At 42.7% G+C, this 72,089-nt stretch overlaps 2 long non-coding RNA genes across 5 annotated transcripts; one reads left to right on the top strand and one right to left on the bottom strand.

The window, feature by feature from the left end:
• Nucleotides 1–14,373: 14,373 nt before the first annotated feature.
• On the bottom strand, nt 14,374–17,139 carry LOC123446457. Its single transcript, XR_006631359.1, has 2 exons — nt 16,023–17,139; nt 14,374–14,760 (listed from the first exon to the last, which is right to left on the bottom strand). It is a non-coding gene; the product is annotated as an uncharacterized LOC123446457 (long non-coding RNA).
• A 2,746-nt stretch (nt 17,140–19,885) lies between these two features.
• Nucleotides 19,886–41,802, top strand: LOC123448579. 4 transcript variants are annotated; one of them, XR_006631837.1, is made up of 6 exons: nt 19,886–20,791; nt 21,597–21,688; nt 38,924–38,987; nt 39,767–39,856; nt 39,942–40,006; nt 41,068–41,802. It is a non-coding gene; the product is annotated as an uncharacterized LOC123448579 (long non-coding RNA). The 4 variants fall into 4 exon arrangements; XR_006631836.1 differs by having other exon boundaries at nt 19,886–20,331; nt 38,924–39,856; XR_006631835.1 differs by having other exon boundaries at nt 19,886–20,787; nt 38,924–39,856.
• Nucleotides 41,803–72,089: the final 30,287 nt, after the last annotated feature.

Raw genomic sequence — 72,089 nt, 5'->3', positions numbered from 1 at the left:
CGGGTATTCTCGGATACCGGTTTATTTGATTCGACCTGATGCTCAGAACAACCTAATGTTAACCTGCATGAAATGTCATGTTATGGTACTGATTTATATCTAGGGCAGTGTGTGATCATTGCATTTATAATGAAATTTGGATATCTTTGCAAATTCCATTTATAAAGTGATTAAAGAATTGAATTATTCCTTATTTCACAATTTAGGGTCCTGTAACTTTTTCAAACATAGTTGAAAATAGCATAATCAGAATCCTTGAATTTTTCTGATACTTTTTCATATATAATTTATTTTCATTGGAGTTACAGATTAATTTCTATGATTTTGCAATTTTTAGCAATTTCCTGAATTAGTTTTAAACTGGAAATTCCATTTATTGCATCAGGCTGACGTCAGCAGGTCAGCCGACCTGTTCAGGTCAAACCTGACAGGGGGGGCCCACTGGTCAGCCTCTCTGGGACTAATCCCGCGCTGACCAGCCCTAACTGAGGTTTGACTTGGCCTTGGGCCCACTTGTCAGCGAGTGATTAAGTCACTAATCGGCTGGGTTAGCTTGCCACGTCGACCTCCACCGACGGCGAGGTCGTCCTCGCCGGCGGGGAGCCTCCGGCGACCACCAGCACGGCGGAGGGGCTCGGAAACGGCGCACAGGGGGCCAAATGCTGCGCGGAGAGCACCAGAGGAACGGCACGTCTCCCGCAGCTTCATTTCTGCGCCTAGCCGGGGCTGGTCTGGCCGGAGATGACGCCGGCGACGAGCTTGGTGGCGGCCAAGGCTCGGGCGTCATCGGGGTGTTTGAATCAGAGGGATCTACACTCGGTTCTTAGCTGCTACGGCATCTACGCGTCGTCCTGGAGCTGTTGGTGCCCTCGGAAGGACGAGCTGGACATCGGAGGGCTACCGGCGACGAGCGGCAGCGGCGGTCCTCGTCGGGCTCCGGTGAAACTAGGGCTAGAGGAGGGGATCGACGGGGAAAACTTAGGGGAAACGACCGCATGCTCACAGGGAGTGCAGAGCAGAGCTTAGACGGCTCGGGGAAGGCCTGGGGGCGACGAATCGACGGGAGAGGTCCGGCGGCCGGAGGAGGAAGACGACGGCGTTGCGGGCGTTGCAGGGCTCGAGGAGGCTTCGGCTTCTGCAGAGACGACCAGGGCGACGATGCAGAGCTAATGGCGTGCTCTGGGAGGGGATCCTATGGCCAGGGGCACGGGCAGCTCGAGCTCGAGCTCGGCTCTAATGGCGGCAGCAGGGAGAAGGAGGGGATCCGGGAGGACGGGAAGAACCGAGGCGGGGAATGGATAGGGGAAGCTCTGGGGAGCTTATCCCCGTCGTCTCCAGCGCGAACCGACGGCCAGGCAGGCACGCAGGTGCGTGGCCGCGCCGGAGGAGGCGGCGGCCACCTCCTACTGCCTACTGGCGCAAGGGAGGGGACGAGCGGGGAGATGGGCCGAGCCAGGCTTGGGCGACAGGTAAGCTTTTTCCTATTTTCTCTACTTTTTGTTTTTTTGTTTTGCTATTTATTGCTTTGCTAATTAATTCAGCTCCAAAATAAAAGTAAAAACTATTTTAGACCTCCTGAAATATTTATTATAATATCCCCACTCATTTCCAAGACTTTCAACATTTTTGGAAAATTATAGTTTCTGATTTCAATTTTTAAATTTGAAACGAGTAGCTTTTGCATTTATTTAAAATGCTTAAAGTGTCAAGAAAATAGTTTTCTCCAATGCTCATTTACTTTCATGATTTATCAGAAAGTTTGAACATTTCTTGAGGCCATTTTGGGTTCATTGATTTTGAACTAGTTGAAATTTCCTTTAATTGAAATGGTGGCTAGGGTTTCGAGTTTTTCCTTTGCCACTTTGTTGTTTTTGTTGAAACTTCTTAGATGCAAATGCAAAGAAGACATGAGCACAATGCTATCTTGCTTAAGGGTTAGGGATGTGACAACACCGTCATGTCCTTCGGTTTAACCAATGCCCCAGCCACCTTCTCTCGCTTGATGTATTCAATCTTCATGGAGTATTTGGATAAATTCGTCGTGGTATACCTCGATGATATTCTCATCTACTCGAAGAACGAACAAGAACATGTCGAGCATCTAAGGCTGGTATTGATGAAACGTCCAGAGCATCGCCTTTATGCCAAGTTTTCAAAATGTGAATTTAGGTTACCATAAGTGACCTATCTAGGCCACGTAATCTCTGGCATGGGTATTGTTGTCATTCTCGAGAGAGTTCAAGGCGTCCTTGATTGGACTCAACCCGAATCGGCTAAGCAAGTTAGGAGTTTTCTTGGACTGGCGAGATATTGTCACCGCTTTGTCGAGCATTTCTCCAAGGTTGCGAAGCCTCTAACTGAACTCCTCAGGAAAGATAAAAAGTTCGAGTGGACACCACAGTGTGAGCATAGCTTTCAGGAACTGAAAAAAGCCTGACTTCCGCACCTGTGTTACTACCACCGGATTTTTCTAAGGACTTTGTTATCTATTGCGACGCCTCGCGACAAGGATTAGGTTGCATTCTCATGCAGGATCGTCATGTGATTGCATACGCATCTCGACAGTTGCGTCCACATGAGGATAATTATCCCACACATGATCTTGAGCTTGCAGCTGTAGTTCATGAACTTAAAACCTGGCGACATTACCTTCTTGGTAATCGTTGGGAAATATTCACTGATCACCAAAGTCTGAAATTATCTTCACCCAGCCGGAATTGAATCTCAGGCAAAGACGGTGGGTTGAGTTGATCACAGATTATGACTTAGGGATAACTTACACCCTAGGGAAGGCCAATGTTATGGCTGATGCACTAAGTCGTAAGTCTTATTGTAATAATTTGATGTTACAACGAGGTCAACCACATCTCTATGAGGAATTTCGGAAGTTAAACCTCCACATAGTTCCTCAAGGATTCCTTTCTAACCTGGTGGAGAAACCTACTCTTAGGGATCAAATCATATCTAGCCAAAAGAGTGATAAGGGTATATCACGGATCAAGGAGAATATTATTAGTGGAAACGCTAAAGAATTCTCCATGAATGATCAAGATGTTGTGTTCTTCCAGAATCGTCTAGTGGTTCCTAAGAATCCACATCTAGGGCAGTTGATCCTTAAGGAGGCTCATGATTCTCCTCTCACCATTCATCCTGGTAGTACTAAGATGTATGAGGACCTACGCCATAGGTTTTGGTGGACTAGGATGAAGAGAAAAATTGTTGAGTTTGTTGCTAACTACGACGTTTGTCGTCGAGTTAAGACAGAATATCAAAGGCCTGTTGGCACCTTTCGACCTTTAGCTATTCCTGAATGGAAATGGGATAAAGTCGGTATGGATTTCATCACTGGATTTCCGAAGACCAAGAAAGGAAATAATGCCATCTTTGTGGTCATTGACCGTCTCTCCAAAGTAGCTCATTTTATTCCAGTTTGTGAGAGTATAATAGCCAGCCAGCTAGCAGAGTTATATATCTCTCGAATAGTGTCTCTTCATGGTGTTCCTCTGGAGATTAACTCAGACCGTGGAAGTATTTTTACTTCTCGCTTCTGGGAATGTTTTTAGAATGCCATGGGGACTCACCTATCTTGTAGCACTGCGTTCCATCCTCAATCAAGTGGTCAAGTAGAAAGAGTGAATCAAATCCTAGAAGATATGCTCCGAGCTTTTGTTCTATTGTTCGGCATGAATTGGGAGAAGTGCCTTCCATTCGCTGAATTTGCTTATAACAATAGTTATCAATCAATCTTGGGCAAAGCTCCTTTTGATGTTCTCTATGGACGAAGATGTTGAACCCCTCTTAATTGGTCAGAAACCGGAGAGAGGCAACTCTTTGGTCCGGATATGATCCAGGAAGTAGAAGAGCAAGTTCGCATTATGCGTGAAAAGTTGAAAATAGCCCAGTCCCGTCAAAAGAGCCAATATGATCGTCATCATAAGTTTGTGACCTTTGAAGTTGACGAGAAGGCTTACCTTCGGGTTACACCTCTGAAGGGTACCCATCGTTTCGGTATCAAGGGCAAGTTGGCTCCTCGTTACATCGGTCCTTTTCGCATTCTTGCCAAACGAGGAGAAGTTGCCTAACAGTTGGAACTTCCTCCGCATCTTTCCAAGGTTCATGAAGTATTCCACGTCTCGCAACTCAGACCTTGCTTTTCGGATCCTATCCGTGAAGTGGACCACGAAACGCATGATCTCCAAGATAACCTTTCATAGCGAGAATACCCTATTCATATTCTTGATCAAGCTGAGCGTACCACTCGACATCGAAACCTCAAGTTTCTTAAATTTCAATGGTCAAATCATTCTGAAAAAAGGCAACATGGGAAAGAGAGGATCGTCTACGACTTGAGTATCCCGCGCTATTCCCGACGACTTCCAAATCTCGGGACATGATTCTTTTCAGTGGGGGTGAGTTGTCACATCCCTGAATCCCTAATAGACTTTAGCAAGATTGTGCTCATGTCTTCTTCATTGCGTCCAAGAAAATGAAATGAAATCAAAAGCAAACCCTAGCAACTCTATATTCAAAAGCAATTCAAATTTGGTGGCAAATTAATGAACCCAAAATGGCCATCATAAAAGTTCATCACTTCCGATAAATGTTGAAAACAAAATATCAGGGGTGAAATTTATTTTGAAAATGCTTTTGGCATTTTATTTTAAATTCAAATGTTAGTGAAATCAACTAAATAATTGATTTCAAATAATCCAAAGTTTCCAAAAATGTTGAAAACTTTATATGTGTTTGGAAATATTCCAAATAACACCCTAGCGTGTTTCAATCTATTTTAGGAATAGTTTGGAGCCAAAAATAAAATGAAACAAAGTGAGAAATGCTTTAACCGAAAACAGAAATTAAAAAATATAGAAAAAAACTTACCTGTCACTCACCCTTGGACCAGCCCAGCTCGCCCTGTCGTCTTCCTTGTGCATGTCTGGCCGCCGTTTCGTGCTAGCAAGGAAGGGATAACCTCCCGCGACCTCCTCCCGAGCTCATCCTCTCCTCATTCCTCCCCCTGTTCTCTCCCCTCTTGGTCACCATTAGAGCTCGAGCTGAGCTCGAGCTTGCCGTTGCTCCAGCCCCTCTCCCTCCTGCCTGAGCTGCGCAAAAGCATCGCCATAGTCCCCTGAAGTTCTCCAGCTAGCTGCTCGACGCCGAGAACACCTGAGACGTCATGACGCCATCATCTTCAACCTCAGATCCCCGGAGCTCGCCGCCGTCGTTCTCCCACCTCAGTCCTCTTCCGAGCCTGATCTCGACGCCTCTGCAATCCCAGTTAGCCCAGGAAGATTTCCCCCACGTTTTCCCCTTCGATCCCGTGGTCTAGGCCCCGATTCCACCGGAGCCCGATGAGATCCGCCGCGGGAGCTCGTCGCCAGTAGCTCTCCGGTGATCGGTTGGTCATTCTGAGGCCACCGGTAGCTACAGTGCATCGCGTAGATGCTCTAGGATCCCAACCCCGCGTGATTTGCCCTCGGATTCGATGACCTCGTCGCAACCCAAACTCCGGCAGCCGCTGAGCTCGTCGCCGGCATCATCTCTGGCCATATTAGCCCTGTTCCTTGCAAAAATGGAACCGCGCTCGAACAACCGTTCCTCTGGTGCCTTCCGCCTTGCGTTTAGTCGTCGGAATAGAAAACTCGAGGCCCTCCGCCGTTCTGGTGGTCGTCGGAGCCTCGCCGCCGATGGGTTTGACCCCATCGCCGGTGGGGTTGACTCCCCTGAGTCACTGGCAAGTGGGGCCAGCCACCTGGTTAATTAAGTTTAATAAAAATAAAAATAAAGAATTTGTTAAACCCTAAACAGTCACTGACATGTGGGTCCAGCTCTATTAATTACCTAATTAAGTTTAAACTTAATTTAAAGCTGCCAGAGTCACTGACCAGTGGGTCCCACTCGTCAGATTTGACTTTCAAACGGCCAGCTGACGTGTTGATGTCATGCTGATGCAATAAGTCTAATTCTCGTCTTAAAATAGTTCCAGAATAATTTCAAAACATTGGAAACTCATAGAAATTTGATTATAACTCCAAATCAGACAAATAATATATGCAAATTCATCCGAAAAATTCAATGAAGAGAATGGTGCTACTTTCATGCATGAAAAACAAAGTTATGAAACAGCATCAGGTCAAATCAATAAATTATTAAGATAAATATGCCATTTCAAATGATATTTGAATTAGGATTTCAAACCAGATGCAAATTAAGGTTTCACCAACCACACTGAATCATATCACCCTTCATTTCATGCCATGTTCATGCATCATGATTTTTGCATATGATTGCTATTAATTGTATGTTTTTATTCGGTAGGCCCCACCCCTCCGGATACGACTGATTATCCGACTGACGGATATTACCCCTCTGCTGAGCAACAAGGTAAGCAACAATTTTGATCATCCCGATAAATCCGATGTTCTCGCTCCTGCTCTTATTTATTGCATTAGGTCAAAATGCTTCAAATGCTTTTACCACGTTAGTTGAACTCATTCCTTTGCATGACCTGTCTTGGTCACAGTAAGTAGCTAAAACCATGCAACCTAGCATACCTGGTAGATGCTTGAGCCATGATGTGCCTTATCCTGATATGCATGCTATGCTTAGAGTTGTGTTTGGTCTGTCATCTGGGTGATGAACATGATCGTGAGAATGTGTTCTATTAATAAAGGTTGTGTGTTGAACCTGGTTTGGTAGAGGTACCGGTGAAAGGCTATGTAGGAGTACATAGCGGGTTGTTTCATTGGAACCGTCCTTAGGAACTGAGTTCCGTGTATGTAATCCAAGACGAGATACTACCACATGCTTGGCCCTGAAATATGAGTTCCGTGTATGTAATCCAAGACGAGATACTTTGTTTCTGGTGTTTATAGTCATGCTGGAGGCCGTGCATAGTGCTGACCATAGAGGTGGGCTATGATGCGGTAGGCAGTGGCACGGTGTACCAAGTGGCACCCGGATGGTGGGCTTGGGAACCATGTGTACATCGTTTGGGGCCGTGGCAGAAACCTCGGCTGGACTTCCGTGCGGGTTACTCTCAAATAGGCGGTAAACCTGGACTAGGTATTAGCGTGGTTAATGGTCGTGGCTGATTCCCTCGCTGGGCTTCTGCTTGAAGGTTGCCGAGGTGCATGAGGTGCACATAGCGATAAGTGGCGAGAGCGTGTGTGATGAAGTACACCCCTGCAGGGTTATGATCTATTCGAATAGCCACGTCCGCGGATATGGACTACTTGGAAACATATGTTGTTCATAGACAACATTAATGGCTACTCATAAAAGTATCAAGATAATTGTGAGTGTCGTGGATGGCATTTCCATAGGAAGACAGGAATGATTCCATGAAGGTGTATTGTTGTGGAGTTAGTGGACTCGTGTGCGAGAAAACAAAGTGGTCAAAACTATTTAAAAACGTAGTGCTGTCTAGCCAAGAGTCAAAGCTGGCTTGCTGCATGAAACACCACAACCCCTTTGTTGATACGTGAGCATGAGTAGATAGATTTGTTCTAAAGTCTTGCTGAGTACTCTTGTACTCGTGTTTGCTTAATAATTGTTGCAGAGGATACCCATGAGCCAACATGTGGGTTCTTTCTAGACATCGATGATGACGGGTAGTTGGTGTCCCAGCTACGACCTGGCCCCTTTCAGAAGGGATATGTAGATAGTCAGGCTTTATGCCTTATCCTTTCAACTGTGTGTACTCATACAGCTTTTATGCTTCCGTTGGTTTGTATGACTTGTTTGTATGACTATGAGTGTCGGGTCGTGTGACCCCTGCTTGTATGAACATATTGTGCAAGACTCTTCCGAGTCTTCTAAATAAATGTCGTGATGTTCTATGGTTATGTTGTGATGCCATTGTTGTATGTATGCATATCTAGTATGTCATGCGTACGTGTGATGCACTGTGATATGTATGGCATTCGACACCTAGTCGTATGCCTTAGTATATTTCTATACAGAGAAATGCCCCTTTGTGATTCCACCGAGCCTTGGTAGTTCACTACTGCTCCGGACACATTGGTTGACCGGCATGTATCCTTCTTAGTTGTTGTGTCTGTCCCTACGGGGAAATGTCACGCGGTGTAATGGAGTCCTGGTAGCTTGGTACGACTTGTCTACACTCATTGTTGACCGACACCTGCTTTGCTGGGTTATGTATGCCTATCTGTGTACAGACGAGCCACTTGAGTTTATGACAAGATATGTCGACCCGGGTTCTTTGACATTGGAATGCTAGCGACACTAATGCATACATGATCAAAAGGCCCAAACGGTCCCGGCTAAGGTAAGGTGGCAGCCGTGGGGATAACCGTGCGTGAGACCGCAAAGGGATGCAATGTGTTACAGGCTGGATTCCTATGGCTTAGGATCGGGGTCCCGACATTTGAAAAATATTTAGTTAAACCATTTGAGCTCCAAAATTAATGATTCAAATTTCTACAGGTCCCTAAAATCAAGGTTTATCCAGCGGTGTGCTTTGCACATTTTTCCAAACAACTTTTATGATGTATTTATATTTAAATACATATTTGGGTGCTTCTAAACCCCCTTTCAAAAATCCTAGAGGATTCAAATCAACTCCAAATGGAGTGATTCCAATTTCAGATCCTTCTTATATCAGATCCTATTTTTGAAGCCTTGGTCAACATTTTTGTATGACTTATTTCTGTTGCCATAAATAAATAGCCCTCTTTTGCGATTTGTCCAATATTAGAAAATCCATAGAATATTCACCTCAACTCCAAATCCAGTGAAACAACTTTCTAAATGTTTCTAAAATTGCTCTTTGTTAAATAAGTGTCTCCACTCATTTTTATCATAATGTTTTCAGTAGGTTTCTTTTACCATCAGCTATTCCTCCTTTCTTCCATTCAAAATTCCCTGATGATCCAAATCTCCTATAGCAAGTTTCAAGTATTTTTCTTATGACCAGATAGGTCCAAGGAAAATATAACATTCCATTTTTGTAGCATTTTGTTTCTGATTGTTGTTGGCTTACTGTGTTGTTTCCGACTTTAGTTGACGGAGTAGACAAAGTACTCGGAGTTTGACCAGAAGACCTTGAAGCCCCAGAGGACTTATGTGATCAATGAAAAAAGCCCTTTGACCATGTTTGAGCATATATTATATTGGATGCTAAGTAGAACAAATCTTTCTGTTGCATGTGATCATAAGTATCGGTAAATCATTGAAGTGATATTCCCGATGGCTCCTCTGGAGCACTTGCATTTTGAGCATGATCCTATCACCTGTGAGGGTCACGCTAATGTCATGTTGACAAGTAGAGCTAAGCATAGTGGAAGAATGAGCATGATGATGTTATATATCAAAGGTTAATGAAAACCCCGTTGGGTGCCACTAATGTCCCAGGGTGATGATGAGTTAGGTGGCCACTTTTGGTGAAGTGGTGCACGGGGTATTTTGTGTGTGTATGGTTTCGGAAATGGGAATAGATTTATGATGTGTCGACCGTCCCAACCTTACATGTACGACCACGTTACCCCTTTATGGGACGAGGCTTTGTTGATTACTCTGATCGACACTAGCAAAGAACCACATTACTAGTGGTGGGAGTGATGTGTGGCACTCTCATGATGGGGACGTACCAGGTAGGGCGACTATGTCGTTTTACGTGTTTCGGGCACACCGTTGGTCCCCGCATGGATGATACTATTCAGAGTCGTTGCTCATAAGACGTACATCATGTGGGTTGGGTACCAATCGAGTGGATCTCTTTGTCTAGTAAAGTCAGGGGAAACACATTGAGCGGGTACTTACCTCGGGTATGTTATATACCGTGAGTCGTGGATGACACGGAAGTTTCCCGGATCTTGTGGGCACAGCGTACAACCTCTACAGAGTGTAAAACTATTCAAATAGCCGTGTCCACGGTGAAGGACAGTTGGATAATCTGGCTTAAACTACGTCCAGCTGTTTCCGCATAAACCAAGTGTGAGTGTGTGTGTGTGTGTGTGTGTGTTTAATGGTGATACCTAAGAAAGAGTTGATATGACCAAGTTTGGTGACTTGGCATATCGGGTGAACCCGGAGTGTTCAACCCTTGACAGGTATATTGATATCTGTAACCTGCTCTTCTAAATACCACCTAGCTTATGTTGCACACACATGATCATGTTTATTTATAGTTAAGATGCTATCCACCAATACTTCATATTACTTGTTACAATACCAACTACATTTTCCATATCATGGGTTGTTTGCGAGTACATTCAAAGTACTCATTGGCTTGCCACTGGTTATTTCATTGACTAGGTATGAGAGAACATGCTATGGTGAATAGTAACTTGGTGATGTTCTTGCGAGCTAGGACGCTTCCCAGTCAAAATGCATGTAGGTTAAGCCTGATGGCATTGGTTCACGCTTTCGACCAATATTTCCGCTATTAGTCCAGTTTGGTGTGTTGGCCCTCAAGGCCCTATATGTGTAAGACTTGACCGATAAGTTCATTTATTGTATCAAACGGTACGTATGGATGTAAGCCTCTTAATATTCAGTATATGTGTGTTCGGTGAGCATTGATCCCTGGGATCACTGAGCACGTTCGTTCGGCAATCTCAACTTGTAAGTCGGGGTCCCCACACATGTTCACTCATCATGCCAAGTCATCTGACTTAGATCAAGTATCACACCATCATCTATCTCACACACAGACACACCAAGTTGTGAAAACTTATGGACGTAGCGCAAGAACGGTCATCCAACTATCCTTGACCGTGGACACGAATATTCAAATAGTTTTAAATTCTGCAGAAGTTGCACGATTTACCCACAAGACTCGAGAAACTTCCTTGTCAATCCACGACTCATTGTGTTTTCCATACCCGAAATAAGTACCCGAATAATACTTTTCACATGACGATACCAACCAAGAGTCCACTCGTTGGTGCCATCCATCATGATGTACATCACAGGTATCCTCCACGAGGGAACACAACGGTGTGCTCGGTGTGTGTGAAAATAGCCCATGGTCGTCCATTCGAGCACAACCTCGTATCAGGAGTGACCACATCACTCCTGCCACTAATAATGCAGGCTCTCAGCTAGTGCCGACCACAGTAATCAATAAAGCCACACCCCATAAGGGGTATCGTAGTCGTACATGTAAGGTTGGAGTAACGGTCGCAACTTAAACCAATTCGTTTTCTAAAATAACACACTGACTTTCCTCATACCCAATTCTTACTCAAGTGGTTACCAAGCTCAGCACCATCTTCCTCGGTCATTAGTGGTACCCGACGGGGTTTTCGAAAGGTCTTTGAAATCATTTCCTTTCCGACACCATGCATGTTTCCCATCCCATTTGCTTGGCAAGTACTTTAGCATCCTATCTACTTCCCACCCACACAACCCCCATAGGATGGTAGGGTCATGCGCAATGCAAGTACCAACGAGGAAATATAAGAGACAACCCACCAAAGGGATCAATGATTGAACATGATTCAGATGCAACAAAGTAAAGTGCCATATGACATGCATAAAATGGGTTCATGGTCATGGTCAAAGGGGTGCTTTCCTAGCTCAACAAAGTCCACGGGGTCTTGAAATCCTTCTTTTCAAAGCTCTTTGTCAACCACACAATATACTCGTTGCAATATAATGGGCAAACATAAGGCTACAACGAAAACATGGAAAATATAACACTCGGAAAAATGTTAACCTATTTTTGTAAAATACTAGAGTCAGTATTAGTACTTCAAAAATTATTAGGTTTTAGTTTTTAAGTGTAAAAATTTAAGAAAAGGAATTTAACAGAAAGTTAAAATGCTTTAACAATGTATTTAAATAAAACAATGTCTACATCTCTTTTCAAAAATTGCACAAGGGGCACTCTTAGAAATTAGAGTTACTTGATTTGGATTTTTATTTTAGCCAAAGGGAATTTTGGAATATTGACAAAAGGGTCAAAGATAAAAGCTAAAGTGCCTTTGCGCCAGAGCCAGCATAGCCGAGCCGACCCAACCAGCGAACCTAGACCGAGCGAGCTAGGCGCACCGAACCATCGGGTTTAAACCTAATGCGTGGGGCTGAGCGGTCAGTGGCATGAGGAGAGAGGGGGAGAAACAAGAGGCTAATGGACAGACCCACTGGCAAGCCATCGTCAACCTCCAGCCAAGGAGGTGGCGGCACTTACCGGTGGTGCTCCGGGGCACGAAGAGGAGAAGTGGGTGCAGGAATGGGCTCAGGAGGTCGCTTTGTTCTTGATGAGGTCGAGGGAGGTGCTGGGGTGGCCGGATTCACCGGTGACGAAGGGGCCGCAGTGAAAGAGAATCGGGCGAGCTGCAATCCCAAGTTCCCTGCTGCAATCCATGTGGGAGAGAGGGGGAAACGCCAGGGAGGCAAGGGAGGTTTGCAGGAGAAGAAAGGAGGGCCGGAGAGCGGTCGTACGTGGAGATCATCGGTGGCCCGCCACGGCAGAGCTCCAATAGATCTCGACCACAGAGATCTCGAGGGGAGGCTTGGGTGGTTCTGGCACTCGATTGAGAGATGGATAGGGAGTCTAGATGGGAGAGAGGATCTCGGCAAGAACTTATATAGCCACGCGTCGGTGCATCGTGGGCGTGGTCACCGGAGTTGGTTAGGGAGGTGATGGAGGCCACGGGAGGGCTCAGTTTTGAGCTGAGGTTGCAACTGGGAGTCTTCTATGACCGAGGGAAGCAAGAGGGAAGGTGGTGGTGTGCGCGCGTGCGAGCTCACGCATTGGTCGAGCAGGGCGGCATCGGGCACATGCTACAAGTGGTGAGAGATAGAGAAGCGGCTCCCGACACACTGGCATATCGCGGACACCGAGGGGACTCGACTGGCGCGAGGGGAGGGGATCGAGGTGGCCAGGGGATGTGCATGGAGCAAGTTCAGCGCTCGGATGTCCTGTAGCGCGCTCTAGTGTGTGCTTTTGGCCGGCATGTTGATGGCCTTGACGCGCTCTGGCGCAGCCACTAGTGCCCTTTATCTACAGGGGGATTATACAAAGGGGGAGAGAGAATGGGATGCTCTGGAAGCTAGCCAGGAGAGAGAGAGAAGAGAGAGAGAGAGAGAGGAGAAAAGAGGTTGTCCAGATGTAATGCCCAATATGCGATCCAAACCTTATTTTGGCTCCACAGACTCGACAAGCAGAGAAGCGCATCTCGCCGTTTTGCAAGAAGGGATATTGTTACAAGTACATGTACAGAAGAGATGAGTATATGAAATTGGCTTACACTCGCCACAAGCTACATCATTAACATTTCAATACAAAAATACATTCAAACATCATGTAGAAGAGGAGGGTCCGACTACGGATGAAATCAAATGATGAAAGATGACGTCCATCCTTGCTATCCAAGGCTGTCGGCTTGGAACCTATCCTAGATAGATGAAGAAGAAGAAGAAGAAGAAACCAAAAAGAATAATCATCACGCTCACATCAAAATATCACTTTACCTGTACCTTCAATTGTTGTTGTAGTAATCTCTGAGCCACACGGACTCAACGATCTCATTTCCAATGGTATAAAGACTAGCAAAGCTTAACGAGTAAGGTATGGTTAAGTGGTGAGGCTTCAACAAGCACTAAGCATTTATTTGAGTGGCTAACTTACGATTGCATGAATAAGAGGGGGTGATCTATGCATAATCAGACATGAACTAACAATAATGTCGAAGTGATCTTGAACAACTATTTACGAGTCAGACATACACCCACCGTGTTCTCTCTTGGATAAGAACTCACGAGAAGAGACAATCACGGTTACACACACAGTTCGCATATTTTAATTAAATTTACTTCGAGTTTGCTATGAGTAGGTGTTAAACAAAGTTTCCAAGTTGCCCAATAACCACGGGCACGGCTCTTAGAAAGATTTTACCCTGCATAGATGCTCCAACTAGTCCATCACAAACTACCACAAGCCACATTGGAAACCTCGACCACGGAAAACGCATGATCTCCTCGGATTCCTGGTGGAAACCCTCAACCTGGGTGATTTATATCAGTCCTCCGTACATGTACCTTATCCGTCATGTCCTGGCAACAAGATACGTTGCCTTGGGTTGGCCCTGCACAATACTCTATTTAGGACCAGCACCATCGGCACTGGACCTCCCTGTATTATGTTGAATTACTCCTCGGGTTCATGACGCCCTATGTTTTAATAACGATGATCAATATTATTATGTTGGGGAAATATAGTACCAATGTTGGGCCTTGCCAGACGAGTTTTATCCCAAAACAAAAATCTAGGGACTAGGGGGTCCCTATAACAACCCCAAGCATGTTAGGAGCGCTCAATTATGAAACATAACACTGGTACAGAAGTAACTAGGGCGGAAAAGATGGAACAAAACACCGAGCTAGAAGGCCAAGACTTCCACCTTTTACCAAGTATATAGGTGCATTAAATTAAATATCAATTGTATGGTGATATGACAGGAAATCCCTGTTTTCACATGGAAGCAACAGAACCTTCAACTAGCAACGCTATAAGAAGGGCTGAGCAAGCGGTAACATAGCCAAAGAGAGGTTTTGCTAGAATGTGGAGGGATTAGAGACTTTTAGTGGTAATGTTGGGAGGCTGACATTCACGTGGTAGGTAGCGAGACATAGCTATAGAAACGAGACAACTAGCATAGCAATGATAGTAGTGATATCTAGGGAAATGATCATCTAGCCTCTGATCCCGCTTGGAAGAAGAACGAATCCGTGAAGCAGACGAACCAACGTAGTCGAATGAATCCTCACACTTCGAAGTGGTTCCGAACTCTATTGAGAAGAAATAATTTGGATACAAACAATCAACACATGATAAACACCACAACATATTCATGACATGATGTGCAAGCAATTATGATGCATGTCCACCTAATTATGCACGACATGACAAAACACAACAATTTATCAGTACATATTAAATGAAGTTCAATATGCAACTCGTTGCATATTGACCAAACTCCACATTTGAATTATTTAGTTCACCACCGTTTAGGTACTCGACAATGTTAAATGTTGTTAAACATGGCAAGACGTGAAGCATAAATGAACTACACTATCTAGGCATTTTAAATGAGGTCAGAAACAACATATAGCATTTCCGAAATGACCTCATATGTTAATTTAAAAAAAACTCCAGATCTGAACTAAACACATTTTATATTTATTAAAAAACAAAATAAAGTGGACCATGTGATTCTACACGTATTTCTAGTTGATTTACATATATAAATTATTTAAACAGGTCTATGGTCCAAAAGATATGAGAAACACAAGATAATATGCCATGAATGCAAAATGTATGCAAATGACGGTCACAAGCATGTTAAAACATGATGAACGAGATATTGTGAAACTACATGAAATTCTAGGCAATTTTAATTGAGGCCAGAACAAGGAATATCAGTTCCGGAAATCCCCATATGCCAATTAAGATTTTCGTAATTTTCTACCTATAACACAATTTTTTAGTTTTTAAACAGCAAAATAAATGTCACCAAGTTATCCTACACATTGTTCTAATCAAGTTACATATATGAAACATTTTAATCGAAGCTACGTTAATTAGTTATGAATTAAATCATTTCAACATGGCATTTGTGCAAATTAAGTGAAAAGAGCAAGGTAAATATCTTAAACACATGTGAGAGTTGGATATTATAAATCTACACGAAATTCTGAACATTTTCCATGTATAATTCATTTTAATCAGATGAACGTTAAATAGATATTAACAATTTTAAAACAGTGTTTTTTTAAACTATGCATGGCCATTAATAAGTGTTATATCTCAGTGCAGAAAAATACAAATCTGGCTCAAAAAAGAACTAACTTGGCTCATGCGGGTGTGTATATGTCTGTGCAAATAAATAAAAAACCTAGGCAAAATATTAGTGCACGCGGGAATTGAACCGAGAACGAGCTAACCAGCTGGGCTTCGAAGCTCTTGTGGATAAATAGAGCGGCAATCCTAATTAACCTCTATATACGAGAATAGATCTAGGAAATGCTGAAGTTTCAGTTATGGGGCTCACGACAGGGAGACAGAGGCCAGCGGCCATGGCAATGCTGATATTGGATAGCTGCACGAGAAGGAGTTGGGCACTGCTGGGCCTTGGCACTGGTTGGAACGGGTGGGTCCACGCGGCAGGGCATGGTCAACAGCCGAGCTGCTGCTGCCCGTTGCCTCAAGAATAGACGCAACATCAGGTCATCGCGATGCAGAAGAGGATGTCACGGGCGTCATGGCAATGGGGCCAGGAGGAATCAGGCGCATCCGAGGCAAGGGTTGCGGTGGAGCTCCATTGGGGCGGAGACAAAGCGGGGCAGTGCATTGAAGCTTTGGCCATGGTTGTGTTCCTAAACAAGAGACACATGGAGAGGGGAAAATTGAGAGAGAGAGACAGTGAAAGAATTAGAGGGAGGGAGACAGGACGGAGAAATAAAGGGGTGGTACGGGCCTGCTGGAGGTGATCACCGGTGTCAATGGATCTAACAAGGTCCATTCTCCAATGAGGCGAATGACAATGGCGAGGTGGGAGGCGCACGGCAGCAGCGGCGCTCGGGCACGCGGCCCTGGTCTTCTGGAGGAGAGGTGGCCGTGGCTTGGACCTCCAGCAATGGCGCTTTTGGCTTCGTCTCGGAGGCCTCGGGATTCTCTCGAGCGTGTGTATAAGATCATACAAGGAGGTGACGCTGAGCACTGGTTGGCTGCGAGGGGATCCCGAGGGAGGCTCTGCTTGGGTGGATCTGGAAACCGAGGCAGGACGAGGGAGCGGCGGAGGCGAACAGAGAGACGGATGGGACTGGGTAGGCTAGGATTAGTTCTAGATTTCATATATAAATAGTAGGGTTTGGCTATGTTTAGACCCTCCAATCTTGATTTGGTGGTCGAAAAAATTGGTTAGAAAGTCCAAATGAAAAACCGACGACGGTTTGAGTATTATAGGGTTGATCCGGACCCAACAATCATGACCGCTCGGTTCGGGTCCACGGGGAGTTTATGACTAAGTTGCGGGGAGGTGGGGTTATTGTACAGATAGGCGAGACATGAAAAGAGAGGAAAAACAGGCAGCCCGGCGATAGAGTTTAGAATACCGAAACATGTGCAATTTGACACGCTATAGTGTTGTTTAACGGTTCGAGTATGAAACGGACCCCGATTGCGACGAAATTTGGCAAGGGATCTACCTATATGATAATAAGATCGCACGCCAACTTTCAACCCAATTAATGAAAGTTTTATGCGCACTTTTTAAAACAATATTTTAATGACGTCGCAGCCGCGTGTTGTCACACCTTGTTTTCACTTTGCCTATCCTCTTGTCCTTTCGAATTTGGATTTAGTTAAAACTTTTTAAGCAAATGCTATGAGTGCCATGATTGACATTGATTGTATGTATGCTTGAATGTGTGGATCTAAAAATAATTTTTATAATATAATATTTTCATAAAAATCCTTTTCCCATTTTTGTTAATTCAAAACCTTGCTATGGGGTTTGCATTACAAGTCCCTGATTTCAAGGGGGTGCCTTCACCCAAAGATTGTATTTTGATTCTAGAACTATTATAACTCTCTAAAATCATAAAATATTTATTTTATAAAAAAAGTTTCTATTTTATTAGCATGTCCTTTTCTAAGGCCAGAAATCATATTTCTGAGGGGAAAATTATTTTTCTACCTTAGAAAAATCTAACAAAATTTGGAGATACTCAAAGGACATATGGTTTCCATACATAAGATTTTCAACCCCTATTTATGTTCAATATATCTGAGGAAACCTTTGAAAACCCATTCTGTCTATTTTGACCTTTTGAAATATTTTCAAAGAAAATATTCTCAATAATTTCCCAAAAAGTGCGAGCATGCTCCCCAAGCTACATTTGATGGGCATACCGAATTTCACCTCATTCCAAGGTGCCTGGTTCACCAAATAATCTTAAAACCCTTCCTGTCTAGAATCAAATTGCACGCACTCTACATAGCAAATTTTGTCTAAATGGCCTAAACCTTTGCAGGAGTGCTTAATACCCAAAATGAGGAGATCGTGCAAATAATTGGATTTGTAAGGATTAATTTGCTCATATTTTCTTTTAATAAAGCAGAACTGTCCATTTGGGTCGTTTTCAAGTTTACACTACAAAACTTGTCCAATGGAGCTCAAATAAGGTAGAGCATCCTAATTTTGCCTAAAACACAATCCTGTTAACTTTGAGCATCATTGGTGAAGGTTAGCTGCCCCAAACCCAAGTCAAACACCTTTAGCCAGATTGGTCAAATAGCATCTAGCACTCTGTACACACACACCCTTCACTCCAAACTCGTTGCACAAACTGCCAGCACCACTCCTCAACTTTAGACGAGTGGCCCCTTACTAGTTCAAAGTAAGTGATCCAAAAACCCCAATTTAGCTCCTCGTACAATGCTGGCAGAACCTCTTTAAGAACCCCCCCCCCCCTTTGACCAGCACTGCTTCTTTCGTTTCCTAGCAACTGGAGGGCATATAAACCACCCCACAGACACCCCAGACAAAGCCAAAGCAGGCCAGACCGCACCAGCATGTTGTGGCATGCCAAAGCTGCGCTCTTGACACGCTACAGAGCGCACCCGAGGCTAGGGAGGCCAGCCCGGGCCGGTTCTCACCTCCCCACGATGCCTCTCCTCACCCCCAACAAAGACCCGACTCAGGGCAGCCTCAGGGCCCCTTCTCCCCACTTTCCATTGACGCAGGCAACGTGTGCCCACGCGAGCCCGATTCGGTCAGGAGGACGCAGCCCCGTAGCACGCCTACACAGCCTCCCCCGCTCCTGCCGTTGCGTCTGCGAAAGTCCTAAACCACGGTCGTAAACCGTGTTTTCGGCCACGAGTCCTCTCTCCCTCTCCTCCAGCCGTGGCTAAAACCACCGGTGCTCCCCCACTCGGTGCCCCATCGCCAGCCAATAAATAGGCCTACCCCCTCATTCTTGCACCTCACACCTTTCCTCCCCTCCTCAAGTCGATCCCCTAGAATACCATTTGAGAAAGGAGAGCCCCGGTGCATGAGATCAACCGAGGCGCCGCCCCGTCGGAGCTCCATCGATCTCGGGCTACATGTCCGCTCTCGAGCTGCTCTCGCCTTCCTAGTGATCGTAGTGAGCTCAGAGATCTTCTCCACCACTCCCTCGAACTTCTCTCCGCTCGGAACACCCTCCTCCACCACAACCCTAAGCTCCTCCACCATGGTCTCGTCGTCGCCGGTGACGCAGGCCCTCCCCGTCGTTCTCTCGAACCCCACCAGGTAGGCGGAGATGCCACGAGCTTGTTTTTGTGCTTAGTTGGCAACGAGGATGTCGGAGTCGCCGCCGGCGTGCCTTCCCTCTTCTCTGTCTGGAGATGGAAGACGACCTCGACAGGGGGGTCCCACCTGTCGGTGGCCAGTCTCTCCCCCTCTCCCCCTCTCTATCGCTGACCACAGGGGCCCGCGTGTCACGCCTGTGCTGGCTGGTTGGTTGGTTGGCTGATTGGCCAGCTGGACTAGCCGAGCTCCTGGCCGAGCTAGGCCAGGGGCTGAACCCCTTTTTCTTTTATTTTAAAATTGGTTTTTAGATTATTCCTACAGGATAAATATGTCGCTGGGTTGCCTGTTTTCCCTCTCATCCCCGCCTAGCCCCTGTGGACAATGCATCGACTCTGCCTGCAACCTAGTCCGGAAACTCCTCCCGGACCCGAACACGGCGGTTGTAACCGTTAGGTCCGGATCAACCCCATAGTACCGCAAACCATCTTCGATTTGTCCATTGGACCCCTAACCTATTTAACTGCGACCATTCAATTACGATCGAAGGGTCCTGAGGTAGTTTCTTTTCCCTATATATAGGCCACCATATATGAATTTCAGATGAGACCCTAGCCCTAGCCCCAGCCCCATTCCGGAACAACACAGCCACCAAACCTGTCGTGGCCCTCCTCGGATCGCGAGCTGCAACCTCCACCTACCAAATCACCCGACCCAATCCACAACCACCTCCAATTCCCCCTCTAGACCGTCAGATCTGTTATCCAAAGACCAGGCTCTCTCCAGTTTCCCATGCCTCCACCTCCCGCAGTGCTCGCTTCGGATCGGATCGAGGCGGCTGCCTTTCGCTTGTGTTTCCGCGGGGCCCGAGGTCCCTCGTCGCCGAAGGCCGCAGCCATTCGCGGTGACCAGCCAGACCCCCAGGAGCTGCGCTCGCGCCCGTGTAGCCGCTGTCAACCCAAGCCGCAGCGCCATGCCTCTCCCTCGCGCTCGACCTGGCAGCCATGCGCCAACCACTTGAGCTACGTCGGCCCGCCTTACTGGACCCCGTCGGCCGCCGTGCCAACAGGTCTCCGCTGCCTGAAGCCCCGCACGTCACCGTGTGCCCCAGCTCTCCCTTCTCTTTCTAATCTTCCTCCCTGGCTTTTTCTGACGCGACTCTCTCTCTATCTCGTGTATGCATAACGCGAGGATGCCATGGAGCGACGCCGTCGTCGTTAACCTGTCGGATCTCGCCTCCGTTCCGTCCCTGACATTGTCTAAGCGGCATCTGCATCATTCCTGTTGTCTGAATCGCCGTGCCAAGTCCCGTGTTGCTGTCTCCTACCTCGCCCCTTCTTGGATCCAGATGTAGCGGGCTCAGCGCATTGACTCGCCTGCATCAACCGCGAGCATCAGCTAGGCCTCCCAGCCAACGACAAACCTCCTTCCGCACGCTCACCGGCGTACTGGAGCTGTAGCAGCCGCTATGTGCTCCTCTCAGCAGCAGAGCCTCCGTCATGCCATGATTTAAGATCGACCTTTTGTAGGTTGCTCAAATTGTGCCCATGCTCCCTTTTAATCAGAACTAGTAACTACCCCCAACTGGTTGCAAATGCGAGCACTCACCCGAGGTGTTTGGTGGTCAAATCCCAGGCCACCCCTAATTTGTTTTGTTTTATTTTGATCAACCCACCAAGGACTTTGTTTTGTCATTCGTAGATGCCATGTTAGTTGTAGGTACCCCATATTCATGCCTCCGGCACATGGGAACCCGGTAACCGGGATCACCCCATCATTCTCTAGGATGACACGCACATGCTCCCAATTCGTTGGCACCGGTATCTCATCAAGTTATTGGGCCTGAAACGTTGTTGTGGCATCGTTTCCATTTTGATGCCATGGTTCCCTTTCGTTTGCCATGACGACACATGCTTCATATCCTTCTTGCCAGTGTTTTCATAAAATTGCATGCATGTTGCATTCATGGCATAATATCCTGTGTTGTACGTATCTTTTAACTGTAGCTCCGTTCAATGTTCTTAGGTGTTAACCGAGTAGAATATCATGTAGAATCACATACTTCTCCTCTTTCCATGTTTAGATAACATTTAATATTGTCGTGCACCTAAAGGGAGTGAACTAAATAATTCGTATGTGGAGTTTCGTCAATATGCAACTCGTTGCATATTGAGCTTCGCTTAATGTGTAGTGTTTGATTGTTGTGAATTGCCATGCCTTGCCTTGCATAATTGAAATGGACATGCATCATATTAGGTTGTGCATCATATCGTGTATGTGCCATGGTGAATATTGTCTGTTGATTCTTGTTTCCGGTTTGCTTCTTCTCGATAGAGTTCCGCAAGCGTGTTGGAATGTGAGGATCCGTTTGACTACGTTGGTTTGTCTGCTTCATGGATTCGTTCTTCTTCCGAGCAGGATCTTAGGTAAGATGACTATTTCCCTAGATACCATTACTATCAATGCCATGCTAGTTGTCTCATTTCTTTCTTTATGTCTCGTTGCCTGCCACATGTTAAATGTCAGCCTCTCAACACTGCCATGAAACCTTCAACCTTTCTACAACCTAGCAAACCACTCATTGGCTATGTTACCGCTTGCTTAACCATGCGCTAGCGTTGCTAGTTGCATGTGTCGTTGCTTCCATGTGATAACATGGCTTTCTTGTTATATCACCATATAATTGCTAATTAATTTAATGGACCTATATACTTGGTAAAAGGTGGAAGGCTCAGCTTTCTAGCCTTATGTTTTGTTCCACCTTTGTCACCTTAGTTTCGGCTACTTCATTAATATATGTCAACTGTGTGCGTAACCTTGACTGTCTCTTCTCACGAGTTATGTATCCGGAAGAGGACACGGTGGGGTCATGTCTGACGTAAGTAGGTGTTCAGGATCATTCATTTGATCATGAGTACTTCACGTCCTCTATGCGTAGATCATCCCCCTCTTTTATTCTTGTACTCGTAAGTTAGACACCTCAAATAAATGCTTAGTCGCTACAGCAGCCTCACCACTTAACCTTACCTCACCCATTAAGCTTTCCTAGTCTTGATACGTTTGGAAATGAGATTGCTGAGTCCCTGTAGCTCACAATCTGCTCTAAACAGCATCATAGCACTTTGAGAGCCACATGCCAAGCACCTACAGCCACCCAAACATGCCAAATAAGATATGTGACAGTAGCTATCCAAGAGTACTACAAGCACAAGCAAAAAGATAATGCAAAGGAGTTTCACACAGAAAGTTACACAGCTGCTAACTTGGACAAAAACAGCAGTTTTCACGGACTTAGTGAAAATTCCAGATTCTCACTGGCTGTTTATGCTCTGAAGCATTTTGACAGCACCCAAAAAAATATCTAGAGGACTCCAAATGAAATGAAAATTTACAAGGAGCTAGAAAAACACATAAGCTACAACTTCCCAGTTGAAAGCTAAGGCTGAATCACAACACATTGAACCGCACAAGCTCATCAACAGGAGAAGAAAATATAAGCAGTTTCTCAGACTTAGTGAAAATCACAGATTTTCACTAATCTGGAATTTCAGCCACATGCCTACTTTGATTGGGCAAACTTGCACATATGGGTTCCTAAGCATGAAACAAAATCAACATGTGGTAGAGGGGGTCACCCTCTACTGCCACAACCAAGAATCAAACTATTGGGCTCACCACATCTCATGGAACCAAGCTCCAAACATAGAACAAAACTGAAATAAGTCATCTCCAGAAAGTGTTCCAATGGAAAAACTGACTTCACCAATGGATTCCTGGGATGATTCTACCCCAAAAACATATATAAAACCTATGCACTTGCATGTAACAAATGAGCACAAACTAGAAAAGAAATCTTGCATAGGATCACATGTAGTGAATAGTGCATCATCACATGTACTATTCACTAGAGCTACACCTACACAAGCTATTGCACACTCTCACAAGGCCAATGGTAACATGAGGGTTTTGACCTCATGTATGTGTGCCCTAGCACATCACCATACCCACACACCTACAACAAGCATAAGCTTAAGAGCACCTACACCATCCAACTCATGTGCTTATCATGGCACTTCAGGCCATGGCATGTGTGAGACACACACACATAGCACACAAACACACACATACATCACATCCAACATGCTCATGGGAAATACACCCACATATGCTTCTCACTTGCACCACATGGATACCCCATCTACACACATGAACTAGCAACATATATCTTCATGCACCCATACCTACACATGCACTCCTACACATGATAAACCACACATGCACTCCTAGTGCCATCACACACACACAACACTATGCTTGCATGTATGCAAAACAACCCACACATGATCTATTACCAAGTAAACCTACACACCCACATATTATATAATCACAAACTAGCAAATTCTCTATGCACCACATGCTGATTTTGAGAGGAGGGAAATAAAAATAATACCCTCATGTATGTAAAGCACACCACAGCACTATCTACACAAGTCAAAGGCCTATAGCTCAAAAATGCAAAAGAGAAAAATGAAAGGAGGGGGCAGGAATCGAACCCTCCACCTCCTGGATCACAACTATGCAGCATACCACTGGGCTACTGTCTATTGCTCAACAGAGATGGGGGGCTAAGAAAGTTAACCTGCTCTGCTACTACTGAAACTACATTGTGCTGAAATAAGCAAAAAGGGGGTCAAGGGGGAATCGAACCCACGACCTGCACCACAGCAACGCAAGCACTGCTCTACCACTAGGCTATGCACGGGATCTCGACAGAGGAAGGGACTAAACCAAGGTATACTGCGAGGCAAGCAGATGCTCTGTTTGCTGCACGCAGAGACGCCGGGGACAACAGGGAGGCCGCCATGGCTGCTCTGCAACTGCTGCTGCGCCTCGGGAAGAACCACTACGCTTCGACGCTACTACTACGAGGGGGAGAAAGACCCTGCTCTGCACTCACGTCTACCGAGCCCACACAACATGGAACACACACATGCTCACAAGATCTCCTCTCAGAACAGAGGTGCGCCGACGATCACCGCCCGATCTACTCGAGGGGGAAGGAGGGAGGAGAGGATCCTCATCTAGGGAAGGAAGAAGGGGCGCCGATCGGATGAGGAGGCAGGCTGGAGGGGAAGTAGCCGATCTGAGAGGAAGAAGATGTCGCTGTGCCGAACCGAAGAAGAAGGACGGAGACCACCGGGCCCGAGCCGATGGCGAGCTCCTTCCCGTCGGTGAGGTCGCTCCTCGACCTCACCGACAGCGGGAATGGAGCGCGGGGAGCATCCCCGAGCCCCTGACATGGTGGCGGCGCCGGACGACGACGGGAGCGGGGTAGACGACGCCGGCGACCTTCTCTCTCTCTGCTAGACACTACACAGACTCACCTGAGGGGGAAAAGAGATATAGATGGGGATGGAGGAAGGAGTGGCGGCGGCGGATGGGAGAGGAGGAACCCTAGGAAGAGGGGGCACGGACGCCAACACATTTATGGGGGGCCTCGACGTTTGAGCCCTCACGGCGGCTCGCTCTCTCTCTCGGCTAGTCTGACGGAAAGGATGCGGGGAAGAAGACGACATCAGGAGGAGGAAGGCGGTCATACGCCCGGGCTGTCGCGCGGGGTGAGAGGAATTGGGACGCACACGAGGGAGGGAGCCCACTTGTGGCACAACATAGACAGAAATAAAACCCTTGGGGGTTTTCCATTTACAGAAATAGACAGAGAAAGAAAAGAAAGCACAGACTAAACTATTGGGAATAAAAACAAAACAAAAATACCCCTGGTCATGGAAAAATATGACCTATTTGAATAAATTATAAAATGAATATCTGGTGCAACTAAATATTTACAAAACAGATTTATTGGAGTCTGTTTTATATCTATTTGCACCATTTGCACACCTATCCAAAACAGCAATACACAACTACAAATTCACCACAAACATAAGCTAAATCAGGGACATTTTTAAAACAGAAAAGGATCAAGTGAAACTTGACCTTGAGATGAAATAGAGAGGGGGGACGATGGTTTTGAAACCTATTCAAATCACAAGGTGATTCCTACTAACACATGCATACTCCACACAAGCTAACCCATCACATCACCACACCACCATGGATCACACAAACACATAAGATCACAAGGCATCACACATAACACATGGAATGATATGGAATGCATGCATGCAATGGAAGAAATAAACAAGGGGAGCTTCACATGAAATATCAAATTGCATAACCTCATGTCAATGACAAGTTGGACCCACATAGAGAAGGTACCAAAAAGGTAAAGATACACTCTTGGGGCATTACATACAACTACTAGCTAAACTCATCCGCCTGAGTTGAAAGTTGGCAGTCTTATAGTCCTTCCATGAATAAGGCTGCTAGACAAGGTTTTCATTCACAAGCCCTCCAGTAAGTGCCACTACAGGGATCAGGTACTTTGCCATCTGCCATGGAAAACGACAAAGGGGGACACCCCGGACGGCAAAGGCCTTTTCCGTCCATCTCCAGACGGCAAACTGGACATCAAACAAAAAACCAGTGAAGGGCCTCTTTGTCGTCTGCATTGGGCTTGCTGACGGCAAAGGATCTTTTCCATGCGGGGCAGGAGGCAAAGAATATGGGATGACAGATCCGCAGGCACCTCCGTCAAGTGTTAACGACAGCCTGTTCGGCCCACAGAGACTTTACCGTCTGCCATGCTGGTGGGTAGTCGGCAAAGGTGACACCAAGCCCCTTTCGTTGGAGGATTTGCCTTCTGCCCTTTGCCCCTTTGTCGTCTGCCCACAAGCATGGCACACGGCAAAGGGGGGACCCAGTTTGCTTCAACATGCCAGTTTGGGCCCTTCTCGTCTGCTGTAACTCCTTTACCATCGATGGGCAGACGGGAAAAGGTCCAAACTTCCCCTGTTTATTTTATTTTTTAGAATATCCAGCAATTTTCAAAGAAATAAGGAATATATATATATATTTGACAGTTTCATCCATAATACATAATATATATTTGACAATTTCATCCATAATCCATAACACATAATGTATTTCACACAAACTGCCCCATATTCATAACCATATTAAAATAAATTTCATCCATAATACATACATATTATGCAAGTTTCATCCGTACCAAACCATATATTACACTAGTTTCAGCCATACATACAAAGTTTCATATCCATTTACTATAATAGTTTCAGTCCAAGCTTCTGTGAAGCCATTTTGAAGAAACCATATTGAAGCACTCCATCAATATAATCCAAGGTTCTGTGAAGTGAATGTAATCTGCAAAATGGGAAATAAGTAAGTTTGAAGAAGAAGACTAGATGAAGAAGAGAAGTATAGGTCATTTTGGAGCTAATTTAGCTTACTACATCATTTAGGATGAAATGAAGCCAAGTATATGTCATTTTGGAGCTAGTTAGGAAAAAATATGTCATTTTTGAGCTCAATATGCTTATTAAGCCATTTTGTAGCTAACTAAGCTAATTATAGGCCATTTAATAGCTATGTTAGGGGGAATAGGTCATCTTGGAGCTACATAAGCATATTATGTCATTTCGGAGATAACTTAGCTAAGTATAGGTCATTTATTATTAAATACACCATTTTGGAGCTAACCAAGCTAATTATGTCATTTAGGTGGAAGCCAAGCTAATTATAGATCATTCTAGAGCTAACTCGGGTTAAATATGTCATTTAGCGCTAACTACGCTTATTAAGCCATTTTGGAGATAGCTAAGCTAATTATAGGCCATTTAACAACTAAGTTAGGGGGAATAGGTCATCTTGGAGCTACGTAAGCATATTATGTCATTTAGGAGAGAACTTCGCTAAGTATAGTTCATTTTTTATTAAGTAGGCTATTTTGGAGCTAACTAAGCTAATTGTGTCATTTAGGTGGAAGCCAAGCTAACTATAGGTCATTCTAGAGCTAACTTGGGTTAAATATGTCATTTTGGAGCTTACTATGCTTATTAAGCCATTTTGGGGTTGGCTAAGCTAATTATAGGGCATTTAATAGCTAAGTTAGGGGCAATAGATCATCTTGGAGCTATGTAAGCCTTATTTTATCATTTTGGAGAGAACTTAGCTAAGTATAAGTCATTTTTTTATTAAATAGGCAATTTTGAAGCTAGCTAAACTAATTATGTCATTTAGTTGGAAGGCTAACTAACTATAGGTCATTCTTGAGCCAACTTGGGTAAAATAGGTCATTTTGGAGCTAACTATGCTTATTAAGCCATTTTGGAGCTAGCTAAGCTAATTATAGGCCATTTAATAGCTAACTTAAGGGGAATAGGTCATCTTGAAGCTACGTAAGCCTTATTATGTCATTTCGGAAAGCACTTAGCTAAGTATAAGTCATTTTTTATTAACTAGGCCATTTTGGAGATAACTAAGCAGATTATGTCATTTAGGACGAAACGAAGCTAAGTATATGTCATTTTGGCGCTACTTAGGTAAAAATAGGTAATTTTTATCTAAATATGATTATTAAGCCATTTTGGAGCTATCTAAGCTAATTATAGGCCATTTATTAGCTAAGTTAGGGGGAATATGTCATCTTGGAGCTACGTAAGCATATTATGTCATTTAGAAGAGAACTTAGCTAAATATAGGTCATTTTGTTTATTAAATAGGCCATTTTGGAGCTAACTAAGCTAATTATGTCATTTACGTGGAAGCTAAGCTAACTATAGGTCATTCTAGAGCTAACTTGGGTTAAATATGTCATTTTGGACATAATTATGCTTATTAAGCCATTTTGGATCTAGCTAAGCTAATTATAGGCCATTTAATAGCTAAGTTAGGGGGAATAGGCCATATTGGAGCTACGTAAGCATATTATGTCATTTAGGAGAGAACGTAGCTAAGTATAGGTCATTTTTTTATTAAATAGGCCATTTTGAAGATAACTAAGCTAATTATACCATTTAGATGGAAGCCAAGCTGACTATAGGTCATTCTAGAGCTAACTTGGGTTAAATATGTCATTTTGGAGCCAACTATGCTTATTAAGCCATTTTGGCCATTTAATAGCTAAGTTAGGGGGGATAGGTTATCTTGGAGCTACGTCAGCCTAATTATGTCATTTAGGAGAGAACTTATCTAAGTATAGATCATTTTTATTAAATATGCAATTTTGGAGCTAACTAAGCTAATTATGTTATTTAGGTGGAAGCCTAGCTAACTATAGGTCATTTCGGTTCTAACTTTGGTAAAATAGGTCATTTTTGAGCTAACTATGCTTATTAAGACATTTTGGAGCTAGTTAAGCTAATTCTATGCCATTTAATAGCTAAGTTAGGGGAGTATGTCATCTTGGAGATACCTAAGCATATTATGTCATATAGGAGAGAACTTAGCTAAGTATAGGTCATTTTTATTAAATATGCCATTTTGGAGCTAACTAAGGTAATTATGTCATTTAGGTGGAAGCCAAGCTAACTATAGGTCTTTCTCGAGCTAACTTGGGTTAAATATGTCATTTTGGAGCTAACTATGCTTATTAAGCCATTTTGGAGCTAGCTAAGCTAATTATAGGCCATTTTATAGCTAAGTTAGGGGGAATAGGTCATCTTGGAGCTACGTAAGCATATTATTTCATTTAGGAGAGAACTTGCCTAAGTATAGGTCTTTTTTTATTAAATAGGACATTTTGGAGCTAACTAAGCTAATTATGTCATTTGGGACGAAACGAAGCTAAGTATATGTCATTTTGGAGCTACTTAGGTACAAATGGGTCATTTTTGAGCTAACTATGCTTATTAAGACATTTAGGAGCTAGTTAAGCTAATTATAGGCCATTTAATAGCTAAGTTAGGGGGAGTATGTTATCATGGAGCTATGTAAGCCTTATTTTGTCACTTAGAGAGAACTTAGCTAAGTATATATCATTTTTTATTAAATAGGCATTTTGGAGCTAACTAAGCTAATTATGTCATTTAGGACGAAAGGAAGCTAAGTATATGTCATTTTGTAGCTACTTAGGTAAAAATGGGTCATTTTTTAGCTAACTATGCTTATTAAGACATTTTGGAGCTAGTTAAGCTAATTATAGGCCATTTAATAGCTAAGTTAGGGGAGTATGTCATCCTCGAGCTACGTAAGCATATTATGTCATTTAGGAGAGAACTTAGCTAAGTATAGGTTATTTTTTATTAAATATGCCATTTTGGAGCTAACTTAGCTAATTATGTCATTTAGGTGGAAGCCAAGCTAATTATAGGTCATTCTATAGCTAACTTGGATTAAATATGTCATTTTGGAGCTAACTATGCTTATTAACCCATTTTGGAGTTAGCTAAGCTAATTATAGGCCATTTAATAGCTAAGTTAGGAGAATGGGTCATCTTCGAGCTATGTAAGCCATATTATGTCATTTAGGAGAGAACTTAGCTAAGTATAGGTGATTTTTATTAAATAGGCAATTTTGGAGCTAACTAAGCTAATTATTTCATTTATGTGGAAGCCTTGCTAACTATAGGTCATTTCGCACATAACTTGGGTAAAATAGGTCATTTTGGAGCTAACTCTGCTTATTAAGCCATTTTGGAGCTAGCTAAGCTAATTATAGGCCATTTAATAGCTAAGTTAGGGGGAATAGGTCCTCTCGGAGCTACGTAAGCATATTATGTCATTTAGGTGGGAGTCAAGCTAACCATAGGTCATTCTAGAGATAACTTGGGTTAAATATGTCATTTCGGAGATAACTATGCTTACTAATCCATTTTGGATCTAGCTAAGCTAATTATAGGGCATTTAATAGCTAAATTAGGAGGAATAGGTCATCTTGGAGCTACGTAAACATATTATGTCATTTAGGAGAGAACTTAGCTAAGTGTAGGTCATTTTTTAATAAATAGGCCATTTTGGAGCTAACTAAGCTAATTATGTCATTTAGGTGGAAGCCAAGCTAACTATAGGTCATTCTAGAGATAACTTGGGTTAAATATGTCATTTTGGAGCTAACTATGCTTATTAAGCCATTTTGGAGCTAGCTAAGCTAATTATAGGCCATTTAATAGCTAAGTTAGGGGGGATAGGTTATCTTGGAGCTACGTAAGCCTTATTATGTCATTTAGGAGAGAACTTAGCTAAGTATATGACATTTTTTATTAAATAGGCAATTTTGGAGCTAACTAAGCAAATTATGTCCTTCAGTTGGAAGCCTAGCTAACTATAGGTCATTTTGGAGCTAACTTGGGTAAAATAGGTAATTTTGGAGCTAACTATGCCTATTAAGCCATTTTGGAGCTAGCTAAGCTAATTATAGGCCATTTAATAGCTAAGTTAGGGGGAATAGGTCATCTTGGAGCTATGTAAGCATATTATGTCATTTAGGTGGAAGTCAAGCTAACTATAGGTCATTCTAGAGATAACTTGGGTTAAATATGTCATTTCAGAGATAACTATGCTTACTATTCCATTTTGGATCTAGCTAAGCTAATTATAGGCCATTTAATAGCTAAGTTAGGAGGAATAGGTCATCTTGGAGCTACGTAAACATATTATGTCATTTAGGAGAGAACTTAGCTAAGTGTAGGTCATTTTTTAATAAATAGGCCAATTTGGAGCTAACTAAGCTAATTATGTCATTTAGGTGAAAGCGAAGCTAACTATAGGTCATTCTAGAGCTAACTTCGGTTAAATATGTCATTTTGGAGCTAACTATGCTTATTCAGCCATTTTGGAGCTAGCTAAGCAAATTATAGGCCATTTAATAGCTAAGTTAGGGGGAATAGGTCATCTTGGAGCTACGTAAGCCGTCTTATGTCATTTAGGAGAGAACTTAGCTAAGTATATGCCATTTTTTATTAAATAGGCAATTTTGGAGCTAACTAAGCTAATTATGTAATTCAGTTGGAAGCCTGGCTAACTATAGGTCATTTTGGAGCTAACTTGGGTAAAATAGGTCATTTTGGAGCTAACTATGCCTATTAAGCCATTTTGGAGCTAGCTAAGCTAATTATAGGCCATTTAGTAGCTAAGTTAGGGGGAATAGGTCATCTTGGAGCTACGTAAGCATATTATGTCATTTAGGTGGAAGTCAAGCTAACTATAGGTCATTCTAGAGATAACTTGGGTTAAATATGTCATTTCAGAGATAACTATGCTTACTATTCCATTTTGGATCTAGCTAAGCTAATTATAGGCCATTTAATAGCTAAGTTAGGAGGAATAGGTCATCTTCGAGCTACGTAAACATATTATGTCATTTAGGAGAGAACTTAGCTAAGTATAGGTCATTTTTTAATAAATAGGCCAATTTGGAGCTAACTAAGCTAATTATGTCATTTAGGTGAAAGCGAAGCTAACTATAGGTCATTCTAGAGCTAACTTCGGTTAAATATGTCATTTTGGAGCTAACTATGCTTATTCAGCCATTTTGGAGCTAGCTAAGCAAATTATAGGCCATTTAATAGCTAAGTTAGGGGGAATAGGTCATCTTGGAGCTACGTAAGCCGTCTTATGTCATTTAGGAGAGAACTTATCTAAGTATATGCCATTTTTTATTAAATAGGCAATTTTGGAGCTAACTAAGCTAATTATGTAATTTAGGTGGAAGCCTAGCTAACTATAGGTCATTTTAGAGCTAAGTTGGGTTAAATATGTCATTTTGGAGCTAACTATGCTTATTAAGCCATTTTGGAGCTAGCTAAGCTAATTATAGGCCATTTAGTAGCTAAGTTAGGGGGAATAGCTCATTTTGGAGCTACGTAAGCCTTTTTATGTAATTCATGAGGGAACTTAGCTAAGTATAGGTCATTTTTGTTAAATAGGCAATTTTGGAGCTAACTAAGCTAATTATGTCATTTAGGTAGAAGTCTAGCTAACTATAGGTCATTTCGGAGCTAACATTGGTAAAATAGGTCATTTTGGAGCTAACTATGCTTATTAAGCCATTTTGGAGTTAGCTAAGCCAATTATAGGCCATTCAATAGCTAAGTTAGGGGGAATATTTATCTTGTATGTACATAAGCCTTATTATGTCATTTAGGAGAGAACTTAGGTAAGTATAGGTCATTTTTTTATTAAATAGGCCATTATGGAGCTAACTAAGCTAATTATGTTATTTAGGATGAAACGAAGCTAAGTATATGTCATTTTGGAGCTACTTAGGTAAAAATAGGTCATTTTTGAGATAACTATGCTTATTAAGCTATTTTGGAGCTAGTTATGCTAATTATAGGTCATTTAATAGATATGTTAGGGGGAATAGCTCATCTTGGAGCTTCGTAAGCATATTATGTGATTTAGGAGAGAACTCAGCTAAGTATAGGTCATTTTTTAATAAATAGGCCATTTTGGAGCTAACTAAGCTAATTATGTCATTTAGGTGGAAGCCAAGCTAACTATAGGTCATTCTAGAGATAACTTGGGTTAAATATGTCATTTTGGAGCTAACTATGCTTATTAAGCCAATTTGGAGCTAGCTAAGCTAATTATAGGCCATATAATAGCTAAGTTAGGGGGGATAGGTTATCTTGGAGCTACGTAAGCCTTATTATGTCATTTAGTAGAGAACTTAGCTAAGTATATGACATTTTTTATTAAATAGGCAGTTTTGGAGCTAACTAAGCAAATTATGTCATTTAGTTGGAAGCCTAGCTAACTATAGGTCATTTTGGAGCTAACTTGGGTAAAATAGGTCATTTTGGAGCTAACTATGCCTATTAAGCCATTTTGGAGCTAGCTAAGCTAATTATAGGCCATTTAATAGCTAAGTTAGGGGGAATAGGTCATCTTGGAGCTACGTAAGCATATTATGTCATTTAGGTGGAAGTCAAGCTAACTATAGGTCATTCTAGAGATAACTTGGGTTAAATATGTCATTTCAGAGATAACTATGCTTACTATTCCATTTTGGATCTAGCTAAGCTAATTATAGGCCATTTAATAGCTAAGTTAGGAAGAATAGGTCATCTTGGAGCTACGTAAACATATTATGTCATTTAGGAGAGAACTTAGCTAAGTGTAGGTCATTTTTAAATAAATAGGCCAATTTGGAGCTAACTAAGCTAATTATGTCATTTAGGTGAAAGCGAAGCTAACTATAGGTCATTCTAGAGCTAACTTCGGTTAAATATGTCATTTTGGAGCTAACTATGCTTATTCAGCCATTTGGGAGCTAGCTAAGCAAATTATAGGCCATTTAATAGCTAAGTTAGGGGGAATAGGTCATCTTGGAGCTACGTAAGCCGTATTATTTCATTTAGGAGAGAACTTAGCTAAGTATTTGTCATTTTTTATTAAATAGGCAATTTTGGAGCTAACTAAGCTAATTATGTAATTTAGGTGGAAGCCTAGCTAACTATAGGTCATTTTAGAGCTAACTTGGGTTAAATATGTCATTTCGGAGCTAACTATGCTTATTAAGCCATTTTGGAGCTAGCTAAGCTAATTATAGGCCATTTAGTAGCTAAGTTAGGGGGAATAGCTCATCTTGGAGCTACGTAAGCCTTATTATGTCATTCATGAGGGAACTTACCTAAGTATAGGTCATTTTTTTATTAAATAGGCAATTTTGGAGCTAACTAAGCTAATTATGTCATTTAGGTGGAAGCCTAGCTAACTATAGGTCATTTCGGAGCTAACATTGGTAAAATAGGTCATTTTGGAGCTAACTATGCTTATTATGCCATTTGGAGCTAGCTAAGCACATTATAGGCCATTTAATATCTAAGTTAGGGGGAATAGGTTATCTTGGAAGTACATAAGCCTTATTATGTCATTTAGGAGAGAACTTAGCTAAGTATAGGTCATTTTTTATTAAATATGCCATTTTGAAGCTAACTAAGCTAATTATGTTATTTAGGACGAAATGAAGCTAAGTATATGTCATTTTGGAGCTACTTAGGTAAAAGTAGGTCATTTTTGAGCTAACTATGCTTATTAAGCTATTTTGGAGCTAGCTAAGTTAATTATAGGTCATTTAATAGCTATGTTAGGGGGAATAGCTCATCTTGGAGCTACGTAAGCATATTATGTCATTTAGGAGAGAACTCAGCTAAGTATAGGTCATTTTTTAATAAATAGGCCATTTTGGAGCTAACTAAGCTAATTATGTCATTTAGGTGGAAGCCAAGCTAACTATAGGTCATTCTAGAGATAACTCGGGTTAAATATGTTATTTTGGAGCTAACTATGCTGATTAAGCCATTTTAGAGTTAGCTAAGCTAATTATAGGCCATTTAATAGCTAAGTTAGGGGGAATAGGTCATCTTGGAGCTACGTAATTATACTATGTCATTTTGGAGCTACTTATGTAAAAATAGGTTATCTTTGAGCTAAATATGCTTATTTAGTCATTTTGGAGCTATCTAAGCTAATTCCATTTAATAGCTAAGTTAGGAGGAATATGTCATCTTGGAGCTACGTAAGCATATTATGTTATTTAGAAGGGAACTTAGCTAAGTATAGGTCATTTTTTATTATTAAATAGGCCATTTTGGAGCTAACTAAGCTAACTATGTCATTTAAGTGGAAGCCAAGCTAACTATAGGTCATTCTAGAGCTAACTTGGGTTAAATAAGTCATTTTGGAGATAACTATGCTTATTGAGCCATTTTTGAGCTAGTTAAGCTAATTATAGGCCATTTAATAGCTAAGTTAGGGGGAATAGGTCATCTTGGAGCTACTTAAACCTTATTATGTCATTTAGGAGAGAACTTAGCTAAGTATAGGTCATTGTTTTATTAAATAGGCAATTTTGGAGCTAACTAAGCTAATTATGTAATTTAGGTGGAGCCTAGCTAACTATAGGTCCACTACAAGAAAATCTACCTGTAGAGATGTCATATTCCATAGCTAGAGACCTGATATTTTATCTCTAGGCAATTATAGAGTTGACTTAGTAAAGCGTCTTTGGAGCATCTCCACACGGGTCGTCTCAAAACATGTAGACACGCTGGCTAAGCGTCTATACATGGCGTGAGTCACTATATTGGGACGTCCAAAGGCGTATGTAGACATGACACACTATGTTTGGATGTTCAAAAGCGTCCCTAAATATGTAGAGTTGTTATGTTAGGTGCGTTCGTATCACGTCTCTACTAACATGGCCATTTCATTCATCATAGGCCCTAGGCCCATTCCTATACATTCTATGTATAGACGTTATTTTCGTGTCTAAATACATAAAATCTTGTATGTAATCAATCACATTGTTCTTTATATAATATTTGATTTATTCTATATTGTACTTCGCCATTTCAAATCCACTAACTTTATCGTGCCATATGTTTGGGCAGAATGATAAACAAATATTTTATATTTCAAATCCACTAATCACATTCATAAGCAACAAATATTATTATATGACAGTCATATCACCAATTGTATCCACAATCATCACACTCGCACAATCTCATTTAGTAGGGACAAACACCTTAGGTTCACAACTGAATCAAAGCAGATGTTCATATGAAATATGAAAATAACTAAGAAGAGATCGTACAAACTAGAACGAAGTTTCCCTATGAAGCTAAAATCTGTATATATAATAAAAATATTATTTGTCCATATAAAGACTAATTCTTCTATAGTTTCTCTTGGCTCCTGGAATGCACTCATTTTTCTAAATCTTGAGCTACCCTGAGAAAGAAAGATAAGAGAGAAATTTTAGAACATAGCTTTAAGGCTAGTGTGAGAAGAAAAGTACTTTGATGATGTACCATACCAGTGTTTGGTGGCTTGTTTCGAGGTTGTGCAGAAGTGGTTTATTTTGGTTTTTTACCTAAAAACTAAAAGATCCTTCATAAATACAAATCCTTAAGTACGCACATTTGAGCATACAATGATTGCATGGAAGTGTACTTACATGAGATAGAGGCCGTGCAATAACATGCCCAATAGCATCCCTTATTGTTTGCAATTTTCCATGTGGTCTAACCAGTGTCTCATCTCCAAGTCTTGATACAACGCAAACAAAAACTTCTACATATTGTTCTCCAAGCATGTTTCCTCCAACCACGTACGTTTTATCTCTACTCACTAAAGTTCCTTTGGCCTCAAATCTATTTTTGCTTCTCAGGTTCAACAAAACCAACAAGACTTTCATTTTTTCCTATTTTTCAAGAAATGAAACATTCGTTATCACAAACCATGGAAGATTTCACTTTACACAAAACAGGTCCAGTTGCACATGGAATAAGATAAACTAACTATTCTAACTATTGTTATTCAGATATAAATATAATATACCTTCTTAGTGATGCGAAGAACCTGTTCACTTGGTTCAGGACCACCTTGCTTGGTCGCATTGCTATTTTCAACATGACCATTCTTTGATAGAGGACCATCATGTGCTTTCTATAGTTGAGGTTCGGTATAGTTGGAAGTAAATTTATAGAAAACATAGACAATGTTTGATAACTCAACAGAAATTTATGCACACATGCACACACACCTTAGCAACCGTGTGTTCATGTGGTGAAAATAAACTGGTGCAACCCTCTTTGGTTATTGCGCAATTCCTAGGATGCAATTCCTGGTCAGTCTTGTCCGGTAAAATTGATTTTGCACAACCTTTATTGACCCTATCAATTTTTTTAATGTGCGCTTTCTACAATTGAGGTTTCAGTTATAAGTAAATATACACAAAGCATAGACATTGTTTGACAATGAAGCAAAAATTTATGCACACACACACCTTAGCAACCATGTGTGGTAAAGATGCAGCAGTGTAATCCTCTTTGTTTCTCGAAGAGAAGCTAGTATCCAATTCTTCGACAGTGATATGTTTATCGGGCATAGTTGATTCTGCACTTCCTTGATTGGTATAACCCTCTTTGGTTGATTCTACACGGCCTTGATTAGCCTTATCAAAGTTTTCAATGCATGCCTTCTACATTTGAGGTTCAATATAGTGCGATATAAGCATACCCAATAATAGGCGTTGTTTGATAATGAAGCAAAAAAGTTTATGCGCACACACCTTAGCAACCATGTGTGGTAAAGATAAACGAGTGAAGTCTTCTTTGGTTCTCACAGAAAAACTAGGATGCAATTCCTGGTTAGTGATCCGCTCGTGGGGTAAAATAGATTTTGCACTTCCTTGATTGGGCCTATCAAAATTTTCAATGTGTGCTCTGTACAGTTGAGGTTCAGTTCAGTTGTAAGTAGACTTATACAAAACATAGGCATTTTGTAATAATGAAACAGAAATTTATGCACACACACACACCTTAGCAACCATCTTTTCTTGTGGTAATGATAAACCGATGTAACACTCTTTGGCTCTCGCACAATTGCTAGGATGCAGTTCCTGCAACTTATGATGAACAATTGATTAAGCATAAGAATGAACTAGAATACTTATTAGGAAAGAAACTATTACATCACCTCCATAGCACTCAATGGAGCATGTTCTTCAGCTTTTTTATATGATTCATTTGGGAGATCGCTGCCAGCAATTCTTTCGTTGAGATCAACCTAAAACAAAAACAAGATAATAGTATATTAATGCTCCCATTTTTATCTTTCTAGAAAGTGATGTGTTTTAGATACCAACTTCATCACTTCCCGTGGTTACATGTTCATTTCTGAAATCCTCTGTGGGGAATTTTTGCTTCAGGAAAGAACGGATCATAGCCTAGTCATCTGTCACGTTTTCTACAACATCTCCTAGTGTTCGCAGTACAAATTGAACATTTTCTTATTCCTCAGGATGTTGAACAAAAGTCAGTCCCTGAGAAACTTTTATTTCGCTCTAATACTTATCACCATAATACCCTCGAAGGTTTTTCACCTCTTCCCCATGAACACTTTTAAATACTTATGTATAATCACTGAATGAAAGGCACCCATTTTTATCTTTCTTTCTTTCTTCCAGTTTCTCCTAATGAAATAAATACAAACATATCATTATACTAAGTAGTATTGAATTAAATCCTTTACTTTAATGACAAATAGAAGTATATATACCATCACTATCTTAGTTTTCGCATTTTTGTATTCACCGTCCTTCTGCTTATGAGCTTCATCCCATCGTTCAATCTTGATAAGCTTTCGACCGCTTTTGATTTCCTATTCAACAAAGTAAATTAGAATGTTTGTTAGTCTTTCTGTTAGAACATATTCAAGTTTATTCACTAAAAAAACAATTCTGAGCCATCTTTAGAAATAAAAGGTTTCACCATCTCTTTTCTGAGCCTAGCATGGCTTTTTCTCCCAGTTGTATGTGGATTATTCTGCTTCTTTGCACACTTAGTGTTCTTTTCACATAATTTCTGGTGAAAGAACACATCTAGTCAATATTAATGTCAGCAAGCTAGTTATGTACTCCAGATTAAGTATGAGAAAAGAACACATAACCATGTGTGAATCCTGGCACCAAAACCCAACAAGAGTATCCCACTGATGTTCATTAACACCTTTGGGAACACCTGCTATAATTTCAGCTAAAGACTTCTTGTCATGCCTGAAATATTTACTCTTCAAACGAGACTTATATGCTCTCCATTTTTTGTTAATAGTCAATAGATCCAGTCTCTTGTAAGTTGTCTAGTCTCATTCGGGTAGATAAATTTCTCCTTCAAAAATTAAAATTGGCAATCAACAATGTGAAATTAACAGTCTTGAACAGTGTTATCAAAAGAACAGTACTGTGAAATTCTTACCTCCACATCTGTGATCATCTGCCCATGTTTTTGTAGAAACAATTCATTGTCCCATCTGGGAATATGCAATGGTGCAAATCTTGAGTTTTCTGCAAGCCAGGTAAGATGTTGACTGAGAACGGGAGCCGACCTTTCATTTGGAATTCCCTTTCCATTAGTCTCCACAATTATCTCCCCCCATGTAATTCCAACAAAATTTACCTCGGAATTAACCTATAATATGTCACACATCTCCATTTGACCCTGCATGCAAAATTATCACACTTGCATATAACTAGACCCTATACAACACACTAGATGTGTGTTTGGAAAAGAAACTTGAGCTTACAAATTATTTTAATTTGCCTAGTAGAATCAGGAGGATTTTTTGGTACTAGATCATCAATCTCTGGAGGGCTTTCGAAATTTTCTTCATCTTGCTGTACACTTTCAGAATCTTGCTCTGGGATGTTTAGGCTTCGAAGCCGTCGAGGTATCCTCGAGATGATATCTATACCAAACAATGTTAAATCACATGTTAAGGTCAAGCATAGAAGCAGATGTCAAGGTCATGCATAGGATTTCACATATTTCTTGGAACAAAACAGCCTTCCACACAAACCAAAGACTCAAAATTACTGCATTATGTGTGTTGTTCATTGGTTACTATAATTTGGTTTCAGACTTACAATAGTGTTTAGTTTTATATGTGTGTCCAGTATTCATATGTGTGTCCTATGTTAATTTGGTTTCAGAGTTACATCAGTGTTTAGTTTCAGACTTACAGCAGTGTCTAGTACTGTGTGCAACCAAAGACTGTCATGTTTTATGCTCCATCGTAAATAGAATGTGAGGTTATTCAGCCAGTCTATATAATACTACTTTTGTGTTTTACCAAAGACTGAGGGCATACCAGGCTCTGAACATGCTCTGCAGGAATTGCAACCCTTTCTACTAGGTGCTCTACTACTCCCAAGCTTACAAGTAAAGGTAGGAGATTCAGTCTTTGTTCTTCTGATCAGCCAGTGGACTATGGCATGCTCCCTAAAAATTAACCACTCGACTGTATTTGTAGGTATTGTGTGGTGCCGTTTGACACATATTAATATCAAGATATCCTATAGAATGGCCACTAAATAAGTACGTTTTTTTTCCGAAACCAGAACTGGTCCATCTGGAATTTTCTTGTTATTTTCAGAGTTTGAAGCTTGATACCGACTACCTGGATAGCAGTACTGAAAAATTCTGATTTGGTCATTCTCCATTCAGTGGATACATAATTCAAGTCGTTGTTTGGATAAATAAAATGAGCGCCCAGTTTTTTAGAAAACGTATTTTTTCATTGGATTTTGGATGTCCTTCATGAGGCTGTTACCTCAAATGCTATCACATAACATCTTTGATTTGAATCTGAGTAGGTCTATGCTATATGGTAAATATCCCATCATTATAATGTAATGAGTATATATTTTGATTTGCCTCTCGATCCATAAAAAATGGATATCCCTTTGTTCTCTAGATTGCGATAGAGAAGGCTTTCATTGTGTTATATGATCTATATAATATTGAAAAATTACAATTGATGGTCTTGATAACTAAGTTGAGCATGGTCAAGTGTTGAGGAGTTTGGAGTCACAGATTTAGAACTGAGATTCGTTCTCACCAATAAAAAATAAGAACTTATTGGTCCCAATGATATGTGATGTGTGCTCTCAGAATAATGAATCTACTTCCTATGTAATTATTCAGAGTATTTACTTGATAAAGATATTTGTCTATAGATGTAGTCTGCTCATGACCGTTGCATATTCGAGCCAGACCTATGTGTGATAAATGGCTTGGACATAAGTGGTGATGTTGCAGCTACAAATACTCATGTATCATCATTTTGCATCAGACAAGAAGTGCATGGATGCCTTGCATCTAACAACCATGAGAGGAGTGTTTTGATTTATGGAATTCTTTCACAAAGCAAGCTTAATTCTACACCATCTAGCTTTACTGATGTGGTACTAAATTTAGTTTAATATTCTAAGTTTGGGATTAGTTTCGGTTTGTACAACTAGATTTCTTAATAGTTTTACGATGATAACAAGGCATATGCAAACTATTGCTTGGGAAATGACAACAGCTTTTATATGTTTTTTCATTCGATCCAGGCTAATGACTTATCTGCAAAACCACCATCTTGTTGTTTCTAGGCAATCAAGCAATTCAACAAACACTTAGAGTGCATTGCCTACATGAAGGAAGGAAGGAAGGAGACGAAGGCAAAAAGGATCAGGACTTGAGATGCATATAAATGAAGGAGCCCACTTCGGCTGATCTAATGGTAAACTGTAGGGCCTATGGGATTCAAGGAATTACCTGCTTGGTAGAGGCTGAAGATCGGATGGAGGGGATAGCTGCTTGCGGGATGTGTACAAACAGAATACACACGCAGCTTCGAGTGAAGGCCGAGACCTGCGTGGATCTGGCTTTGTGATGGTGCGCACGACGTCGAGAGGAGGAGCACGACTTCGATACGATGGGGCGATGTACACTGCGTAGCTCCAATTACCGATCTCGTCGATGGAGGAAACAAGGAACTGGCCGAGGCGGCGATAGCGGCACATGGCAGCACTTGAGGGTGAGGCTGCCACCGCGCTAGATGCAGGAATGGACAGCGCACGAGGTGGGGATCATGGCGCAGAGTGGAATCAGAGGTTGTAGGTGGGGCAAGGGAAAATCCGAGGAAAATTGAGGAATGCTGGAAGTAGCGCGCTAAAGAACTGTAGCGTCAAAATTTTTGGGAGCGCTAAGTAATTAATTTTTGAGGTGTATTTTTTATTGCATAAATAAATCCTTATTATTTGTTTTTTTAAAGATCAAACTTTATTGAGTAATATACTTATCCAAGTAATATTGATATAGTTCGATAAAAATAATAAAGGCAATGGCAGATCAAAGTTGGAACTACTCGCTCGCGTCGCTCCTAAGGAAGCGGCTCGGGCGATAACCTAGCCGCCAACGCCACCCCTCACTCCCTTCTCCTCCGTCGATCCTGCTGTCGCCGCCGGAGGATGCCGACGGGAAAAGCCCGTTAGGCGGACGGTGGCGGCGGGGGCCCTCGTCGCGCGTTGCATGGCAAAGGCCCCGGTCGACGGCCTGCATTTGGCGACGGCTGCGCCTCACCGGCGCGAGCAAGCCGAGGCGGCGGCTCCAAGCTAGGGGTGGTGTTTCCCATCCCCTTCCTATGCTGGATGCCGTGCTGGGCGGTGCTAAGGCCAGCGGTCGTCGATCTGGCGCCCAACGCCCAGATCTGGCAGTTGGGGTGCTTCGGCGTGTTGCCGTGGCGTCACTCCGGCGAGCCGCGCCTATGGGCGCGCTAGGTGCCTGGGATCCCCTCCCTCGGTGGGGGGAGCTGCGTCATTGAGTGTCGGTTCTAGTCGCGTGGGCGGCAGAGTCATCGACTTGGATGGAGTGTGGACTTAGGGCCCGTGGGTAAGTCGGAGCAGGGGACTTCGAGGAACACCCGGTGTTGTGGAGTGTCGGATCTGGCCGCGTGGCAAAGTCGTCGGCTCGTGGGGAGTGCGGCCTCTTGGCCGACGTGTGTGTGTTGCTGAGGTTTGTATGTCGGAGTGGCTGCTCCATGTCTCTTCTTAGTGCAATGGCAGAGCTCTTGCTGGTTTCTCAAAAAATAATATCAAAGTTGGCCTTCCCCCTCTACCACGCTCTCCCCGTGTCGATCGCGAACGCCGCCCGACTTGCCATCCCTTCACATAGCCCATGTCGGCGATGGGGCGGCGGCGCGCAGCGATCCCTTCAAACCGATCTTAACCATCTGGCCACTGATGCGGTGTCAACGTCTCCACGTTGTCGATGTCCGATGTGGCGAACATGGCACGACATTGCGTCGCTCCTAATTTGTGAACTATTTAAATTCCCTAACTTTTTAAATTCGTGAATATTTTCTTCAAACCATGAACTTTTTTCAAATACACAAGAAATTCAAGCTCGCAATCATTTTTTGAATTTGCAAATTGTTTCCTAATTCATGAACTTTTACAATTTGTTGCAAAAAGGTTTGAACATTTTTAAATTCATTTTTCTGAGTTTGTGAATATATTTCTTTGAATTGGTGATATTTTTTGAAAAGTTATTAACAATTTTAGAAGCCATTAACTTTTTTCAAATTCATGTTTATTTTCAAGATCGCAAACATTTTTTATACCCCCCAAAATTGTGATCTTATTGTAAAAGTCAACGGCCATATGTGCTCGTTCCTAGGATTTTAAGAATAACAAAAGAAATGCACTGTATGAGTTACTGTAACAATTCACTGATTTCATCAAATACCCTTTATTGCTTTTGATTTTTATGATTTTTCTGTTTTTCCATTTTTGTTTACTACATTTTTTTCTGGTTGACTTGGATGTCAATCGTGCAAAGTCGATGTCCTATAAACTAGACTATTTTCATTTTATATAAACTGGCACAAAGAAGCATCCAATCAGGAAGTGAACGTGAAGCACACTTCATTAAAATGTTTCAAAATTTTAGCAGTAGTACTGTCATGTGAAAGTTAAAATTACAATTCAAAAACTTTTCAAAGAACTAAACGGATAGCCACACAGTACATCCATAACAAAAGGCAACATACGCATTAAAAGAAGACCATAGGATCATTCATTACAGAGTAACATAGGGAACAATACATTCTAAAGAAGATCCACCCAGATGGAATAATTATGTTGGAGTAACTCTACCTAGGAGCATGGATGACAAGTGCTCAACTTATATCTTAGTTGCCGATAACAAGCTGAAAGCCCAAAGACTAATCTGTTTCATCTGAAGACGGTTCTTCACCCATGTCAAATATATCATGAGGTTTGAATTTTACCATGGTATTCCAATTCTCACTTCTCGGATGCTGGATATAAAAGACATGTTCAACTTGGGAAGAAAATACAAAAGGATCATCCTCTAAACTCTCCCATGTATGTATTTTTTGGGAGAAGTTCACATGAGTGAATCCAAACTCATCTCTTATAATACCAGATTTGTGATGAACATCATACCAGTCACATTTGAAGAACACCACCTTGTAATATCTGTACGACAATTCGAAGATGTCAGATAACCGGCCATAATACGACACACCATTTTTAGCAAGGTTCACGACACCACTATTTTGTGTCACGCGTCCTATCTCGCGACTGATAGTATGAAACCAGAAACCATTAATTATATAGCCAATGTAGCACACCCCACATTTGCTTGGTATTGCGGCTAATGCTCTTATCTTTTCTATGATATCCGGTCCATCGTTTGGTATAACCTGTATGTATGAGTGGTTACATTGAGTTCATATGGAACTACACTGAAGGAACATGGTAAAGGTGAACTATACCTTTAGGTCCAACCAGTCAGCAAAGTGTCCAGTAATCAATCCCTCATTGTCATCATCCGTCAAATTTAAGTTACCCGGTTTCCTCTTCTCTTGATCCAGAATTTTTCTATAATAATAAGACAAATAACATGATTATTCTTTCCAACTTGTGAAAAACAAAAGAAATATAAGATAGCACTGAAGCACACCTACGGAGACCATCAAGCTCATCAGAGTGTCGCAAGACATATCGATGTGCTTGAAGAAGAAGTTGATCGTCCAACTAGCCACTGACAACCTTTCCAATTGGCTCACCAACACTATCGAACATGTATATGCCCTTTGTATTATCTGAAGGATCGGGGTTCCTAGAAGTTCTTGTGAAACGTGTGGTTCCTTCTAGAAATCTTGAACAAAAGGTCAAGCATTCTTCAATAATATATCCTTCAGCAATAGAACCTTCAGGATAAGCTCTATTGCGCACAAGTGACTTTAGACAAACAAATGATCTGAACATCATAAAACAATGATGTTATATGCGTCAAAGGAAATGATAAATCAAATCATATATTTAGATGCATCGTGGAAAATACCAAATCAAATCAAAGTAGCATACCTCTCTAGAGGGTACATCCACCTGTAATGCACCGGGCCACCAAGTTTAGCTTCTTGAACTAAGTGCACCATTAAATGTACCATGGGAGTAAAAAACGATGGAAGAAAAACTTTTTCCATATTACAAAGTGTCTTCACAATACTCTCTTGCAGTTTCTCAAGCTCAGAGACATCTAATACTTTGGAGCATAGCTTCTTGAAGAAATTAGCCAGCTCAACCACTCTTATCATGACATCTTTACTAGGATAACAGTGTAAAAGTGGCACTTGAAGGATGTCTTCTAGAATAACATGACAGTCATGGCTTTTGAGGCTAGTCAATGTTAATTATTTCATGTTCACACACCTCGAAAAGTTTGATGCACAACCATCAGGAGTCCTTCAATTCTTAATCATTGTACAAAGCATCTCCTTCTTTTATTTATACATACTAAAAGGTGTGTGCGGCAATTTAGTTTTACCTGTATCACCTTCATCAGGTTGAAGGTTAGGTCGAATTCCAATTTCTCCCAAGTCAAGCCGTGCATTAAGGCTATCCTTTGTTTTAGAATCAATATCCAGTAAGGTATCAATTAAATTTTCAAAGACGTTTTTCTCAATATGCATTACATCTAGATTGTGCCTTAACTTGTTGTGCTCCCAGTATTCCAAATCAAAAAATATTGACTTCTTTTTGAAACAATCCTCAGGCTTCTTTTCAGGTTTACATGAGATGTTATCCGATATCTTTTTAGGCGCTCTTTTACGCTTCTGTTTTTCACGACCTTCAGTTGCTTTTTCACTGCCTTTGCCCTTCATTTTCCCTTTCCCTATGTTTGCTGCAACAACTTTTTTTCCTAAGACAAACACTCTGCCCAGCAACATTCTCAAAGCTGAGATACCACTCATAGTTTTAGGTGCAAGTTCCATCTCTTCGGTGTTATCAAACCCCTTCTTTCGTCTGCGAAATACATGATCCCGTGGTAGCCATCGACGATGACCCATATAACAAAATTTCTTACTCTTATTTAGCCAATATGATCTTGTGAAAGGACCACAGGACGGACAAGCATATCTACCACTCGTGCTCCATCCATACAGGTAAGCTAATGCTGGAAAATCATTCAAAGTCCATAATAGTGTAGCTCGAAGAGGAAATTTCTCCTGAGTACATGAGTCAAAAGTGTCCACACCCTTCCAAAGTTGTAACAGCTGATCCATCAACGACTGCAGGTATACATCAATGTGATTGCTAGGGGAACTTGGTCCACGAATAATTATTCATAAAATTATAGATGTTTGCTTCATGTATATCCAAGGTGGTAGGTTGTATGGACTAAGCATGACCGGCCAAGTACTATGTTTTGCACTCATGAGTCGGAAAGGGTTAAACCCATCACACCCAAGGCCTAGTCGTATATTACGGGGATCCTCAATGAATTTAGGATATCTAGCATCAAAATCTTTCCATGCCTCTGCATCAGCTGGACATCGAAGTAATTCATCTTTTGTACGATGTTCATCATGCCAACGCATGTTAGTTGATGTCTTCTTAGTTGCAAATAACCTTTGGAGCCTTGGAATCAATGGGAAATGTCGCAACACCTTGGCTGGTTTCTTCTTCTTCTTTTTAGATTCAGTTGTTGAATCTTTCTTCTCATTTTCATTGGTAACCCAACGAGAGGCACCACACACATGGCAAGACTCCTGGTTATCTCTTTCACCTCTAAAAGGCATGCAATCTCTTGGACATGCATGCATTTTCTCATAATCCAGCCCTAATCCGTGTATGATTTTTTGCCTCATAATATTTCTTCGGCATGTTTATCTGACGAAATGCAACCGACAATACACCAAGTAGTTGCGTGAATGATTCTTGTGACCACCCATGCAAGACTTTCATGTGATATAAAGTGAAAAGAAATGACAACCTCGAATATGATATACATCCAGGGTATAAATCTGTGTCTGCTTCCTTGAAGAAACTAGTGTATATGTCTTGTTCTCTCATTTTATCATCATCGGCAAATGTAGTATTCACATTCTCAGCCACACCAGGATCCAAGTCCACAAATTGGGACTGAACACCATCTAGTTCCCCATCCAATGAGCTTGATAGTGATTGGAAGCTCTCAGCCATGGGGAAAATAGCACTTAAGAGTCCAGGAATGTCATGCAATCTTCTATTGCTGCCTTCTACATCAGAATTGATTTGAAAACCTGGAATATGAAAATTGTTGTTGTTATTTGACATGGGAGCAAATGCAAATGATGGTGAATCATACTCTTCTCCATGGCAAACCCATTTTGTATAACCCTGAAGAATACCATCACATCTTAGGTGGGTTTTCAGTTCGTCATAATTCTGTGTTGCTGTATTTGCACAGTTTACACAGGGACAAAGGATTTTATCACCGAGTGGAACATCACGGAAGCCAAAAGATAGAAATTTCTCAACGCCATCTTTATGTGCAGTAGTAGATCTTGGTTTGGTCATCCAACGTCGATCCATGACCCTTCGCAATCTATAGTAATGAAAGCAAAATAGATCAGTTTGTAATTTTCCATATGCTCTTGTACATTAAACATACTTTTATATGAATATCTTAAACTGTGCAATAGATACTTAGGTTCAAATTGTATAATAGGATTTACCTCTATCATTGACCTTACATTGGAAAACATATAAGTGCATATGTGTCTTTACTATAGTAGTAGAATTATATGAAGTACATAAAGAGAGTTTCATAGATGACAAAAGGGAAAACAGAGGTAATATATAAGTAATATCCAGTGGTTTCTCTTGCTAAAACGAGAAAAAAAACTCTTGTGTGGCATGACATATGCAGCTCCCCGTAACCAGATCAAGTCCAAAATATCATTTCATTAACAATTACTATCCAAACAACAATACACATTGTTTTTAACAACAATTCTCGTCCAGTCACCAAAAAGGATTCACTGGTTTTTATCAGCAGTTATCAAATTTCAAAAATAAAGTGCATCGCTACAAAAGGTAGAAAGGGAAAACAGAGGTGATATATCCCAATTCGATCTATTTTTCACATGATGCAGAGATGAAAAAAATGAAATTAACAACCTGCTGGGAAGCTCCTAGTAGCAGAGGTGTGTGGGCGAGCTCGTTGTCGATGTCTGGCAGCTGAGGGAGAGAGGATTCGCCCGGGTAGTGCACAGTGACAATTCTGAATTTGTATACTCACAACAACTTGATTTCTAGTTTACCAAGGCATAGCCAATGGGCAACACGTTGGATGCTAACTGAATCTGGATAGGCTAGTAACTTGGTACATCAAGAAGCTGGATGCTAACTGAATCTGTGACTAGAAACATTGAACAGAGTGCCAGAGGACATCAAACAACGTGGCGGAGCCTGGCATTGGCAGGGAGCGGCGTTGGGTTGCTGCGGGGGAGCTTGGACTGCAGGAATCCGATGTCGGGTCACGGGGAAGCTTGGGCTGGGGGAGGCTACCGGCGTCCAGTGGCAGGGGAACTTGGCCGGGAGGAGCGGCGGGGAGCACAGTCCGGCGATTCGGGAGATCAACCAGGGGGGAGTGGCGGTTGCGTGAGATCTATGACGGGGAGGCGAGAGTGGCGGCTGGTGCCTGATGACCCACAGGCATAGGGGATCAATCGTAGTCCTTTCGATAAGTAAGAGTGTCGAACCCAACGAGGAGCAGAGGGCTCTGGTAAACAGTTTTCAGCAAGGTAATAACTGCAAGCACTGAAAGTAGCGGTAACAAGTGATGGTGTAGTGAGGTGAAGCGAAAAGTAACAAGTAACAAGTAGTAGCAACGGTGCAACAATTGGCACAATCCCTTTTGTAGCAAGGGACAAGCCTGAACAAAGTCTTATAGGAGGAAAAACGCTCCCGAGGACACACGGGAATTTCTGTCATGCTAGTTTCATCATGTTCATATGATTCGCGTTCGTTACTTTGATAGTTTGATATGTGGGTGGACCGGCGCTTGGGTACTGCCCTTACTTGGACAAGCATCCCACTTATTATTAGCCCCTCTCGCAAGCATCCGCAACTACGAAAGAAGAATTGAGACAACATCTAACCATAGCATTAAACTAGTGGATCCAAATCAGCCCCTTACGAAGCAACGCATAGACTGGGGTTTAAGCTTCTATCACTCCAGCAACCCATCATATACTTACTACTCCCCAATGCCTTCCTCTAGGCCCAAATATAGTGAAGTGTTATGTACTCGACATTCACATAAAATCACTAGAGGAAAAGACAACATACAACATATCAAAATACCGAACGAATATAAAATTCACATGACTATTATTAACATGACATATCCCATGTCCTTAGGAACAAAAGTAACTACTCACAAAGCATAATCGTAATCATGATCATAGGTGTAATGAATAACATCAAGGATCTGAACATAAACTCTTCCACCAAGTAATCCAACTAGCATTAACTACAAAGAGTAATCAACACTACTAGCAACCTTACAAGTACCAATTGGAGTCGCGAAACGGAGATTGGTTACAAGTGATGAACTAGGGGTTGGAGATGAGATGGTGCTGATGAAGATGTTGATGGATACCAGTCCCCTCCGATGAGAGGAGTGTTGGTGATGACGATGGCGACGATTTCCCCCTCCGGGAGGGAAGTTTCCCCGGCAGGATCGTCCTACCGGAGCTCTAGATTGGATCTGCTCAAGTTCCGCCTCGTGGCGGCGGAGAAACAACAAAAAAGCTCCCGATTGATTTTTTATGGAACGAAACCCTTCATATAGCAAAAGAGGGGGCCCGGTGGGCCGTCAGGGAGCCTACAATCCCTGTAGCTGCCACCAGGGGGTGGCAGCTACCAGGCTTGTGGCGCCCTGGTAGCTCCCCTCTGGTACTTCTTTCGCCTAGTATTTTTTATATAATCCCAAAAAAATCCACGTAACTTTTCAGGGCATTTGGAGATGTGTAGAATAGAGGACTCAGATTTGCTCCTTTTCCAGTCTAGAATTCCAGCTACCTGAATTCTCCCTCTTCAAATAAACCTTGCAAAATAAGAGAGAAAAGACTTAAATATGGTACCACAAAGTAATATAATAGCCCATAAAGCAATAAATATCAACATGAAAGCATGATGCAAAATGGACGTATCAGTGCCGAGGTATGGCTAGGGGCAAACGACGGCGGGACGACGGGCGGGAGGGCGCCCGCTGGTGCCGAGGTATCGAGCGGTGGCGGCGCTATGGACGAGCTGCTCAAGAATCAACCGATCGAGTTCTAACCAATATTTTGGATCCCGGATGCGCAAAATTTCTCGTGGATATGAAAAGAACTCGAACTAGTATTCTTCAGAAAAGAGGTAATAGCTCAGTGGTACATCAACTGCGTGCGCGCTAAGCTAATTTGTGGTCGCGAGTTCGATTCTTTGGGGCCCCTTTTTTTCATGTTTTCTACTTACCTATTCTAAAGAACAAACAAAAGACTGGAGATGATGGATTCAACCAGAGAGTTTGATTCTTTGGGGCCCCATTTTTTTAGGTTTTCTACTTACATATTCTGAAAAACAAACAAAAAACTACAGATGATGGATTCGAACCAGCTATCTCTGGACATAGATAATAGATCGTTACCACGACGCCACAGTAAGGATGCTGGTATACTTGGGAGACACTACTTATTTACTATAGCTGGCAGTTTAAATTCAAAATATTCAAACAATTCAGAATTATTTGCTCGGGATAGATAATTCTCGCGGGGCGGCGAGAAATGCGGTTACCGCCAGGTATCCAAATTTCTCGGGCTGTACCCAAAACCGTGGTTCTAACATCATAAAGATTCTTATGGGAAAGTAACAATTCCTTCACAAAGCAAAGCATGAAGCAAAATCCTTACCGGGAAGTAACCAACAATAGTCCAAAGTCATTGAAGCAATTGTAATTTATCATAACATCAGAAAGAGTCAAATAAGAGCTTGTAAGGCAAACCCACATACTCAATCATCTCATTTATTTTCCACAATTGTTACAACTCATGTGGTACTCATGGTATCAAAGTTTCAGCTGGACACAGAGGAAGATAGGGGCTTGTAGGTTTTCCTCCCAACCATTTACCTCAAGGGTAAAGTCAACAATAATAAAGCATAGGTACTCAACACCAAGTTGATATATGAATATAGATCTTTCCCAAGCATGTGACGGTAGCCAAGACAAAGGCAAAAATAGGGAATTGGTGAAGATCACCATGACTCTTACAAGGGCAAAAAGTAAAGGCACAAGATAGGCACTTCGCGGAGGGAAGCGGAGGTTGTCATGCGCTTTTGAGGTTTGGATGCGTGTCCTATTAGTGCGGAGGAACGTCACTTTATATTGCCTCGTGTGATAAAGAACTTTATTATGCAGTCTGTCGCTTTTATGTCTTCCTCATCACAGGTTCGTATAAGGCATGTTTTCCACACACTAATAGATCATACATATTAGAGAGCAATTTTTATTGCTTGCATCGATGACAACTTACTTGAAGGATCTTATTCAATCCATAGGTAGGTATGGTGGACTCTCATGGCAAAACTGGGTTGAAGGTTTATGGATGCACAAGTAGTATCTCTACTTGGCGCGGGAGTTTTGGCTAATATGAGGTGGAAGCAATCGTCACATGCTAAGGGATCTCTAAGCATATAACATTATTTGGAACCAAGCAAACACAATTCATTATGTTGTCTTCCTTGTCCAAGATCTACTTCTAAGCATGTAATAGTTTGGTGAGTGCTCACAAATGTAAAAAGTGTCTAATATGATATATTTATATGCGAACCTCTCTTTCCTTATTACTTCTTATTAATTGCAACAACGACTGAGGTCTATGTTGGTTTATTCTCAACAAGTTCCAATCATCATACTTGTTATATGTGAAGCTATCACTTTCCACAATATCATCTCATGATCTTTCATGCCATCGTTCTTTTCATACTTTTGATCACGACAAAAAGCAAAGCCCTTGACTGAGATACTCTTTATTATATAGCTCGTAAGCTCGAATACATCGGGGGAGAGACAAAAGCAAAAGACTCAAACTAAACACTAAAGACTTATTCCTCTAAGAAAAAAAATAAAAACTGAAAAGGAAAGAACTAGAACAAAGGTAAAGGCAAAAGATATAAAGGTGATATGATACCAGGGCAACTCCCCCAAGCTTGGCAAAAGCCAAGGGGATTGCCCATACCAATGCTTAGTTGTCTTCCTTTGGTGGTGATGGTGGTGGAGTTGTTGCCTTTGATTCCAAGAGAGCTATCAATATTTGATTTATACCTTTGAGATCTGCGACATGGTTTTCCAGCAAAACAACTTTACGAGAAAGGGAAATATTGCGAGCACGAGTTGTTTCACAAAACCTTAAGAGTTCAATCAAGGATGGAGACAACACGCGGAGGAAGGGCTGGAGAAAATCTAGTCCTTCAACGTCTTCAACATTGAACATAGGTTGAGCTTCCTCCCTAGCTTGGGTTTTCTCCTTAGCTTTGTCCCTGGCTTCCGTGACTTCTACTCTTTTCAGATTAGCATCTACTTCTTCATGAGCTTGGGGATGATCATTCTCCACAACAGATTACTGAAACATCTTTGCTCTAAATCTGCGGCACACAACAGGCTCGAAACGAAAACAGAGGAAAACTGTGCGATACGGAGATCAAAACCCTCGGGCGTATATATAATGTTTTTTTCTGGACCAGAAGGAGTGCTCCACAAGAAAACAGAGTCCGGGAGGCACACGAGGTTCCCACAAGCCCTCTAGCCGCCACCCGGGGGTAGGTGGCGGCTACCAAGCTTGTGGCCGCCTCGTGCGCTCTCCGGACTTCTTTTTATTTTTCTAATTTTCCAAAAATTCCAAAACGGAGGAAATTTCCTATTGGAAAAGTTTCGGAGTCCAATTACTTACCAAAACAGATACCTCTTCTTTTTCAGGGTCTGAAACAGGCTGATAAACATCCCTTATGTACTCCTTTGGAACTATGATATTGATGATATTGGTCTCAACATTTATGGGAGTACCAGAGATATAATGCTTGATTCTTTGCCCATTTACCACTCTAGGAAAATTTCCTTGCGTGTTATTGATTTTGATGGCACTGGAACGATATACTTCCTCGATAACGTAAGGACCTTCCCATTTAGAGAGAAGTTTGCCTGCGAAGAATCTTAAGCGAGAATTGTATAGCAGGACATAATCACCTACATTGAATTCTCGTTTCTTTATTCGTTTGTCGTGCCATCTCTTGACCTTTTCCTTGAACAACTTGGCATTCTCATATGCCTCGGCCCTCCATTCATCTAACAAGCTGATATCAAACAACCGCTTCTCACCGGCAAGTTTGAAATTGAAGTTGAGCTCTTTGATTGCCCAATAAGCTTTGTGTTCCAGCTCAAGAGGTAAATGACAGGCCTTACCATAAACCATATTATACGGCGACATGCCCATAGGATTCTTATAAGCAGTCCTATAAGCCCATAGTGCATCGTCAAGTTTGCTAGACCAATTCTTTCGAGATCTATTGACGGTCTTTTGTAAGATCAATTTGATCTCCCTATTACTCAACTCCACTTGACCACTAGACTGAGGATGATAAGGAGATGCAACTCTATGGTTGACATCATACTTAGCGAGCATCTTGCGGAAAACACCATGAATGAAGTGTGAACCGCCATCAGTCATCAAATATCCAGGGTCTCCAAATCTTGGGAAAATGACTTCTTTAAGCATCTTAATAGAGGTGTGGTGATCAACATTTTCAGTGGGCATAGCTTCTACCCACTTAGTGACATAATCCACAGCAACTAAGATGTGAGTGTACCCATTGGAACTCGGGAAGGGTCCCATATAAACAAAGCCCCATACATCAAATGGTTCAATGACAAGTGAATAGTTCATAGGCATTTCCTGACTCTTACTGATGTTCCCTATTCTTTGGCATTCGTCACAAGACAAGACAAACTTATGGGCATCCTTGAAGAGAGTGGGCCAATAGAAACCTGATTGCAATACCTTATGAGCAGTTCTATCTCCAGCATGGTGTCCTTCGTAGGCTTCGGAATGACACTTCTGCAAGATCTGTCCCTGTTCATGTTTAGGCACACAACGTCTAATAACACCATCTACTCCTTCCTTATAAAGGTGAGGATCATCCCAAAAGTAGTGTCTCAAATCAAAGAAGAATTTCTTCTTTTGCTTATAGGTGAAACTGGGTGGTATGTATTTGGCTACGATATAATTTGCGTAATCGGCATACCACGGTGCACTATGTGAAGTGCGGATGACATTTAATTGCTCATCAGGAAAGTTGTCATCAATAGGTCGTGGGTCATCAAGGACATTCTCTAGCCTGGACAAGTTATCTGCTACAGGGTTATCAGCACCCTTTCGATCAACAACGTGCAAATCAAATTCCTATAGCAGGAGAACCCATCTGATTAGCCTAGGCTTAGCGTCCTTCTTCTCCACAAGGTACTTAATAGCAGCATGATCAGAGTGAATAGTGACTTTGGAGTCAACTATATAAGATCTGAACTTTTCACATGCGAACACGACTGCTAAAAACTCCTTTTCCGTAGTGGCATAGTTTCTTTGGGCACTGTCTAGAGTTTAACTAGCGTAGTGAATAACATTCAACTTCTTGTCAACTCTTTGTCCTAGAACAACACCAACAACATAATCACTAGCGTCGCACATGATTGCAAAGGGCAAGTTCCAGTCAGGTGGTTGAACAATAGGTGCGGTTATCAAAGCCTTCTTAAGTATTTCGAAAGCTTCCTCACAATCCTCATCAAAACCGAAAGGAACATACTTCTACAAAATGTTGGTAAGAGGCCTAGAAATCTTAGAGAAGTCTTTAATGAACCTTCTATAGAAACCAGCATGACCTAGGATACTTCGTATACCTCTGATATCTGTGGGGCAAGGCATTTTCTCAATTGCATCAACCTTAGCCTTATCAACTTCAATGCCTCTTTCAGAAATTTTGTGTCCTAAGACGATACCTTCATTAACCATAAAGTGGCACTTCTCCCAATTCAAGACGAGGTTGGTATCTTTGCATCTCTGTAAGACTCGATCAAGGTTGCTGAGGCAATCATCAAAGGAAGACCCGTAAACGGAGAAGTCATCCATGAAAACCTCGACAATCTTTTCACAAATGTCAGAGAATATAGCCATCATACATCTTTGAAAGGTGGCAGGTGCATTGCATAAGCCAAAAGGCATACGTCTATAAGCAAAGGTACCGAAGGTGCAGGTGAAAGTGGTTTTCTCCTGATCAGATTGTGCAACAGGTATTTGCGAGAAACCTGAATAACCGTCTAGAAAGCAAAAGTGTGTGTGTTTGGATAGCCTTTCTAGCATTTGGTCGATAAACGGTAAAGGATAATGATCTTTCCTGGTTGCCTTGTTCAGTTTCCGGAAGTCTATCACCATCCTATAGCCAGTAATAATCCTTTGTGGGATTAGTTCATCCTTATCATTAGGGACGACGGTGATACCTCCCTTCTTAGGTACGTAATGTAGTGGACTCACCGAATCACTATGAGCAACAGGATAAATGATTCCCGCTTCGAGAAGCTTTAATATTTCTTTTCTAACGATCTCTTTCATCTTCAGATTTAATCTCCTTCGATGATCACCTAATGGTCTAGAATCAGGATCGGTTTTAATCTTGTGCTGACATAGAGTGGGACTAATACCCTTAAGATCATCAAGAGTATATCCAATAGCAGCACAGTGCTTCCTTAGAGTTTTTAGTAACTTCTTCTCTTCGTGCTCTGAGAGGAGAGCACTAATAATAACATGATATATCTCCTTCTCATCAAGATAGGCATATCTGAGAGTATCAGGCAACTGTTTAAGCTCAAACACAGGATGACCCTTTGGTGGGGGAGGATCCCCAAGCAGTTCAACAAGCAGATTATTCTTGAGAATAGGATATTGTTCTAAGACAATTTTATCTATCTCATCTCTTTCATCCATATGCATATCATTTTCATGCTCAAGCAGATATTTCTCTAAAGGATCCGTAGGAGGTACGGCAATAGAGGCAAGGGCAATGATTTAATCCCTAGCAGACGACTCTTTTTCATGGGGTTGTCTTCCAAACTTGGAGAAGTTAAATTCATGAGACACACCCTCGAAACTAACTGTGACAGTCTGCTTAATGCAATCAATGTGAGCATTGACAGTGTTGAGAAAGGGTCTACCAAATATGAAGGCACAAAAGCTATCTTGTGTAGTACCAAGGACGAGGAAATCAGTAGGATACTTCGTCTTACCACACATGACTTCTACGTCTCTCACAATTCCCAGAGGGCAGATAGTGTCTCTATTAGCTAGCGTAATAGTGACATCAATGGGTTCTAACTCAGCAGGTGCAATCTCATCTTTGATTTCATCATATAGGGAACAGGGTATTGCACTAGCACTAGCTCCCATATCACTTAAACCATGGTAACAGTGATCTCCTATCTTGACAGAAACAACGGGCAGGCCAACTACAGGTCCGTATTTGTCTTTCGCGTGAGGTTTAGCAATTCTAGCAGAGTCCTCACAGAATTTGATAACATGCCCGTCTACGTGTTCGGCTAAGAGATCTTTGATAATGGAAACACTAGGTTCAACTCTAATCTCCTTAGGGGGTGCAAGTGGTCTAATGTAACACCTACGTATCATAGTTGGAGCTTTAGAATAATCCTTTATCCTAGCAGGGTATGGTGGTTTCTCAGCGTAGGCACAAGGAACAACAGGATCACTAAAAGCAATGACTTTCTCCTCAACTAGATTGGTTTTGACTATGTTGCTTTCTACAGGAGGATGATACTTAAACCACTACTCTTTGGGAAGATCAACATGTGCAGCAAAAGATTCACATAGAGAAGCTACTATCTCAGAGTCAAGTCCATACTTAGCGCTAAAATCTCTAGAAGTGTTTGTCTCAACAAAAGATTTAACGCAATCAAACTGTAAATTCATACCTGACTCCTTACCTTCCTCCAGCTCCCAATCTTCAGAGTTACGTTTGATTCTTTCTAATAAATTCCACTTGTGGTCAATATCCTTCTTCATAAAAGAATCGATACAAGAAGGGTCAATCATGGTACGATCTTCATGAGAAAGCCGAGCATAAAAGTTTTGAGTGATAATTTCTCTTGAGAGCTCATGATTGGGGCATGAATATAGCATTGATTTAAGCCTCCCCCAAGCTTGAGATATGCTTTCCCTGTCACGAGGCCAAAAGTTATCAATATAATTCCGATCACGATGTACTAAATGCATAGGATAGAACTTTTGATGAAATTCCAATTTCAACCGATTGTAGTCCCATGATCCAATATCATCACATAGCCTATACCATGACAACACCTTGTCCTTCAAAGATAAAGGAAAGACTTTCTTCTTTACCTCATCCTCGGGAAAACCTGCAAGCTTAAATAAACCACAAACTTCATCTACATAGATCAGATGCAAGTCTGGATGTGAAGATCCATCTCCTGTAAAAGGATTAGCCAGCAGTTTCTCAAGCATACCCAAAGGAATTTCATAAAAGATATTTTCAGTAGGTACCTCAGGTTGAGGAAAAACTCCTCGTGCTTCCGTTCGTGGTGAAGATACCCCGAACAAACTCCTCAAAGGAACAGTTTCCATAGTGACAAGTGACAATAAATTTCAGCACAATATATAGATGCTTCCTTACCAATTTCCACTTACCAAAGGCGCTTCACTCCATGGCAACGGCGCGACAAAAGAGTCTTGATGACCCACAAGTATAGGGGATCAATTCTAGTCCTTTCAATAAGTAAGAGTGTCGAACCCAACGAGGAGCAGAAGGCTCTGGTAAACAGTTTTCAGCAAGGTAATAACTGCAATCACTAAAAGTAGCGGTAACAAGTGATGGTGTAGTGAGGTGAAATGTAGCAAGCGAAAAGTAACAAGTAAAAAGTAGTAGAAACGGTGGAGCAAGTGGCCTAATCCCTTTTGTAGCAAGGGACAAGCCTGAACAAAGTCTTATAGAAGGAAAAACGCTCCCGATGACAAACGGGAATTTCTGTCATGCTAGTTTCATCATGTTCATATGATTCGCGTTCGTTACTTTGATAGTTTGATATGTGGGTGGACCGACGCTTGTGTACTGCCCTTACTTGGACAAGCATCCCACTTATGATTAACCCCACTCGCAAGCATCCGCAACTACGAAAGAAGAATTAAGACAACGTCTAACCATAACATTAAACTAGTGGATCCAAATCAGCCCCTTACGAAGCAACGCATAGACTGGGGTTTAAGCTTCTGTCACTCCAGCAACCCATCATCTACTTACTACTCCCCAATGCCTTCCTCTAGGCCCAAATATGGTGAAGTGTTATTTAGTCGACGTTCAGATAACACCACTAGAGGAAAAGTCAACATACATCATATCAAAGTACCGAACGAATATCAAATTCACATGAGTATTATTAACATGACATATCCCATGTCCTCAGGAACAAAAGTAACTACTGATAAAGCATAATCATAATCATGATCGGAGGTGTAATGAATAGCATCAAGGATCTGAACGTAAACTCTTCCACCAAGTAATCCAACTAGCATCAACTACAAAGAGTAATCAACACTACTATCAACCTTACAAGTACCAATGGGAGTCGCGAGACGGAGATTGGTTACAAGAGATGAACTAGGGATTGGAGAGGAGATGGTGCTGATGAAGATGTTGATGAAGATTCCTCCCCTCCGACGAGAGGAGTGTTGGTGATGACTATGGCGACGATTTCCCCCTCCGGGAGGGAAGTTTCCCCGGCAGGATCGTCCTGCCGGAGCTCTAGATTGGATATGCTCAAGTTCCGCCCCGTGGCGGCGGCGAAACCACGAAAAAGATCCCGATTGATTTTTTCTGGAAGGAAACCCTTCATATAGCAAAAGAGGGGGGGGGGGCAGTGGGCCGTCAAGGAGCCCACAAGCCGTGTAACCGCCACCAGGGGGTGGCGGCTACCAGGCTTGTGACGCCCTGGTAGCTCCCCTCTGGTACTTCTTTCGCCCAGTATTTTTTATATAATCCCAAAAAATTCCACGTAACTTTTCTGGGCATTTGGAGATGTGTAGAATAGAGGACTCAGATTTGCTCCTTTTCCACTCCAGAATTCCAACTGCCCGAATTCTCCCTCTTCAAATAAACCTTGCAAAATAAGAGAGAAAAGGCATAAATATGGTACCACAAAGTAATATAACAGCCCATAAAGCAATAAATATCAACATGAAAGCATGATGCAAAATGGACGTATCAGTGCTGAGGTATGGCTAGGGGCAAACAGCGGCGGGAGGACGGGCGGGAGGGCGGCCGCTGGTGCCGAGGTATCGAGCGGTGGCGGCGCTATGGACGAGCTGCTCAAGAATCAACCGATCGAGTTCTAACCAATATTTTGGATCCCGGATGCGCAAATTTTCTCGTGGATATGAAAAGAACTTGAACTAGTATTCTTCATAAAAGAGGTAATAGCTCAGTGGTACATCAACTACGTGCGCGGTAAGCTAATTTTTTGGTCGCGAGTTCGATTCGTTGGGGCCCCTTTTTTTCATGTTTTCTACTTACCTATTCTAAATAACAAACAAAAAGCTGCAGATGATGGATTCGAACCAGAGAGTTCGATTTTTTGGGGCCCCATTTTTTTAGGTTTTCTACTTACATATTCTGAAAAACAAAAAAAATGCAGATGATGGATTCGAACGAGCTATCTCTGGACATAGATAATAGATCGTTACCACGACGCCACAGTAAGGGTGCTGGTATACTTGGGAGACACTGCTTATTTACTATAGCTGGAGTTTCAATTCAAAATATTCAAACACTTCAGAATTATTTGCTCGGGATAGATAATTCTCGCGGGGTGGCGAGAAATGCGGTTACCGCCAGGTATCCAAATTTCTTGGGCTGTACCCAAAACCGTGGTTCTAACTTCATATAAAAAAATCAATCGATCTCCTACAGTATAGCTTGCAAAAAACTAGAGGGTATATTGGTCATTCCATGTAGAATTATTAATAAGTTCAATAAATCAAATCCACGTATCTGGGATGATTAAGGTCCTATTTCCAGCAAGGAGGAATGATTAAAATTATTATTTTAAGATCTTATTACATACAATATATGAATGTCACAAGATCTTATATTATGGAAAGGATAGAGCTAGCGTGTTAAAACTTTGTCCGGCTGAGCCCGCGTCATTGGATCGAATGGCCATCACAGCTCGTCATGCACCATCTCCTTGCACGACCGCATAGCGACTTGCCGTCGTTGCCCCCTACAGCTGCGAACTACTACAACTTCATTGACGACAATGGTAATAATTGGGTGGTTTTGACAGTCGCAAAAGAGGACAATCGTCTCGTACCCCGCGACAGCATGCCCGCGGTCGTGGAGAACTACAACCCACGGCGCCATATGTTATAAATGGCGATGGGATACCGGAATCAACTTATTTAAAATATAAAATATAATATGCTACAAGCACAACTAATTTCAATAGCCTTTCAAGTTGAAAATATAATTATTAAAAGTTTTATCAATAGATTCGCATACTAAAGCGCCTTATAAATCGTCTCTAAGTTGATTAAAATTGTATAGCTATTTTCTAAATGACCAATAATAAGAAAAAGTGTGTGGCGTTCTGTAAACGTGTTAAGAAGCGTATTTAGCCTACTAGTGTTTATGGGCGTAGAGACGAATACAAACAATGTCTCAGAACAGCGACTTTACAAGCCATTTTTGTTGTAGTGGTCATTCTAGAGCTAACTTGGGTTAACTATGTCATTTTGGAGCTAACTATGCTTATTAAGCCATTTTGGAGCAAGCTAAGCTAATTATAGTGCATTTAATAGCTAAGTTAGGTGGAATAGGTCATCTTGGAGCTACGTAAGCCTTATTATGTCATTTAGGAGAGAACTTAGCTAAGTATAGATCATTTTTTACTAAATAGGCTATTTGTGAGCTAACTAAGCTAACTATGTCATTTAGGTGGAATCCTAGCTAACTATAGGTCATTTCCGAGCTAACATTGGTAAAATAGGTCATTTTGGAGCTAACTATGCTTATTAAGCCATTTTGGAGCAAGTTAAGCAAATTATAGGCCATTTAATAGCTAAATTAGGGGGAATGGGTCATCTTGGAGCTACATAAGCCTTATTATGTCATTTAGGAGAGAACTTAGCTAAGTTAGGGTCATTTTTTAATTAAATAGGCCATTTTGTAGCTAACTAAGCTAATTATGTCATTTAGGACGAAACGAAGCTAAGTATATGTCATTTTGGAGCTACTTAGGTAAAAAATAGGTCATTTTTGAGCTAACTATGCTTATTAAGCCATTTTGCAGCTAGCTAAGCTAATTATAGGCCATTTAATAGCTAAATTAGGGGGAATAGGTCATCTTGGAACTACGTAAGCATATTATGTCATTTAGGAGAGAACTCGGCTAAGTATAGGTCATATTTAATAAATAGGCGATTTTGGAGCTAACTAAGCTAATTACGTCATTAGGTGGAAGCCAAGCTAACTATAGGTCATTCTAGAGGTAACTTGGGTTAAATATGTCATTTTGGAGATAACTATCCTTATTAAGCCATTTTGGAGCTAGCTAAGCCAATTATAGGCCATTTAATAGCTAAGTTAGGGGGGAATAGGTCATCTTGGAGCTACGTAAACATATTATGTCATTTACTAGAGAACTTAGCTAAGTACATGTCATTTTTTATTAAATATGCCATTTTGGAGCTAACTAAGCTAATTATGTCATTTAGGTTGAAGCCAAGCTAACTGTAGGTCATTCTAGAGCTAACTTGGGTTAAATATGTCATTTTGTAGCTAACTATGCTTATTAAGCCATTTTGGAGCGAGCTAAGCTAATTATAGGCTATTTAATAGCTATGTTAGGGGGAATAGGTCATCTTGGAGCTACGTAAGCCTTATTATGTCATTTAGGAGAAACTTAGCTAAGTATAGGTCATTTTTTTTATTAAATAGGCAATTTTGCAGCTAACTAAGCTAATTATGTAATTTAGGTGGAAGCCTAGTTAACTCATGATTGAAGAAACCTATAGCTAGCAGGTTTCATCAGCACGAAGACCGAAACAAAGCAAATTAAGGGGGTAGGAGGAGAAGTCATTTGTGCTGACCATAAAAAAGCAGGGGCGGAGCACGTCCAATGCACATGGAGGTCGTCGAACAACTGCACATTGAAATTCACCCGATCAACACAAATATGATGTTTTATAACATATTTGGAAAATATGTGACCTAACTCATAATTTGCAAAACTATGACCCCGTTGTCCTCTAGAATTTCGAAAAGCACCTTCTCGTTCAACAGGAGGCAGAAGAGGTGTCGGGGGTCGAGGCTTAGTGGCATCGGGAGTCAGTGTCGTCGAGGGTCGTTGGTGTCGGGTGTCGGTAGCGTCGGTGGTCGGGGGTTAGTTGTGTCGGTGGTCGGGGGTCATGGGCCAGGGGACGGGGGTCAATGGCGTCGGGGGTCGTTGGTCGTGGGTCAGTGGCCTCGGGCGTCGGGGGTCGAGGGGCAGTGGCGTCGGGTGTTGTGGGCCAGGGGTCGGGGTCAATGGCATCGGTGGTCGAGGGTCAGTGGCATTGGGGGTCGAGGGGCAGTGGCGTCGGGTGTTGTGGGCCAGGGGTCGGGGTCAATGGCATCGGTGGTCGAGGGTCAGTGGCGTCGGGGGGTCGAGGGTCAGTGGGCTGGGTGTCGGGGGTCAGGGGTCGTGCGCCGGGGTTTGGGGGTTAGTAGCGTCGAGGGTCGAGGGTCAGTGGCGTCGGGGGTTAAGGGTCGGGGGTCTTGGGTCAGTAGCGTCGGGGGTCGGGGGTCGGGTGTCAGTGGCATCGGGGGTCGGAGGTCGGGGGTCAGTGGTGTCCGGGGTCGGGGCTCGGGAGTCAGTGACGTCGGGGGTCGGGGGTCGGGTGTCAATGGTGTCATGGGTCGGGGGTCGAGGGTCAATGGCGTCAGGAGTCGAGGGTCAAGGGTTAGTGGCGTCGGGCGTCGGGGGACGGGGGTCGAGGGTCAGTGTTGGGGTGCCGGGGTTCCTTTTTCCTCTTCTTTGTTCTTCTCCTCTCTCATCTTCTTCTTCTTCTTCTTCTTCTTCTTATTATTATTATTATTATTATTATTTTTTCTCCTCCTCTTCTTCTTCTTCTTCTTCTTCTTCTTCTTATTCTTATTCTTCTTCTTTTTTCTCCTCCTCCTCCTCCTCTTCTTCTTCTTCTTCTTCTTCTTCTTCTTTTTTCTCCTCCTCCTCCTCCTCTTCTTCTTCTTCTTCTTCTTATTCCACTTCTTCCTTTCCTTCTTCTTCGTCTAATTATTTTCTTAGTTTCCTTTTTCCTTTTTCATTTTTTCTTCTTCTTTTCCTCTTTTTTCTTCGAACCTAACTAACTAACCTAATTATCCTAATAATCTAACCTAACAAACTAACCTAATAAACTAACTAAATTAACCTATAATAAAAAACTAACCTAATAAACTAACTAAACTAATTAACTTAATAAAAAAGAAAAGAAGAAGAACTCACCGGCAGTGGGCGGCGGGGCGGCGTGAGCGACGGTGGACGTCGGCAGGGGGGCGGTTGGGGGGCGGCGTAGACGGCGGTGGACGAGGGCAGGGGGGCGCGGCAGGGGGGCAGCGTGGGCGACGACAGAGGGCGGCAGGGGTGCCGCGAGGGCTGGAGCGGGGTGGGATGGCCGGGGGTGGCTGTGTCGGCCGGGGCGTGGTGGTGGGCCGGAGCGGCTCCGACGGTGGCGGCGGCTACAGCGGGTGGGCAGGCGCGAGAGAGTGGGCCGGGCGAGAGAGGGAGAGCGCAGGTGGTGGGCGCGAGAGCCGTTAGGGGAGGGGCCGGGTGGGGGGGGGGTTATGTGCCGTTAGAGAGAGCCCACTTTGCTGTCTGCAAAGGCTGGGTGGCAGACGACAAAGGGGTGGGTGGGGTGGGGTGGGCTCCGGCCGTTAGGGTGGCGCCCCCTTTGCCGTATGCCTCCCCTTTGTCGTCCACCTTTGGTTCCTTTGCCGTCCGCTGGCAGACGGCAAAGGGAAGGCCTACGACAAACAAAACTTTTGCCTTAAGAGATATGTTTGCCTTCTACTTTGTGCCAGCTTACGACAAAGAAGATCTTTGCCATGTGTCACCAGACGGCAAAGGCAAGGCAGACGGGAAATTTCTGAATTCCAGTAGTGTGCCCTCATTTCCAGACGGGAAATTTCTAAATTCCAGTAGGCAGTCAAAAACCAGCCTAACCATCTTCATATACTCCCAAACTCCACCATGTGCTTCTTGCATGCATTTTGACTTGTCGTAAGGCCACTGTGGACATGAGTGGTCGTTGTGTCCACACCACTAGCATGCAGAAACGATGCTATGCACCTTGGCCTCTTGTTGCAGCTCGGGTCCAGCGAGGGAGCGTGTCCCTGAGCGCCATAGAGCCTCCCTTGACCATCAACGTTGTTCCCCGACACTAGGGTGCAGCCAAGGGCGCTAGGCACGCGCGTCTCCGCCGTGTCCAGAGCATTCCAGCGCATTTGAGGACCTCCTCATCGCCCCATCTCCTTTGGCTCTACTCGCGTGGCCTGGACCTGCAGATCAACTCCCCCTCCTTCGTAACAACCTTCCGGAGCCGCCCGTCCGTCCTCCAGCACGCTCTCCACTCCCCGATGGCCGAGACCTCCCTCGTCGGTCTCCTCTCCAATTCAGCCACTCCGACCTCTCCCAACCCCCGAGGATCCAACCATAGTGCCCCTGCTTCAATCCGTCCGTTCATCGTGTTTCCTCCCCTTACCCGCGTGTTTAAGGCACCATCCCTATCTCCTCCGTCAGGTGCCCACTGCCACGGCCGACGTCGTGCCAGATCTCGGCATTCCGAGGGCCTCGGGGCAACCCAGACGCCTGCGGTTCGCTGCCCCGAGCACGGCGGTGGTCAGACCACTACTGGAGGTGGCCGCTGCCGCCCGGGGCAAGTGCCTACGCCGCCTAGCCCTGCCTCCCCTGCTCTCTCTCTGACCGAGCAGGAAGAGGAAGACAAGCCTGATCCGCGGGCCCCACTGGTTGGTGACACGCCAGCTGGGCCGGCTAGTAAATGGAGACGGCATGGCGCAAAGTCGCTACCATGCCAGGGATGTGTACTTTGTGTAGTACGCCTTCGGCATGGCCGCTCCGCTGGCCAGACCGAGGCCTATCTAGCGCACTAGGCACAACTTAACCCTTTTGCTTCTTTTTATCTTCATCAGAAAATTCTAAAATCCATAGCTAATTCATTCTAACTCCAATTTAATTGATTCAAATTTCTACAAGTTCCTAAATTCAAGATCTAACCAGATATGTGCATTGCACATTTTTACAAAAGAATTTTCTGTGGGGTTAATATTCAAATGCCCATTTGAACTTTTTAAACACCACCTTACAAAAATCCTAGAGGATTCAAATCAACTCCAAATGGAGTGATTCCAATTTCCACATGCTTCTAATGTCATGCACTATTTTGAAGCATTAGTCAACATTTTTATCTGTCATTTTTTTGTTTCATTAAATAAATAACTCCTTTTTGTTGTTTATCCAACGTTAGAAAGTCCCTAGAATATTCATATCCACTCTAAATCCAGTGAAACAACTTCATAAATGTTTCTAAAATCACGCTCTGTTAAATGAGTGCCTCCACTCTTGTTTAGCAGAATGTTTTCTGTAGGCTTCTTAAAGGATGACATATTCCTCCTTTCGTCCATTCAGAAATCCCTGATGGTCCAAATCTCGTAGAGAAAGTTTCATGTAATTTTCTTATGACCAGAGAGGTCCAAGAAAAATAAAACTCCTATTTATATAGCACTTTTGTTTCTGCTTGCTGTGTGGCATACTATGAGTGTTTCCAACCATAGTTGACTGCGTAGATGGAGTACTCGGAGCTGTACTGGAAGACCTCAAAGACCATGAGGTGTTATGTGAGCAAAGGCAAGCAGCCTTTTGACCATCTATGTGAAAAAAATTATGCATGCCATGTTGAATACTTTAGTCCAATGCATATGATCATGAATTAGTCGAAGACCCCCAGTTGGGTGTTTCCGATAGCTCCCCTGGAGCAACCACATTGACCCTACCATCTATGATGGTCATGCTGATAAATGTTGACAAGTAGATAGTAGTGCCACACATAGGATGAGCATATGCATGGTGCTGGTAACACACAGATGAAATCAAAGGTTTTTCTGTCACAACCCTAGAATAATTTGTTGCAATCATTTGCATCATCACCTTGCATCATGTTAATTTCTTTTATTTTGAAATGGGGAAGTGATCAAGCCTCAGGAACAAATTTTTGGGAAATTGGTAATATAAAAATTGGTTCAAAGATGTCGGGACCCCGATCCTTAGCCATAGGAATCCAGCCTGTAACACATCGCATCCCTTTGTGGTCTCACGCACGGTTAACTCCACGGCTGCAGCCTTACCTTAGCCGGGACCGTTTGCGTCTTTTGACTCAGGTATGCGATAGTGTTGCTAGCAATCCAATGTCGAAGAACCCGGATCGACATGTCTAGTCATAAACCAAAGTGGCAGTACCACACAAGGACAGGCATACATGACCCAACAAAGCAGGTGTCGGTCATCAGCGAATGTAGACGAGTCGTAGCAAGCTACAAGGACTCCATTACATCGCGTGACATTTCCCCAAAGAGGACAGACACAGCAGCTAAGAAGGACACATGCCGGTCAACCAATGTGTCCGGAGCAGTAGCGAACTACCAAGGCTCATTGGATCACAAAGGGGCATTTCCTTGTACGGAGTACTACTAAAGTTCACGACTAGGTAATCTAACCCCATACATATCAAGTACGACACACGTACGCATGGCATACCGATATGTATAGATACATCGGTGGCATCACAACATAACCATAAGCATACAACCTTTATTTAAGAGGCTCGGAAGAGCCACACACATAATATTACACATTAAGGGTCTCACGACCCATAATAGCAGTCATTCAGTTACAAGCCAGCGGAAGAGTTTAAACTGTCTGCGTACAGACAGGGCAACTAGAAGGCACATGGCCTGACTATACTACAGATCCAACGTAGGGCCAGATCGTAGCTGGGACACCAGCTACCCGTCGTTGTCGATGTCTACGAAGAACCCTCCATTAGGGTCATTAGCAACCTCTGCAACATGTATTAAGCAAACATGAGTACGAAGGTACTCAGCAAGACTTTAGGATAACTAACTACTCATGCAAGGTATCAAAAGGTATTGTGGGGTTTCATGCGGAAAGCCAGCATTTGACTCGTGGCTAGACAACTTGCATTTTGAAATTATTTTTGACAACTTGATTTCTCGCACACGAGTCCACTAACACCACAACAATACACTATCGTGGAATCATTCCGTCTCCATATGGAAATGCCGTCCACGACACTCACGCTTATCTTGACAATTTTATGAGTAGCCATTGAAGTTATCTATGAACAACATATGTCTCTAAGTAGTCCATATCCGCGGACGCGGCTATTCGAATAGATCATAACCCAGCAGGGGTGTACTTCGTCACACACGCTCTCGCCACTTATCGCCATGTGCACATCATGCACCTCAGCAACCTTCAAGCGGAAGCCCAGCGAGGGAGTCGGCCACGACCGTTAACCACGCTAGTACCTAGTCCAGGTTTATCGCCTATCTGAGAGTAACCCGTACGGAAGTCCGGCCGAGGTTTCCGCCACGGCCTCAAACGATGTGCGCAGGGTTCCCAAGCCCACCATCTGGGTGCCACTTGGTACACCGTGCCACTGCCTACCACATCACGGCCCACCTCTCAGGTCAGCACGATGCACGGCCTCCAGCATTACTATAAACACCAGAAACTACTTGCAACTCCTGGACCGAGTACTACGCGATTAATAGGCCGAGCGGGGTCATATTTCAGGGCCCAGCATGTGGTAGTATCTAGTCTTGGATTACATACACGGAACTCAGTTCCTAAGGACGGTTCCAATGAAACAACCTGCCATGTACTCCTACACAGCCTTTCACCGGTACCTTTACCAATCAGGTTCAACACACAACCTTTGCTTACCGAACACATTCTCACAATTCTGTTCATCTCCCAGATGACAGACCATACACAACTCTAAGCATAGCATGCATAGCAGGATAAGGCACATCATAGCTCAGGCAACTACCAGGTATGCTAGGTTGCAAGGTTCGGCTATTTACTGTGACAAGGTTAGGTCATGCAAAGGAAGTGGGTTCAACTAACGTGGCAAAAGCAGTGGTAGCATTTGATCCTAATGCAATAAATAAGTGCAGGAGCAAGAACATGGGAATTATCGGGATGATCAAAAGGGTTGCTTGCCTGGTTGCTCAGAGGAGGAACGATATCCGTCAGACGGATATTCGGTGGAATCCGAGGGTGCGGAGCCTACCGAAATGAATGGCAACATTCAATAACAATCATATGCAATCAAAATGATGCGTGAGCATGGCATGAGAATGCAAGGTGATAAGTTATTATTTTCAACATGTATTAGGTTTAGATTTGATTTGAATCACATTCAAATAGCAATTGAAACGGGGTATTCTCGAATACCGATTTAATTGATTCGACCTGATGCTCAGATCAACTTGATGTTAACATGCATGAGATGTCATGTTAGGGTACTGATTGGTTATTAGAACAATGTTTGATCATGTCATTCATAATGAAATTTGAATATTTTTCAAATTCCATTTATAAAGTAATTATAGGAATTGACTTATTCATTAATCTACATGTTTGGGTTCTGTAACTTTTTCAAACATGAATGAAAATAGCATATTCAGATTCCTTCAATTTTTCTGATACTTTTTCATATATAAATTATTTTCGTTGGAGTTGCAGATTAATTTCTATGAATTTTACAAGTTTTAGCAATTTCCTGGAATTATTTTTATACTGGAAAATACTTTTATTGCATCAGCATGACATCAGCAGGTGCAACTGGCCGTTGAAAGTCAAACCTGACCAGTGGGACCCACTGATCAGTCTCTCAGGTCAATTTTAGATTAGGATTAATCTTATTTAGTTAATTAAACCCACTGGACCCACATGTCAGTGTCTTATTATTTTTACTGATTTATTTTTATTATTTCTAACCCTGCCAGAGGCTGACCCCACCAGTCAGTGGCTCAGGCCACCCGAGATCCACCGGCGGCGAGGTCGTCCTCGCCGGCGGGGAGCCTCCAGCGACCACCAGCACGGCGGTGGGGCTCGGAAACGGCGCACAGGGGGCCAAATGCTGCGCGGAGAGCACCAGAAGAACGGCACACCTCCCGCAGCTCCATTTCTGCACTTAGATGGGGCTGAACTGGCCGGAGATGACGCCGGCGACGAGCTTGGCGACGGCCAAGGCTTGGGCGTCATCGGGGTCCTTGATTCAGAGGGAACTACGCTCGGTTCTTAGCTCCTATAGCATCTACGCGTCGATCTGAAGCTGCTGGTGTCCTCGGAAGGACGAGCTGACCACCGGAGGGCTACCGGCGACGAGCTGCAGTAGCGGTCCTCGTCGGGCTCCGATGAAACTAGAGCTAGAGGAGGGGATCAACGGGGAAAACTTAGGGGAAATGACCGCATGCTCACGGGGAGTGCAGAGCAGGGCTTAGACGGCTCGGGGAAGGCCTGGGGGCGACGAATCGGGCAGAGCTCGCCGCCGGCCGAAGGTTGAAGACGACGGTGCCGCGGGCGTTGCCGGGCTCGGGGTGGCTTCGGCTTCTGCGGGGAGGACCAGACCGACGAGGCGGAGCTAACGGCGTGCTCTGAGAGGGGATCCTATGGCTAGGGGCACGGGCAGCTCGAGCTTTGCTCGGCTCCAATGGCGGCAGGAGGGGGAGGAGAGATCCGGGAGGAAGGAGAGAGCCGACGCTAGGAATGGATAGAGGAGGCCTCGGGGAGCTTATCCCCGGCCTTGCCAGCGCGAGGCGGCGGCCAGGCAGGCACACAGGTGCGTGGCCGCGCTGGAGAAGGCGGCGGCCACCTCCTGCTCCTACTTGCGCGAGGGAGACGACAGGAGCTGGGATGGGCCGGGCCAGGCTAGGCGACAGGTAAGCTCTTTTCCATTTCCTTTTGTTTTATTTCTGTTTTAATTTCTGACAATGATTTGCTATTTATTTCAGCTCCAAAATGGTGGTAAAAATTATTTTAAACACACCTGAATATTTGTTATAATATTCCCAACCATTTCCAAAGTTTTCAACATTTTTGAAAATTTATAGTTTCTGATTTCAAATTTAAAGTTTGAAACCAGTGGCTTTTGCATTAATTTAAAATGCTTAAAGTGTCAAGAAAATAGTTTTCTCCAATGCTCATTTACTTTCATGATTAATCAGCAAGTTTGAACATTTCTTGAGGCCATTTTGGGTTCATTGATTTTAACTAGTTTGAGATTTTCTTTATTTAAAGTAGTGGCTAGGTATTTTTCCTTTGCCACTTTCTTGTTCTTGTTGAAAATTCTTAGATGCAAATGTAAAGAAGACATGAGCACAAGGCTAACTTGCTTAAGGGTTAGGGATGTGACAACTCACCCCCACTCAAAAGAATCTCGTCCTGAGATTTAGAAGTCGTCGGGAATAACGCAGGATACTCAAGTCGGAGACGATCCTCTCTTTCCCAAGTTGCCTCCTTTTCAGAATGGTTTGACCATTGAACTTTAAGAAACTTGAGGTTTCGACGTCGAGTGGTACGCTCAGCTTGACCAAGAATACGCACGGGGTATTCTCGGTATGAAAGGTTATCTTGGAGATCAAGCGTTTCGTGGTCCACTTCACGGATAGGATCCGAAAAGCATCGCCTGAGTTGCGAGACGTGGAAAGCATCATGAACCTTGGAAAGATGCGGAGGAAGTTCCAACTGGTAGGCAACTTCTCCTCGTTTGGCAAGAATGCGAAAAGGACCAATGTAACGAGGAGCCAATTTGCCCTTGATACCGAATCTATGGGTACCCTTCAAAGGTGTAACCCGAAGGTAAGCCTTCTCGTCAACTTCAAAGGTCACAGCCTTATGATGACGATCATATTGGCTCTTTTGACGAGACTGGGCTGTTTTCAACTTTTCACGAATAATGTGAACCTTCTCTTCTGCATCCTGGATCATATCCGGGCCAAAGAGTTGCCTCTCTCCGGTTTCTGACCAATTAAGAGGTGTTCGACATCTTCGTCCATAGAGAACTTCAAAAGGGGCTTTGCCCAAGCTTGATTGATAACTATTGTTATAAGCAAATTCGGCGAATGGAAGGCACTTTTCCCAATTCATACCAAACGATATAACACAAGCTCGGAGCATATCTTCTAGGATTTGATTCACTCTTTCTACTTGACCACTTGACTGGGGATGGAAAGCAGTGCTAAAAGATAAGTGAGTCCCCATGGCATTCTGAAAACTTTCCCAGAAGCGAGAAGTAAAGATACTTCCACGGTCCGAGTTAATCTCCAGGGGAACACCATGAAGAGACACTATTCGAGAGATATATAACTCTGCTAGCTGGCTAGCTGTTATACTCTCACGAACGGGAAGAAAATGAGCCACTTTGGAAAGACGGTCAATGACCACAAAGATAGCATTATTTCCTTTCTTGGTCTTGGGAAATCCGGTAATGAAATCCATGCTAAATTTATCCCATTTCCATTCAGGAATAGCTAGAGGTTGAAGGGTGCCAGCAGGCCTTTGATGTTCTGCCTTAACTCGACGACAAACGTCGCAGTTAGCAACGAACTCACCAATTTCTCTCTTCATCCTAGTCCACCAGAACCTCTGGCGTAGGTCCTGATACATCTTAGTACTACTGGGATGAATGGTGAGAGGAGAATCATGAGCCTCCTTAAGGATTAACTGCCTTAGATGTGGGTTCTTAGGAACCACTAGACGATTCTGGAAGAACACAACACCTTGATCATTCATGGAAAATTCCTTAGCGTTTCCGCTAGAAATATTCTCCTTGATCCGTGATATGCCCTTGTCACGCTTTTGGCCAGCTATAATTTGATCCTTAAGAGTAGGCTTCGCCACCAGGGTAGAAAGGAATCCTTGAGGAACAATATGAAGATTCAACTTCCGAAAGTCCTCATGGAGATGTGGTTGACCTTGTTGTAGCATCAGATTGTTACAATAAGATTTACGACTTAGTGCATCGGCCATAACATTGGCCTTCCCCGGGGTGTAAGTTATCCCTAAGTCGTAATCCGAGATCAAC

Source organism: Hordeum vulgare, chromosome 4H (genome assembly GCF_904849725.1).
Source record: "Hordeum vulgare subsp. vulgare chromosome 4H, MorexV3_pseudomolecules_assembly, whole genome shotgun sequence".
In the NCBI taxonomy this organism is placed as follows: domain Eukaryota; kingdom Viridiplantae; phylum Streptophyta; class Magnoliopsida; order Poales; family Poaceae; genus Hordeum; species Hordeum vulgare.
The sequence above is the reverse complement of the archived record's forward strand: the minus strand, read 5'-3'. Positions and strand labels throughout refer to the sequence as shown.